The sequence below is a fragment of the Semicossyphus pulcher genome, unplaced genomic scaffold (assembly GCF_022749685.1).
Source record: "Semicossyphus pulcher isolate SPU_LCO1_2020_fin unplaced genomic scaffold, fSemPul1.0.p SCAF_16, whole genome shotgun sequence".
NCBI lineage: Eukaryota > Metazoa > Chordata > Actinopteri > Labriformes > Labridae > Semicossyphus > Semicossyphus pulcher.
In genome coordinates, this window is record NW_027211670.1 from 20,419,742 (window position 1) to 20,487,515 (window position 67,774).

Genomic DNA, 67,774 nt, shown 5'->3' on the forward strand with positions numbered 1-67,774 from the left:
CATGTTTTTGGACTGTGGGAGGAAGCCGGAGACCCCGGAGGGAACCCACGCATGCACAAGGAGAACATGCAAACTCCGCACAGAAAGGCCCACCTTGCCCAAACCGGGGTTTGAACTGGTGACCGGTTTTATTTAACGTTAAAGACCCCCTCCAGTTTTTAACCTTGTAAACATCTCCATGTGGTGTTCTTCATGTGCTACAAGACATATCAGGGACAACATCAGCAGTCATCTCCATGGCTGGGCCTGTCTGCTTTTAAACTGCAGTGTACCAAGGACAGGCTGAACAACACGTTTTCAGATTGGCAGGTTTGAGACGTCACAAACCTAAGGAGCCAATCCCGTTAATGGACGGGGTGACGCTACGCATATCATTATGTGTAACCTATGGCAACCACTTCTGCGATGCGCGAGCCAGCTGTAATTGTCATCGCAACTTTTGCAAACTCACTACTGACTACTAACGTTAACATTACTACTACTAATTACTAACAAGTTGTCACTAAACGAGTGGCAAGACGTGTTTTGTTTTTGGTTTGTAATTTTACGAAAGGAGCAACGGAGGGGCTGGTTGGAAATGTGCATAGTGGGCGGGGCCTATGCAGATTGGGGAATTTTTAATGAGGGAGGAGGAGGAGATGCATTGGGGGAATTTTTAAAAGGTGATTAAATGTAGCATATCTGCTCATTTCTTAAGTTTGTGAAGATTCATTCATAGCAGTTTGGAGTAAAATACAACTAAACTCTAATTAGGAGGACGCAATGGAGAGTGAATTTACCTCATTAACACTCAGAAAATTAAACAAAGATTTTGCCTTCTAATGTAAGAACCAAAAGTAAAACCCATAGACAGAAAATGTTTCAGCAAAGTCCAAATGATTAAAAAGCTTGTGACAAAGTTTACAATAAAGTGACAAAACGTTAAGGAGGAATTAAGGTGACGTATTTATAGAGGCACAAAGTCTGCATTAGGAAAAGGTCAGGTTGTGTGGGTGGGACTTTAAAACTGGAGGCTGCTGTTTGTTTCTTGTTTTCAACGGACAATCGTCGAATTTGAAAAAGTCAGTTTGTTACAACTTTGCAAACTCAGAATACAAAGAATAATCAATAAATACATTCTGACATATAATTTGAGATGAAGATTAACTTTTGATTAAATATTGATCCTGTGGGGAATTTCACAAGATACGCAGCAGTAGATGAAATAATTAAAAGTCAGACCCGCCCCCTGCACGATTTAAAATAAAAGTGATGTAAACAAATATGTTCAAATATGTCATTAATATGATTCTGTGATGGGAGAATAAAAGCTTTTTTACTTTCTGTTTGTAGGTTTTTTTTCTACTATTAATAATCTCAGAGATTGTCGACCAATTCCCTATCGCAGAATGAGTTAACACCATGGCTCCTGAGCCTCTGGCCCACTGATGAAAGCCCTTATAGTGAGTGACGTGTTTTCCAGCGCTGAGCAGTGGCTGTTTCCTCAGAGAGGGTAAGAGGAGCTAACGCAACATACTCGCCCTTCAACTCGCTCGTGTGTGAACGGGCTTGTTTTTTTCTGCTCTCTGCTGGTGTTTCGAGTCTCCTCATTCATCCATGGACTCTACAGGGTTACTGTGAGAGAGCAAGGAAAGATCGATGATGTGATTGACGTCACACAGACAACACTGTTTGAACCTCTGGGAAATTAGGTTGAGTGAAAATTTTGAATGCAGGATTATTTTGACCCAAATAAAGCTGTGAATACTTCTGCCCCATCTGTTTGTTATGAAGGTAATTGTGCTTAACTTGGCCATGATATGTGTGTGTGTGTAAGGCAGCACCATTAACCTGCCTGTGCTTGTGTTTGCTGTCAAACATTTGTCACACAAAAAAGCTTTGTGTGTCTTCATCCTGCCTTTTAAAGAAGATATAGCTGTCAAGTGAAATATATTTTCAGTTTAGTAACTACAACATAGTTATCCAACAGGTTTTGACAACATGTACTTTTACACCAGGCATATGTTGGCTTCAACAGGATGTTGTTCATGTACTTCTGTGTGCAAGGTCATTGTGAAATCTCACTTGCTGGTTCTTGTAGAGGATGTTCTTCATCTCCCTGGCTGCCCTCATTACAAGCATTTTATGCTTATAGTTCAGGGACTTCATTATTCAAGTTCTCAGTGAAGCTACAGCGTCCGTCCACAGCCCGACGCAGTGCGCTCGTTCTATCAACAGGGACTTTAAGCATTGACGGCTGAGGGACGGCTACAGCGCCTGTGAAACAGGACAACGTCTGTACATTCAGACGTTGTGCTGACTACGGCAAACCAGTCTTTCTCCCGTAGTGGACAGCTGGGCTACAACGACAGGAAGTGCGCAGAGTAGAGTCCCTACTGTTGGACACCACAGAGGAGTCTAGTACCTCCGGTATCCAGCTTTCCAAAAACGAACAGGGGTCTGGGCCCTCCGGGAAATTCACCAACCTCAAGTTGTTCAGTCGTGACCTCGTCTCCGTGTCAGTTTCTCCTCTCTAAACTTTGAACTGCATCCTGTAACTTGGTTTGTTCGTTTTCCACCGTTGATGAACGCACCTCTGCTTGTGTCCTTCTTTCGGTGCACTCGGCCAAATCTTTCCTCGTTTCTTCGATTGGCGGTTAGAATCCCATCAAATCTGCCCGTGAACTTGGACTTTAAATGATTTATTACACAGTATTTCTTCTTTAGTCTCTGAGAGCTCACCCACACTTTGCTCAGGGGTCTCCATGTTAGCTTCCTTGCTAAAGTCGGTTAACTTGCGTCGGTCTTTTCCTTCTATCTTTGCTTGACTTTCCAGTATTTGGCATCCTTAAGTCGGGCGTGATGGCCACCTGTACTTTTTGAAAGCGGGTCTGCAAAATGTTTCAGGATTTATCCAGAATTGTAGCGGGGTGGGTTTGAGCGTGACTTTGCGGCCATAACTAGAAGTCCACGGTTAAACAGGATGTTACATGCAAGAATGACTTCCTGTATTTCTGTTACGCTGATGACCTCACACCACGTGGAGAGAGGCGAACTGAAGTAAAGTAATTGCCGTGATGAGGGCCGAGGACCTGTGCGACAGTCTTGGCATCCTACCTGTACTCTGTGTGTGCGCATGTGTGTGTGTGTGTGTGTGCTGAATCAGACATGTGTAGAGATGGAGAGGTGATTACAGTCGTGACATTGGGGGTTTGGATTACGGAGGATTACATGCATGCACACTCTGTTACTCGCACAGTTTTCCCCATGACACAAGAGGCTAAAGGCAAGGCTAATACTGTCAAACAGAAGGGTCAGAGAGAGAGCGCAGAGGGAAGTAAAGGATGATTGCACAGATGGTTTATGATGAATTATGTCACAAACGTCATAAAAGTAAAAGCAGATTGTTTATTTGACTGTTGCTCTCTTTCCCTTCCCTCTCCCTTCCTCCCTCGCTCCCTTTCTATCCCTCCTTTTCCAGGCAGTAGGCTGCCAACATGGCCGTTCCCAGGGGACACCCCCCTCCCTCCCCTTGGCCTCCTCTCCTCCTCCTCCTCCTCTTCCTCCTGCTCCTCATCTCGGCCCCGCTACCTCTGCAGGCCCGGCCGCTCCTCCTCCACCCGTCCATCAACGTGGCGGTGGTGTTCAGCGGCTCCAGCTACCAGAATGAGGTCAGAGGTCGCCTCAGCGGGGAAAACTTTGTCGACCTGCCCATAGTGGTCAGCCCGGTGACCGTGCTGGTCAACGACACCAACCCCCGCGACCTGCTGACACACCTCTGCGATACCATGGCAACTGAGAAGCTGCATGGCGTGGTGTTTGAGGACGATGTGGGCTCGGGTGCTGGTGCTCAGGTAAAAAAAACAAAAAGAACTGTGCACTTTGGGTTTTTGTGATTTAAACATCCGCTCCGGTGTCACGGTGTTCAATCAGCCACAGCCACAAAAAGCCCCGTCCTGTCGGCTTAAATCAGAAGAGACAAAAGAGAACTAATTGTGATGCCAAGCTTGTGCTGTCTTTGCTCAAATTAAATTATGGTGTTTGTTTTATTTGGATTGTAAACGGACAAAAAGGGACATCAAATCAAAGAAGAAGAATCAATGTTCCTATCACAGGAAGAAGTTCTAAAATGCTCTCTACTACTTTTTACTGCCAATTTTCCTTAAAACTACTGAGAGGAGTTTTGTCACTCATCTGAAGCCTCTACATGCAAACCAGAACTTAGTTCTAAATGTGTAGGACATCTCATCGTTGAATTGCAAGAGATGAAAAGCCCTCTTTCTAACAGGCAGGAAATCTAGCAGACATTCACATAAGAACGTTACAACAATGCAGTGGGCAATAGTTCACAACAAACATTTCATAGGTAATGTACCGGACCATCAGATTCATGATAAGATGAGGTTGCCCCCTCCTGACAAAAACCCACTAAAGCTATTCTGTTGAGAAACTTCGTCAGCTTAAAGTGATAATCTCCAAGATCTCAGTTTTATACTTTTTGGCAACACCTATGGCGATAAACGGTAATTGCGGGAGCACACTTCCCAGATATCCAGACAGTGTTGCATGTGTGACGTCCTCGCTGACGGTCGCTTTCCTTTTCAGACTGTTTGCTTCATCTGAGCGTCGAGTTTGTTTCTTTTTCTTTGGATTTTCACTTCTTGTTGAAGTTGTATCTGTAGTCATCCATCTTTTCTTTGTTTGTTCAGCCATAGTAGATTACTGTTTACTCGCAATACTCGCAGAGAGCGGAAAAGCAGCCGCTTAGCTCCGCCTACCCTCTCTGGCAGACCAACCACTGCTGGATGATGGAAAACGCATCACTAACTGGGCGCTGCTTGTGATTTTTTCAAAGGCTTTCATCAGCGGGCCATAGGCTAAATCTCATTCAGTGATAGATAGGGACAGAACAGACTTTTATTTACATGAAAATCTTGGAGGTTACATCTTTAAAGGACATCTCATCCGCGTTTTCTTAAATTTGGCTTCGAATTTTGATCTGATTGGATGTTGTGAAACTGTCAGAAGCTCTAGAAAACACGTGGATGAATATTGTAGTGTAAAATTTTCTTGAATTTTATTTTCACCCTCGACTCGAAGTTTCTCACCATTGCAATGAGTCAGGTTTCATAATCCAACCTGAATTTAAGGTCCTGGGCTGCTTACCTGTACAAACTCATCAAAATGTATTTCACCTTCCTCTATGCAAACACTGAACCTGTCTGTTTCGTCTTCAGGTGGCAGAGGTGGCACAGATCCTGGACTTCCTCTCCACTCAGACAGCTCTGCCCATCGTGGGCATCAGTGGCGGCTCTGCAGTTGTCATTCCATTCAAGGTACTGTCAAAATAATGAGCACATCACTTCTGCAGGGCCCCATCACCATCCCGGAGCATGCACAGAGCTGGAGTAGTCTGCCTTCTTGCTTTGCCACACAAAAGAAAATGTGTCCCAGATGTGTTGAAGTAACATTTAATGAACGTTTAAGGAAGCAAAAGAAAAGGATTGTTGTACTAAGATGAGCCTGTAATGTAAACCCTGTCAGCAGCAGCCGCAGCAGCTCCTGTCTTAGTCAGAACTCTTCCTCACCGGCGTCATTCAGCTTAAAACAACTTAAGTAGGTCAGAGCGGTGAAACCTACTCCGGCAAGCAACTCTCTGCATGCAAATATTTGGAAATGAGCCATACAGATGGGTGAATTATCAGCCATCGACCCTCATCAGCTCCTCTAATCCCGCGCTGGGAAAAATCTGCGTTGCAGGAAGGGAAACTTTGCGGAGCGGGGAGATAAATGCTACAGGCGATCTGCATCTCAATCAATCATCCCCCCAGCACTTAAAGAGCAGCAGGTTTTTCCTGCTATGATGCAGCATGTATCTCATTGATGAATAGAGATGGAGAGCAGTGAGCTGTGTGGTTAGATTGTAAAGAGATTGATGACAGAAGACAAACTCTTAATCCATAATTTTTCTCTACTTAGCTGCAAAATGGCTCCATCCCTTCTTCCTCTCACGCTGCATGCTTTCCCCTCGTCTTCCCGTCTTTCTTTTAATAGCTTATCTGCCATCATCAACACCTCGTATTTATAGCACCAACTCTCACACATAAAAACACACATGCAAATGAACACCCTCACACACACACACACACACAGCTAAACGGGTGCATTCCTGCACTTTTCGCGACAAAAAAAGCCTCCAAACCCGAGCTGAAAAGTCTGCGAGCCGTAGATTTCGTCCACAAGCAGCCGTAGCATGATGTATATATCAGCTTCCTGCTAATCAAAAGGTATCTGCAGATGTCTCGTCATAGATGAGTTTAAAACAGAAGCAGTTGTAGCTGCAGGAGGGTGATTGATTTGCTGTGTTTTGATGGCGGAGCTGGAAAAGGCAGAGTGAGTTAGTGAGAGACAGAGAGAGGAGAAAAGATGCTTCGATGAGGCTCGGCTGACAGCTGCCTGAAGGCGATGTTTTACTGTTCCCCTTCCTTCCTTTAAAAGTGAGCTAGTTATTCTTGTTTTCTCACTTATTTCTTTTCATTTTTTCCTCCTTTTGACTTAAACTCTCCGTCTCATCCCGTCTCGTTTCGCCTCCTTTCCACATCCCCCTTTGCTCTCTGCCTTCTTTCCCTCCTTCACCTTTACTTCTCGACACATTTGAATCCATTTTTTGCTCTCTTTTTTCTCGCCGGCTGACTCCATTACTGCTGTGGCTTGAAGCGAGAGGCCTGTGCTCCTTTCTGCTCTCCCAGAGCTCCAGGACCCCATTAAACTGTTAATTAGATCCTTCAGGAGGCTGACACCCCCCACAGCTCTTATCTTTCATCCCAAAATCCAAACCGTCCTCTCTTCTTACCGTCTATTTCTCTATTTTGCTTCCTTTTCCATCTACCTGACACTGCTTCACCTTAAATCCAAGTGTTCGTATTTACCGCAGATGTGCTTTTAATATTTGGTTCAGGCAGATTTTCCACTATATGAAGCCACAGCGGCGTCAGGGAGTTATGATAGGGGGAGCTATGATGGGGCAGGAGGGATTTTTACTCAATTATACCGGATACAAAATTGAAATGCACATTACTAAATGTACAACTCAAGTAGTTTATTCCGTACTTTTGAACAAAACAAATGCACACAAAACAGATACAACAACAACCACGAATACTCACAAATAAATCAAGTGTGTTGTTTAGGTCAAAATCGTCCAACTTCACGACAATGTGTCTTAAAAGTTCGCATGCCGAGTCATTTGACCCCGGTCCGATTGTAACCTTTCCCATGAGGCAGAAAAGCCGGGTGTTAGCGAGTGTTAGCGAGTGTTTTGACCAGTGGGAAAGTGGCTTAAGTAAGGGATAATGTACTGAGGGCGGGTCATTGTTGTGGAATGAATTCCATCGGGGGGATTGCTCGATACCGATGTGTCGGCGGCGAAGGACGCGGTTGTGATACAAAAGCATTAGTAATTGTAATAACACACAGCACGCTGGCCATCATGAGTGTTTAATTGTGACAGTGTCATTGTTAATAATGTGTAAATGTCCATGTGTACATAAACAGCTGGATATTGTCTGCTTAGAATCTTATCTACTCTGCGCCATCGGCTCCTTTTTTTCAATATTCTTTGCTGGCCCTCAGACGCTGTCGCACAGTTACTTGTCATAATCTGTACTGCTGTTGGGCCGCCTGCGAGCGTGCCTGTGAAAATTGTGCTATTTTATTTGTGAGGCCTGTCCAATAATACATTTCTGCCTACGCCACTTACTTACAGTATAAATGCCGCTCGGTCAGACGGCCCTCTTCTTCACCGTCTCTATCCTCCATGTTTGGCATAACCGCCACCGCATTAGCAATTAGCATCGCCATTGCTAGAATTAGCAGTCATATGACGGTCGCCATCTACATCGTCCACCTTCCCTCGGCTTTTAACATAAAATTGACTAGCAGGAATGTATTGAATTTCCCCGTCACTTGTGGTTACTGGTGGATTACAAACCGTTAGAGTGTGTTAATGCTGTCCTTCACATTTAAGCAGACTTGCAATGATACAAACTTACCAATCAAATCAGCAAGCAGTAAAAGCTCCGCCTTCTCCACGGGGGCTTAAGACCCGAATAGTCTGCAAACTTTGGTTCTAAACTTGCAGACCTGATCACGGCTGGTTCAGTTGTGGTTATTTAACCTCTCTGCCCGACAGCAAAACGCACAGATGTGAAGTTATCTATCGTACCGAGCGGCCGTTTGTCTGACGAGCCCAAAGCGTTTGAGTGACAGTTCTCTATATAGCACAAAGAGTAAAGCACTCTCCTCTGAGGTCTGCCTGTCGAGGGCCTCACTCAGCCCTCCTCCTCACACTCCCCCTCGGCCTCTTCCTCTCTCTTATGCCCTCTTTGTTGTCTGCGCGCAGAAAAAAACCTTGTCAGAGGTGTCGGGCACAATGGGACAGGTGGATTGGATGGAAAAAGACATATGTGTGAGTGCATGATTCTCTTGGGGGATAAAAGAGCTCAATAGTGCTTGATTATCAATGGCCTGATGATGATGATGATGAACATCTTTGATGGCGGTTTTTAAAAAGAAGCAGCACCCGCCGGGGCCGCCTATTTCTGGTTCCTGTCTCAGTGATCTCTCTGTGGCACACAACGAGGAAGGAGGGAACGAGACAAAGATGAAAAGACCGAAGGGAGGAGAGGAAGTGTGTCTTTTGTCAGGTGGAACACACATCAGGCGAAGGCGAAGAGGAGGAAATGAGAGAGAGCGAAGAACGGCGGAGAAAAAAGGCGTAAAGACTGTTCAATAGGGCCTGCGAGGGGAACAGGAAAAATATTGCAACGTGGCTCTCAGAGGAGTTGGAAATCAGAGGTTGAGTGTGTTTTGTCTTAATGTGTGCGTGTGCGTGCGTGCATGCTCTTGGCTGGCTGGTTGTGAGTCATTGCAGTGTGCCGGGTGATCATTAGAGGGTGCTGCATCCAGATGTTGAGTCATGGGAGTAGTAGAGCAGGAGGAGACGGGAGGGGAAGGAGAGGAGACGAAACAACAAGAAGAAAACAGGACTTTAATTAATTCTGCACGATGTGACTCTACTGCCTGATTCATGATTTTATTATTGTGAAAATAACTCATGATGTCCTGTCCAAACCATGTAGGTGATGTTTATGTTTTTAGAAACACTACATGGCGAAAAGTTTGCAGACAACAAAACATTATCTATCTTTTTACGTTATTTACTTTTTAGATGTTGTAGAGAGCAATACAAGAAAGATACATGACAATCCTGATAAGTGGACGCAACTCAAGCTTAAGGCTAGCAGCACAAGGGTATGATGGCGATAAGGGGTGCAACGATCAGTCAAAATTAGTAACTATAAAAGTTAATTGTCGATAATTACGTCCAAACATCATTTTCCGGAGCTGAGTTTGCTGAGGAGTGAGCCATCCCGCCTCCTTACTATCTCTGCTGTGAGTTGCGCATGCAAAACAGCGTCCGGGAAGCGACAGGTAACCAATGCAACACCATCGCGTCCTAAAACTTCTAAAGTCTGGGAGCATTTCACCGTCAACGCTGCCAAGAAAAGGGTCGCCTGCAGGATCTGTAAAGCGGACCTTGCATATCACAGGAGCACGTCGGTAATGCTTTGTCTGTCCTCGGTTTGAAATGGAAAAAACTTGATATTTTTTATTTATCTTTTGTATCAGCAGAACACTGAAGCCAAATCAGCAGCAAAGTTTATTAGAGACATATTTATGAATGAAGAACTCATCTTTAGTGTTAGTTAGCACATGTTTGAAAGAACCTCCAACTAAATGTATAAGCTGATAGCTAAATAAGAGCCATTAAGTTATTGTGTAATTAATTATCCCATTAGTCAACTAATTGTTTAGATAATCAATGACAAGTCAAAATAGTCGTTAGCTTCTGCCCTAATAGAGATTTAAAGGTGGGGACTATCTGCATATTCCCGATCCTTGCATGCTGAATGAAGAAAAGGGGGTTTAAAGATGAATCAGTGAGTCACAATGTTACAACATATATTTTACACTCTGTTTAAAAAGCGAGTAGCTGGTGGAATAAAGTTGGTGTGGCTTTCTGTGTGGCTGCCATCATAGATCATTCAGACTGTAACCAGTGACTTTATTCACCTGCAACTCCTATAGTGAACAAAAACAAGAACCAGAATGCTGTTCCAACACGCTTTAAATACAGCTCAGTATTTGAGTGGATTAAATGTTGGGGCGAGAAGGTTCCTGGTTTGGACGTTAGGTTTGGGTTTCTGTGTGGAGTCGGCATGTTTTCCCCGTGCATGCGTGGGTACTTCAGTTTTCTCCCACAGTCCAAAGACATGCTCCGTTAGGTTCACTGGGGATTCTGTAATGCCTGTAGGTGTGAATGCGTCCAGATCAGGGCTGCACATATATCGTCAAAACAATATGAAAATGTCTATCATATGTGTTTTTCTGTATCGCCTCTATTGTGATGTTGCAAAAAAACATTTTACGTCATTTTGACGATGCTTTAATTTCTAATCCTTGCTCGCTGTCGTGAACCTGGAGCGAACCATAGAGGGAAAAGGACTCAGAAAATCAATACTATTTATTAAGTATTTAGTTCACACAGGATTATCCAAAAATAGGCTTTAACATGTGGTTATTTCATATAGACTAATTATTTCTTAAATTACCAGAAAACATGATATATTGTGATATATATCGTTATGGAGATATGAAATCGCCCAGCCCTAGTCTTGGGTGTACCCCGCCTCTCGGCCAATGACAGCTAGGATAGCCTCCAGCCCCCCACGACCCTGAACATGATAAGCGGTATAGAAGAAAGAAAGATGGATGGAAATTTTGGGGTTAAACAACTTCAGCAGGACATATAAAGAAGAAAACTGCATGTGTTAAAAGCACTGCACATAAATGAGAGTGAAGTAAAACAGATGTGGAGAGACCAGATTAATAAACTGTAGATGCCAAATCTTATCTATTATTCGTTATTGAATCTGTCAGTTTGAGGAAACACAGTAAATGTTTGATCACTAACAATCCATATTGTGTTCATTACAGTTACAAACATCAAAGTATGACTGATTGTTTTTGTAGATGATGATAAAGTCTGCGATAAACAAAGCTGACAGATTGTAAACAGGAACAAAAAAGCCTTTTACATTTGCACATGATGGATTTTCCAAGCTTCAGTATGCAAGCTTAAAACATCATTTTAAGCTGTCAGTAGAAGAAGATACTCCTGGAGTTACAAGTTCTCATTCTGTTTCTTATATTTATATGTCTGACCTGATTTCTCCGTTTGTCCTTCTGTACTTGTGTCTGTTCTCTCCGCCCCCCCCTCACGTCTGACTCTCTCTTGGCCTCGTGGTCCAGAAACTTCATATACAGGTCATGATCGCTGGGACTGAAAGCTCGTTAACGGCCAAGATACACAACATGGCACTATAATTGGGGTACTAGTCGGTCAAGCTGCTAAACGCTGTGGCGATAAATGTCACAATTAAAGTAAATTACACATCCTGTCGCCGTAAAGGCAGGAAGGTTTCCCTCCAAGGTTGAAGATGAATATGTTTTACACTTGTGCCAACATGATGAGGACAAAAACACTCAGTATACCCTGTTATGTGTGCTCATACAAAACTCCTCAGTTCTATACTTAGTTTATAGTCTTGTGTCCAGATACTGAAATTATATTTCTACCTAAATAACAGCAGGAAATTACACTTGGTTACTAAAGTAGCCAGTTGAACACGTCACTGCTTATAGAGAGAGAGAGAGGACAAACTGGTACATAACCTTTAATGATTCACTTAAATCTTAATTTTAACTCAGTCCTTCACCTTCAAAGAAACCTGATTATTTTGTGAGTCACTTTCTTCCAGTACTTGAGGAGTTCTTTACCTTCTTATTAAATCTGGGGTTGTGTTCTCTTTTGATTTGCTTCACTTCTGTCGCTCTCAGGTTTTTTTTACAGAACAAATAGTTTCTCTCAGGGACACAGCTAACACTGAGGACACCGAGGCCATGTCCTCCGTTATATGCATCTTTGAATCCGGTAGATTTAATGACATAAAAGGGGTGGGAAAAAAGTTGGTTCAAAATTAGAATATTTTCTTTATGGAATAAAACATATTAAAAAAATAGTGTTTTTTCCAAGTTTGAATTTTTAAACATTAAGAGTAAACTAATAAAAATGAATCAGTATGTATTTATTATACTTGACTTTAAGTTTAATATTTCATGTTTAGATGGAGAATAGTTTCATTAATTTTTTGATGAATACGTACTGTCGCTTTAAGAGAGCGCACCCAGGCACACGTACTCCTGTGAAGCTGTTGACCTGTGGCATCGGGTTGAGGCTGGACTAGCTGTGGAGTCACACGGTTTTTATACTGTGTCCTGTGCTGTTAAGTTTTATATCATCCAGCAAAGAAAATTCAGAGGATTAACCGACTTGTGACACCTGTGGAATAAAGTTGTTTGTGTTTTCCCAACTCTACAACGGACGTCGAGTGGATTTGTAAGATGACAATTGGACACCTGTAAGCCGGTTGCATTTACAGCGGTAACAAGGGTTCAAGCCCCAAATCCTCCTACCTCCAGAAGACAAGCAGGTTGGGGTGTCAACACCTTTGTGTTAGCGCCGTTTGAACCGGACGAATGGAAGAACGTTGGATGGTTGGGACGAATGTGGCTTCCTCCCACAGTCCAAAGACATTCTCGTTCATTGGTTCATTGGTGGGTTCATTGATGACTCTAAAATTCAAGCCTGTAGGTGTGAGAGGGTGAAAGATTGTCTGTCTCTATGTGTCAGCCCTGTGATTGACTGGCGATCAGTCCAGGCGTAATCCCCGCCTCTCGTCCAATGACAGCTGGGATTGGCTCCAGCTCCCCGCAACCCTGAACAGGATAAGCGGTATAGATAATGGGTGGATGGAGTGTGTTTGAGTTGTGTAAAAACATTAAATAGTTGACAATGTGAGCAGCATTAAATATCGGATGAATACAAGTGCAGGGGGGCCTGTGGCTGAGAAACTTGACCCTTCACTAATGTACATCTCTCAAGCAAAGGCTCACTTTAACCACAGCTCTGTCTGCCATCACATGATGCAGATTAAACCTCTCTATATGTCACTCAGACACTCACACTGAAAACTATTTAAAGTGGGTTAGAAACAGGAACATCTGCTTTTATAACTTGCTTAAGCCGCTCTCATTCTCAAGTGTTCCACCAACGCTTTGTCAACCCCCTTGGCGTCTCATGCAGCAGAGAAGGTACTGTATAGTGTATTCAAGAGAAACCATCCACATGGTTATTAGACAGATTACAGTCTACTGAGATTGTGGGTCATGAATGGGCCGAACAACACAGGACATTCACCAAGGATATCAGGGTCCCACGTGACACCAACTCAGTGTTGAGTTATAATTTTTTCCCGCACATTATGTTGCTCTCCTCACCCTCACCAACACCACCAACAGTTTGTACCTTAATCAAACCAAAAAAACTACTCAACATAAACATGTTACAAAGGATGAAGACAGACACAAACACAAGTGTTGGTATTTGACGACACTTTGGTGCGCTAGGAGCAAAGTGTTGAGTATGAGATGAACACTGGTGGAGCTTTAGATAACTCAGATCCTCTAGTCAAAGAATTTGAAATGTTGAAGTCAATGTGCTTGTCAATCATCCTGTGGAAACTAGGGATGCACCGATGCCTCGGCTGAACATCGGAATCGCCTGATGGTCGATGGCCGTGTTGACAGACATCGGCAAATAAGGTGGCATGCTCCGATGGCAGTAGCCAATGTTTTTGTGGCGATCCACCCGTAAATGTTCTTTGGTCTTACTCCACGTAACCTCCCATGCCTGGAAGCAATTCACTTCTTAGCCAATAGGCTTTCAGTCATGACGCAGCCAGCGAATCAAGATGGCAGATCACAGTAGTTTGGTAAATTCTCGGTAGATGTAGAATCCCTTGAATTTTGGCTTTGCCTTTTTGGACACACCATCTCTGGATTCTACCTGTAAGGAACTCCCTGGATCCTGCTTACGAGAGGACCTTCACAGCGCGGTACCGGAGGTAATGGTGCGTTCCATTTACCTCGGAAGTAGGAGGTTGGAACTGGGAATGACGTCACACCTGAGTTGACGGCGTTAACGCCATAACTGCGACTGTGTTGGAGGAGTTTTGTTTTGGGTTTCCCAAAGAGTGTTTCTATTCGGTGGGAGGTCTCACTCAGCAGCCTAACTGAGTACCAGAGTGAGTTGACAGGAGGGCTCACTCTTGGTGCTTAGAAAAATGTTTGTACTGTGAGCAGGTGATTCTAGAACAGGCTGAAGAGGCTTTTCAGGCAGTTATTTTTTGAAAAAATATTGAAGTTTAAATTAAAAGGCGTATTGTGAATTTGAAAGATTGAATTCATGCTTTCTCAAAGAGTGTGATGAAGGCCTGAATACATTTATTTCTTCATTATTAAAGTATATTTTGGCCCCTTATCTAAACAAGGGCATTAATAATTACAAGAATTAAAGTTATTTTAAAAAATCATCCGCAAAATTGTAGTTATAAACATCTGTATCTGTATCAGCCCTGATTTTCTTCATCGGTGCATCCCTGATGGAAAATGTTCCTCCGTTTAAAATAACTCAAGTACAAACTGCACAGTATTGATGTTATTATTACTGATGAATCAATATGCAAGCTGTATTTCGAACACAAAGTTCAAGTCTTTATATACAATCACCAAATATATATCGTGGAGTTGAAAGTACAATATTGCCTCTCATATGTAGCAGGTGCAACAGCAGTAGCAAAATGTGAACTATGATATAAAAAATCTATACTTGGCTTCCACCTTTGGAGACTGACAATCTTTACATTCATAGATGTATCTGAGTCCATACGTGAGCGAGCATCTGTGTGTGCGACCTGCTTCCTGTTTGACCCGCAACACTGTCTCCTCCGCGGGGAGATTCGGCACGGTTCTCCCCCCGTGGGAGGAGAGGAGCGCGCGAGCAACCACCATGTCCGCCGTCTTCCTGTCACATTACCATACGCTCCTGCAGCACGACTGCTAATTACGTCCGTGTGTGACAGCCGCAACTGCCAAGGTGGTGCGAACAAGACGGCTGGGAAGAGGGGGGAGGGGGGGCGGTGAACTCGGTCTTCTCATGTGAGTGTGGAATAAGACACAGAAATGGAGGTAATTGTGCTGCTTGGTTTCACAGTAAAAATGTACCTATTATCATCTTTTCTCCTGAGTTTGTATCATTTTTCACAATATTAGCGACCGCTAATTGGAACATAATGACACTTTTTACAAATCTGCATAATTATATAGTTATTTCTGCATCTTTTTGATCTGTTAGTGCAATTTAATCACAGCAGTATGTGTTTATTTTGGGTTTTTTACACTGTAGTAAACCAGCTTTCACCGTTAGCTTTAAAAAACGAGTATTAAGTGGGACAATAAAACTCAGCAGGACTGCCAATCCAGAGCCATATTTTATTTATCCAGTGCCAGCTTGACGTCGTTGTATACTGCTATTTTTAAAGCTATTCTGGTGTTCAGCCCAGTCAGTGGTCTATTAGACTTCCAGCCTGCGGAGGTGAGTTTTTCTCAAACAAGCTCAGACAGAGATAAAACTGGTTAAATTGAGCGAAGGAGAGAACTAGCTGTGATATTCCTGTGGTACTCCTCCGGCTGCACGTCTCTCTGGGGCTTTGCAGAGACTGCGAGCAACAGGAAGAGACAGAGGAGATGACAGTTAGTCACCTCTGAGACGAGAGGATCTGAGACCTGGTCCCAAGTGGCACTTGACAGTTTAACACTATCTATACTCTCTCTCTCTCTGCCGCGCTCATATATCATGCATGACTTCATACATGTGTGCCTGTATTCTGAGCACTTTATGTCTCCACTTAGTGCAGGATGGTGCTGTACAGTCTACAGATGTATAAAAAAGAAAAGAGAGGGACCATATTACCCAGATATTCACCCTCTTGCAGCAGCTCTATGTCCATTATTAAATGGAATTGAGACTATTAACACATCTGTTGGAGGCCTGCATGGTATTGCGCCTGCTTACATCACTGGTCTGAACTACAGGCCCTTTACATCTTCCATTCACGCTCTTCATTACACAATTCCTAAAAAAGGCAGAGCAGGACGTCCAGACTCTGCAACAGTTTTCGTTGACTCTCTAGAACAAGTTTTGCTGCAAGTTTTGAAGGCCGAAAATCCTTCAGCTGTGAACTTCGATTAAAGCTGGGGTAGGCACCTTAAAGAAGAAGTATCTCACGTAAGAAAGGTCAAAGCTTCTCCTCCCAAACACACGAGCATGCTCTGTCTCCCTTATGGTGCAGGATGAGTGTAGGGTGAGTGTAGAGTGCAGTGCGTTGTTGTAATTGTCGCTACAGCGCCGCAATGAAGCTCCGCTGTCATGCAGCCTTTGACATTTTACACTAGACCAAGCAACAGCAGCGTAAAGCCGCCCCAGTGTGTGTTTTTACGCAGCGTTGCGGAAACACGTGCGAGGTGTAAACAAACAGCACGTGCTTCACGTACACACACGCGCCGCAGTTTCCGCCCTGCCGGCTCCGCTGTTTGCACAGACGCCGTTTCGCCTCTGTTACTGCCTCCGCTGTCGGCTCAGAGGCGAAACGACTTCATTCCGGCTCCATGCGTTTTACATAGAAGACGGAATCTGGAAAGGTTTCTGGCGATCAGTCCAGGGTGTACCCCGCCTCTCGCCCAATGACAGCTGGCTCTCCAGCCCCCCCGCGACCCTGAACAGCGGTGTAGATAATGGATGGACGTAACCTGAATTTCAACCAAATTTGACCCCCCAGATTTCTGGACATATTTTGACCTGTAAATCGCCAACCATTGCTTGGTTTAAACCGGTTACTCTTGATGAAACTTTCCAGTGTTGCTAGCTGACCTCTCAGTTAAGGCTAAAGGTCACAGCTAACCTACTAAGATAATTTTTCTGTCTGTCTGTTGATGATTTCTCCTCTTAGTGTCTCTCTCTACTCCCTCTCACACTCTCCAGCAGCCCCCCCTCCCTCCTCTCCTCCATATAGCCTACTTTCTTGAATGCTATTTGAAGGACACGGGTTCAGCAGGCTGTGATAACTTCCATCTTATCTGTCAACACACTCGAACACACAGAGAGATGGTATGCAAATGTATGCCAACACACACAGACTGGTACAGCATCGGACCTCCCCTCTCTGACAGAAAGAGAGCAGCAGGACTGAGTGTTTCAGTTTGAAGACGCTCGTACCAGATCGTGACTGAATATGGACAATGAAAGCTCTATCGTTAAGTGTGAGCGACTATAAAGGTGAAAACTGTGCTCTTCATATTCATGGTGACTCTTCCTTATAGGACACATCATTCTGCATCTGCATCTTTATTGTTTGAAGGTGTATTCGACAGCTGCATGTTACTCCAAATCAAACCAAATTTAATTACTTTTGTTTGTATATTTGCTGTTTTTGCGTGCATTTTGTCAATTAATAATCTTCCCACACTTCGTATGACTCATGTGGATATTCATGAGGATTTTCAAACACTTCATAAGCCAATTTAGATGCTCTTTCCCAAGCACAGCTCACTTAAAATGTAGTCCTTTCTTTTTCTCCTTTGTCACTTCTCATCATCTTAATTGGTGGCTGTTCCGCCGTGTTGCTTACGTGACTTTTAACAAGTGATCGTCTGCTTATCGAACAAGAGGACAAATGATTAAAGTGCACTGTCCAGTTAGGGGCAAAGCTTCATCCAAATTTAAATGTTCGGCAGCAGTAACGATGTTAAAGGTGCCGCTGAAATGAGGAGCATCAGACGAGTTGGCTTGAAACCCAGTTTGCTTCTCTTGTGGTTGAAAGTTCAACTCCGTGCTCGAACGTTGTTTTGTAGATTTATTCACAATATTTTACCGGAGTGGAGAGGATTTCACGACCTGAGAGCCAATGAAACTAAAATTAAAGTTTGACAGAAAAGCATGTGCAAGAAGGCAGCATACTGAGAAGAAAAATCTGAACTTAAATGTCAAGTGACTGCTTTAAATTTCTGTGACAGCAAACATCCAATCAGGTGAAGCGTCCTTGAGTAAAAACCAGCTCTGGAGATGTTTTCTCGTCATCCACCTTTCACCCAATGAAAGACTCGCCCAATCTGAATCCCTCAATGTGACCCTCTTTCTCTTCACAGGCTGAAGGATCGTCCTTCCTGCAGATGGGAGCATCTCTGGAGCAGCAGGTTATTTGCATGTTCAAGGTAAAGAAATGTGTTACTGTGTCACTGTGAGGGTCAATCAAACCTCATTCAAACTGTATTCGTGAAATGAATGTAGGTTGCCTGTTGGGTCAATCCTGACTACTGGTCAGTTGACATCATGTAAAGACCACAATCACCTGATCTGAAGTTCTGGTCTGATTCACACAAAGAAATACAATCTGTGTTTATGATTGTACCAGCGTTGTAGTCGAGTCTCGAGTCCCCAGTGTTTAAGTTTGAGTCACCAAAAAAGAATCCGAGTCGAGTTCCCATTACCTGAGTCAGAGTCCGAATTGGCTAGCCGCGAGCTAACGGTAACATTATCGACAGTCCAAGTAGCTTTAGCATCTCACTTACTTTCCTGGGTGCATCCTGGACAGATGTCTGTTTGTGGTTGTCCCCGTCTTCTTCTCAATGGTTCTTTGCTGGTGGCTCCAGCCTCTGTTAAACTGCACAGATGAGAGAGTATTGATCTTGTTATAATGATTCTTTATAAACACATTTTTGTAACCTATTATTTCACTTCTGTCTCAGCTCATGGAGGAGTACGACTGGGGCGAGTTTGCTGTGATCACCAGCATGCTGCCGGGATACGACACCTTTGTGGACATCGTTGAGTCCTACACAGATACCTCTTACTTCCTGTGGAATCTACAGGATGTCCTGACTATGGAAATGTCTGTTGGCTCGAACGACGCGAGGACCAAGCGCATGCTGCAGCAGGTACATCGGAATATAAGAAGCCCTGACTGGGTTGCACTATCAGTTATTAGTTTGAGTGTAAAGTCATTACATTCCCCTCTTCCTACTCACTAAATAGGAAGTTTGAAGTAGAGAACTATAGAGTGAACTATCCAAAATCTCCACCGTTAATCACGTCATCACTATTTTTTTTTCTTTTCACACATTACATCATGGTATATATTGCTGGGGTACACTACTTTTCATGATGCATTGTGGGAAATAAAAATTCACACTAATCATTCAGACAGCACTTCTGAATGGTAAACTAACTATTAAGTGAACTCTAAATGGAGTTGACAGTCATTACTGACACAGCCCTGGTTTTAATGTTGAAACCTAAGTAATGTCTGGAAACATCAATTCAACTATAGCATCAAATATCCTTACTATTTTAAATATGTATCCTTTTTTTTTTTTTTTTAATATCCTTATTATTTTTTTAAATATCCTTATTTTTAAATATCCGTCTTATTTTTTAAATATCCTTATTATTTTTTAAAATATCCTTATTTTTAAATATCCGTCTTATTTTTTAAATATCCTTATTATTTTTTAAAATATCCTTATTTTTAAATATCCGTCTTATTTTTTTAAATATCCTTATTATTTTTTTAAATATCCTTATTTTTAAATATCCTTATTATTTTTTTAAATATCCTTTTTTTTAAATATCCTTATTATTTTTTTTAAATATCCTTATTTTTAAATATCCGTCTTATTTTTTAAATATCCTTATTTGTAAATATCCCTCTTATTTTTTTAAAATATCCTTATTTTTAAATATCCTCATTATTTTGCTTAATATTTTTTTACTTTTTTTTTTATATTCAAATTATATTTTATTTTATTATATTATATGTCTCTTATATTTAATATTTATCCTTTCGACATGGAGCCTCCCAGCATAATAATTGTTAACGGAGTGACAATAAACATCTTGAATCTTGAACCTTGAATTGTAGCAATGTAGCATCATAGTTAGCATCGTTGGGGAAACACGTACGAAAGCCTTTGGCTGGAACATGTTTGGTTCATTCAGCCGCTGTTAAATATTATCAGTCAATACTACATAAATGTTGATATAGCTTTGTTATAAGTTCTGTATATCAGCATACCAAGCCAAACATGTTTTAGCATTAATAGCATACTGTTCAATATTAGAAGCTATACTAAGTAATAACTATTGTCTTTGTAAGAACTTTTTTGTGCGATGTAAATCTTGTTTACTTTAGCATTTACTTGTTTAACTTTCATTTAGTGAAGCTTAAATCTGACGTTAGCAAGAACCTCCTGATTGTGTTGAACTGAGAAAAACAGTTTCTTCCGCCTCTCCTGATCACCCGCAATTTTCCTTCATGTTCACATTTAGTTTTTCCTAAGTCATCACTGACAGACTTCCTTCCTGTCTTCAGGTGGACTCTCAGGTCCTTCTGGCGTATTGCTCCTACGAGGAGGCTCAGTACTTGTTCCGTCAGGCAGCTGAGGTGGGTCTGCTGGGGCCGGGCTACATCTGGATCCTCCCCAGCCCGGCCGTGGGCAACCCCGACAGCCCTCCACCTGCCAGCTTCCCTGTCGGTGTTATAGGCGTCATCACGGAGCAGTGGAGGAAAAGTTTGCGGCAGAGGGTGAGGGAGGGTGTCGCCATTGTAGCCAAAGGAGCTGAGAGCTTCAAGAAGCAGTACGGATTTATTCCTGAGGGACACGGTGACTGCAACAAACCGTCGAAACACTCGGACAACATCACCCTGTTCAAGTGAGTTACTTTTGTCAGCGTAAACAAGTCGTTGTGAGTGAGTCGTTAATGATGCATGGACAGAAGAGCACTTTTTACTTCTCACCAGCACACCACATGAAGCGTTGTACGTCAATGCACGTGATCTGAAATGCAAATGAACTTATATTAATTATTCAGCGCCAAATCTGTCAAGCATGTACAGCATAATAGCCAGAAAATCACTCAGCAGGAACACCCTGCCCTCAACCAATCAGCCGACACTATCATCCCCTAATGAGCTACTTCAAGTCTCCCACGTTTGGCCCCCAGGGGAGCTTTAGGCTTAATTAGGAGGTGATCATTGTGTGTGTTTATCTGTGTAAATGAATATGCAGATTATCCTGTAGTGTGGAATTAAAGTCCTTGATTGCATACTTTGGTGTGACTTTGTGTTCCTGTGGGCTGCAGGCACATGCTGAATGTGACGTGGGAACGGAGAGATCTGTCATTCAACAACCAAGGCTTCCTCTCCAACCCGTCCATGGTTATCGTCGCTCTGGACCGGGAGAGACTCTGGGACAAGGTAATGGGCACCTGAACGTGAATCACTAAATCATACTGGTACGGATGGCACAAGAATTTAAACTCAAATTAACCTGACCTTTAGTCCCATGTCAGCTTATCCCCAAATGTTTTATACCCTATTTACTCATCATCTTTTTACTGTAAGTCAGCTGTCATGACCAACCATTCACTTCATGAAGCGGATGTAGCCACTTTTTTGGATGGGGTGCAGAAGTGACATACTTGGATTAGAGGATGGTGTTTGAGAGACGTGAGGGGTCAGCAAAAGCTACGCTATTAAAGTTATGCAGTTATATTGTCCATTATTAAGTAAGTAAACACAGGGGCGGCTGGCCAATAGAGGGCGCTAGGGCGCCGCCCTCCCTAGTGGAGAGTGTGTTTTTATTTTTATTTGTTTTATTTTAAAAAACTAATATTAACAAAATTACTTATGTAAATATGTAATATTCATATATGTATATATACAAAAAAATATATACATTAATTAATGTTCATTGGAAATGTGGGAAACAAGCGTTAGGCTACTCGTCTCTGCTTTAGGGGCGCTGGAAAAAGCGCTGACACAGCAAACTACTCTGTACGTTCGTGAGGAGAAGTTTAAGTGAAAAATTAAGGATTAAAGAAACTGGACCGGATCAGCCAGATATTAAAATCAACCAACAAGCGAGTGAAAAAGGTAAAACCTACACCATAGGATTGTTTTGCAACTGTTACACCAGAAAGGCTTGGCTAGCTGGATGTAGCCATGTAAATGCTCTATTTTGCTTCCCGTGTTTACTTTTTAAAACTGTCGTAGTGGGATGGTTGTTAAAAACTGAGTATAGCACAGCACAGCCCCACCTAGAATATTTTTCACCAGCCGCCACTGAGTAAACACTATAAAGAGCAAGTACCAGACTGGTACTGTATGGTTTGGCATTTTAACATCTGGGTCTATGGGTATTGACTCGCTTTTGGATCGAGCCTCAAGTGGCCATTAGAGGAACTGCAGTTTTTGGCACCTTCATTTTTCGGCCCTGAAAGGTTGCTGCTTTGGACCAAACTGGCAACATTAAAAGTGTGCTAAATTAGCAATTAGCATTTCCTGTTTAAAATACATCCATGAATGTACTAATAACTACCACTGCATTACTTTGATACTAAAGTAAAATGTGATGAATTCTCAGGCAAGTTCTTAAATTGCAAGGAGCTTTTTTCCCCATGAATACTGAAAGTCTCCATGGAATTTAATGGGATAGATAAAAAGACAGATAATGATATCCTCGGAAAGTGTAAGGACCGAGATATAGTTGCTCTGAACTATGCTGCCATGCACGTTCCCTGCATCTGTTTGGAGCGTCGGTTGAGCACGTCCTTTAAAATGAACACCACACATACGCAAGATGCAGTATGCACATGAACAGTAGGGGCAGTGTAGAGGCAGAGGGGATGTGACAGGGTCAACAATGGCAGAAGGTTCTGAAGACAAGTCCACGATTATCCACACGATGTGTTATTGCCACTGCACAGCGACAAACATGCCTGTCAAAATAGCTGGAGACAGATATTTTAGCAGACGCCATGGAAACCTGCAAAACTAAACGGAAACAAGTCCGGGACCGTTACGTCCGTTCCGAGGGAATGTGTCGGAGAAACGAACACACAAAAGCTGTGGCTTTTTCTGCTGTGATCTCAGAATTAACATAACGGTAACCTCCTCGAGTCGCCATGTCTGCTGTTTACATCCCACACATACGGTACTTGCATACGGCCTGAGGTCTCTGGTGTGCCCTCTAGAAGTATCCTCCAATAACACGCGTAGTGCATAGGCAAGTATGTGAACAATTACGTTAATGATGCAGTTGGTTGTGTACGAGAACGGAAGGTTAAACAGTAAGTATATCTCTGGCCTCAGTCGCACCAAATCTAAGAATATGTGCAGCATGTCTGTGTGTTAAAATTTGACAGAGTTATGTCTCCAGGAAGGAGCATGATTTTTGATATAAATGACAACAATTGGCGCAGGCTTGTAAAGTACCTGAATTTCCTCCATGAGCTGTGTGTGTGTGTCACTGCTGCACCTCCAGCTGTGTCGTACGTGTTGGTGAATGGCCAAAATCAGCAGGACAAACTACAATAACTAGCTTCCTGTTGTTTTAAGATCACCAGCATGCCCTTGTCTCTTTTACCTCACGCAGTATCTCCGCCTCGCACCTCTGCTGTGGATGCAACAAGGTTATACCTGTTGCATTGGAAAAAGCAGGAAAAAAAGAAAGTAGATTTTAAACTCTAACAATTGATCATAAACTAAATCCCAGCATCACGATATTTGAAGGTACAAGTGTAGACATAATCTGAAATCAATAATATTGTGCGTCTCTGTGTGTTTCCTGTTGCAGCTTTCTCCTACTTCCATTTCATCCACAGGGCGCCTTGCAATTTTCTCCAGTATTTTCAGTCCCTGTTACACGCACACTCACACGCACACACGTTTCAAAGCCCGAGGCTGTATTGAAAAAGTGCGGCTAAACAGAGAGACCTGAATGTAATCTCACAGCTACAGTTGAACTCATTTATTTCTACCCTGGAAAGACCAACCCACTTCATCAATGTCACCTCCTGGCTGCTGTGTATGTATGTATGTGTGTATGAATGTGGACATGTAATTGTGCTGAAGTGGGGTTGTGTGTGTTCATCTTGCAGCCGCACTTGTGCAGCCAACCTCACTTGCATCTAATCCATACATTTTGAATTCATGACTTTCAGGTGCGGAGGAGATGTATTGCAGTTGTTTACACACACTATTGGAAATAATACTGTGCGAGCAGAGGCCCTTTTCACTCATTACAACCTCCCATCTCTCTACGTTTGTTCTCCTCTTCGCGGCTTATCCATGGTAACGTCAGTTTCTTTTGAACGTCTGTCCTCTAGTGTGACACTCTTGACAGTTTAACATGATGTTTATCCTTATAACTGTCTAAAGGAGACGGCTGGGGGACATTTTGGAGAGGAGAGTTCCCTTCCTCTGCTGGGCTCTTTTCTACTTTGTGTTTCTACTTACTTCCACCTGTAGAATCAACACAGTATAAGAATACCTTAAAATGCTTAAAGCTTTTATAAAGAATATTATAATAATACCTGGATCAAATCAAGGTTTACAATATGCTTGTTGTGAAGAAGCCACGAGGAATTGTAATGTTCCTTTTAGCTCTCCGGCCGTCTCATTGTTTATCTGTCTGCACATTCACAGTTTGGGTGCACCCTCGCCGCTCTGATTAACCTCATTTCCAGCAGAAGCTCGCAGCAAAAAAAAACCACTCTAATAAACCGACTCCATGCTTCCTGCCCAGCACCGAGAAGCAGACAGAGAAAATTAATGACCAGCCTGTGAACTTAGTGGAGCATTTAGGAGCTAAAGAGTCACATATTTGCTCTCAGGAGGTGTGGAGACCAAAAACAGAGCAAAAAAGAAGAGTGAATACTTGACTGAAGCACAACTTCAAATGCTAGTGTTGCTCCCTGCCATTTTAGGGAGACACAACTGAATGTATTCTCACATGAAGAGTGCGATGGGGCCTGCATTAAATTTAACTTGATGTCATATTTATAATAAATAGAAAAATATAAAAGCAAACATTTGTGTTATGTAGACATTTGACCTTAAAAAATTAAAGAGTGCATTTTATTGGCGTGTTGAAGAGTTGCTGGATGTCCATTCAGATTTTAACTTTATTTATTAGGGCCTTTTATTCCTCATTTATAGAGAGGACAGTGGGTATTGTCGTAAACAGCGGAAGAGATAAAGGGGGATGACACATGGCAGGGACTCAAGGGTGGGAGTCGAGCCTGGGGCTGCCACATTGAGGACTATAGCCTCTGTATATGCGCTGCTATATTAACCGCTGAGCTAAACTGACACCCCACTGTCGTTCTTTTGTTTTACAGTAAGCGGTTTAATGGGTAACAGTAGCTTATATGTAGTTTTCTCTTGAAACGTGGCCAAATGTCCACCCAGATTTTCACTTTCCATTGTCTGCAGGTGCTGATGAATTGGTTAGTGGTGAGTTGCTGTTCATTGTCAGATTCCCTATGTTTATTCCACTTGCAAAGAGGAACCCAGCAGTATGACATTATCCCTTTAAAACCAGCATTTGAAGGGGTGCTGGTTCAAGGTTGTGCTCCATATACAGAGGCGCAGTCCTCGATTCAGCGGTGCCGGGTATGACTCTGACCCTCGACCATTTGCTGCAGGTCCTCCCCACTCTCGCTTCCCTCATTTCTGACTCTTTAAATACCAGCTCCAGTCATGTTTTAAGACATATAAAATGCTCTACTTGAAATAATAAATTCTGTCTGATATGTTTTTTCTGCAAAATATGTTTAATTACCTTGTAAAAATCCTCCGAAGGCATCTCCTCCTTCTCCCTCATTAAAAATACCTGAATCCGCATAAGCCCCGCCCACTATGCAAATTTCATACCGCCCCCTATGTCGCAAAAACAAATACATCTCGTTTAGTGGCAACTTGTTGAAACTTAGCTAGCTTGAAATGTAGTAATCAGTAGTAGTAACGTTAGTAGTCAGTAGTGAGTTTGCAAAAATTACGATGACGGTTACAGCTGGCTCAGGCATCGCTGAAGTGGTTGCCATAGGTTACGCATAATGATCTGCCTAGCGTCACCCCGTCCATTAACGGAATTGGCTCCTTTGGTTTGTGACGTCTCAAACCTGCCAATCTGAAAATGTGTTGTTCAGCCTGTCCTTGGTACACTGCAGTTTAAAAGCAGACAGGCCCAGCCATGGAGACGACTGCTGATGTTGTCCCTGATATGTCTTGTAGCACATGAAGAACACCACATGGAGATGTTTACAAGGTTAAACACTGGATTTTCACTGGAGGGGGTCTTTAATATAAGAATTTGAGCTTCCCGCCTTAAGCGTGACATCAGAGGAGCCGTGGGAATATGTTTAACTACAGTGTGAGTGTGAGAATTAAAGGTAGATGACTCTGCTTAACATGTTTCATGTGAGAAGACTTGTGAGAGTCCCATAAAAGACAGATTGACATGATCATTCTGGCGTCTTTAGGGTTCCGTCTGGCTCAGGGAAACAAGTCACTGTCTTGCACCTCGTTCTGTCCATTCATGCACATTTGTGAATCACCCATGTGTGACGGAGTAAGAGCACCAGTACGAGCGAGCAGAGGAACAAATCAGGAGTAGATCTGAAGAAGATGTCTCGTTAAAGCCGTGAGGGAGCGAGTTTCACGAGCAGTAAGTCCGCGCTGGCTGAGCTCAATACGACTCATTAGGTTGGGGTGATGTGACAAACAGTCCTGGCTCTCACATAGAGGGTTTCACTCAGCTTAGCGGCGACACTGATGGGATTAGTAATTGTGTAAGGTGACTTTACTCAGCAATTATGGTCCGAAGTGGCTCCCTCTGACATTGAAAAACTCAATATACTACGTTCTAATCAATAGGTGGTTACTTCTTGTCATTGGAGGATGCAGGATTTTTCAGCAGTTTTTTTTGCGAAACAGCAAATTCTTTAAATGCACTAAGACAGAAAATAAATAGCGCTAACAGCTTGAGTTGTTTCCAGTTATGAACAGTGACATTCTAATTTGTCTATTCAGTCAACAAAAGAAGATTAATAATTGAATAATCAGTCAACAAAATGAACACGGACTGAAAGCAACACATGCTCGGATGTATAATTAAAGTGATGCAGTCAGTTTGTTCTTTGTTTTACTTTTTTTTTTTGTCTTACTCAAAGACTTTTAAGTCTCCCCCGTACGCATAAATCAACCCTGCTCCTCTTTGATCTTTAAATCCTTTTCATCCAGGTCAGCTCATGCTAATTTTCCTTGATAAAAATTGAGGGGAAAAAAATCATCCTGTGAAGTACAGACGGACAAGACCGGTGAAGAGGGAAGGGGCGGAAGTGTAGTAGAGGTTAAGAGAGAGAGAGGCAAACACAAGAGTAATTGTAAAAACAAAAATAAAACGGAAAGTCTCAAGTGAAATGCAAGTGCAGCATGTGTGTAAATGTACCTCCTTCCTATCACTGCCACAAGAACGTGATAACAATCAGTTCTTCGTCTCTCACCCTCCCTCTCCAGGTGGGTACGTACGCCCGAGGGATCCTTCAGGTACGCTACCCGGTCTGGCCTCGCTATGGAAGCTTCCTGGAGCCGGTGTCTGATGACCGTCACCTGACCGTGGCCACGCTGGAGGAGCATCCCTTCGTCATGGTGGAGAACGTGGACCCGGGCACCGGCACATGTGTCCGCAACACGGTGCCCTGCAGGCGCCAGTCCAATCAAACAGAGAGGTAACCATGGCAACACAAACAAATGTAGATGTAAGATGTATGAGGATGTGTTTTAAGCGCTGAGTATTGTAGACAGTCGATGAACCAAAGCTGGCAGTTAATGTTCGGTTGGTTTGTAATGTTACTTATTAGCTTTTCATTGGGCACCGGAGTGGACCAATGAGCAGAGGCTGTAGCCCTCGATTTGGCGGCCCCAGGTTCGGCTCCTGCCCTTTGCAACGTGTCACCCCTCCAGTTTCCAGTACTATCCACTGCCTTGTCTATCAATAGAGGCATTAAAGGCCAGAGAAATTATCTTTAAAAACCATATCTTCTTCAAAAGACGCCTATAAAACAAATCACTGACGTCACGCTAACAACAACAGAGCCTTACAGCTTGACTACTGGCAGGAATTAGCGCTAAGTAAAATAAGTTAGCATTTTCAACCATAAATGTAACTTTCATAAATATACAGTTACACAAAGAGGTCTGACCTATATTCAGCCATCATCAACTAAACTAACTTTCTGACCTGCTGTTATACTTTCAAACACTCCCTATGAAACCACAAGGTCTCATTTTAAACCGACACTAATGTTAAAACTCAGCGTTGGCTCACCAGCCTCAATGCTAATGATATGCTAGTAACGTTAGCCTAGCTGTCTTTGAACATGTTTGCTCTTCGCAGATGGAATCCAATTAAACTCTGACCTTTATCCATTCTTTCTTGTTACTCAGTACTCATATAGTTTCCCATTTTACACTGAAACTATTGTTTTTTTCTACCCAGGAAGTAACGATAAGGAGAGATGGTTTAATCAAATCTGAATAAAGCTAATCCAGTGTTTTAGTCATATCTTAAGCTCACATTTTCATTTCAAAGTACATACCCTGATCGCTTTTGCAAGATATTGTCACAGCTCCTGCTGTCATAAAGCCTTTGTTATATAAGGGACATACATAAATTATATTTGTGTTATCAGCTAAACTGGGTTTTCAGGCCTTAAAATGTTCCTCAATGGTTGTAAAAAAACATCGTACATTTTGCCTCCTGTTGTGTGGAAACAATAAAGCTAAGCTAACAAAGTGGTTGACGCTAGTTTAACCACAGATTGCATTTACATTTACGACAGACTTGTTCTCCTGTTGTCTGCGCTTGTTTGAGCATAATGAAGACATTGTGTATTCCTGACGAGAGCCAGTTGTAGGTAGTCGGAGTTAATAGCTGTTTAATGGCTGCTTTCTGCCGTGCTGCGATCTGTGTTTGACACCGGAGGTGTGTTTTTAAAGTGCTTAGACACTGAGCACACACAATTACGCTGTGTTTAATGAAGTGTGGAGGGTTGCAGTGACTACTCAGAGCTAAACTGGGGCAGAGGAACAGAGAGGGAGGGGCAGATGTCTGTGCAGGACTGAAAATCATTTCACAGTTTCCCGTACTCAAGTTTTAGCACCCAGTTTATAGACCTTTTTTTTTTGTTTATCAAAAGCAGCCAAACGTCATCATAAGCAGCAGAACGACAACTTTGACTGAACAAAACTGTCTCACATTGTCACCATTTTTTTCATCACTGTAAACAAAGAAAAACAATCGTTCTTGACAGTTCATTGTTCACGTTAAACAAAGCAAACAAAACAATCTCAACTGAAGGTTCACTTTTCACTTGTGGTATTTTTGCAAGCTGCTGTTTCTTAATGTAACTTTTAAGTCGACATGAATAACTGTATGCTCAAACAGAAAGTTTAGACGCGACATTACAGCTGAACAGAGCAATTTGCTAATGAGGACATTGTGATACATCTGTAAGCGACTCATTTTGGGCTGACAGTCATCAAAGTCATCCGTCAATAATGGCGGTGTGAAATAATACTGTGAGATACTTTATTTAAAGCAAATTTACAAACCAAACAATCAAAAAATGACACTGAAAACATTGGTTAGCATCATGCTACCGCTAGAGAACATTTTGTTCCTCAGCCCTTCTTGCTACATGCCGTGATGTGTACATAAATGACGCGGCAGTTTTGTTTAAAAACATTGTGGTTCATTCTATAGGTTTAGTGGAAACATGTTTTGGTGATTATAACTGCTCTATTAAGTGTGTAAACTTCATGTCATGTTAAAAATAACAAACATGGGGTAAAGGTCACCGTACAATCATGATCATGCTTGACAGTCAGTTGGAAATGGACAGCAATTTCTCTCTATAACAACATCAGCTTACCTCTTCCTTTGGTCCCTTCGTAATCACCGTAAAATCCGGAACATAAGACTCTTAACTATAAGTCTGTTGTTGGAGGTATTCTACAGCCTACCATGTGTTTTCACCGTGTCGAGTTTGCGATCCTGCTAGCTTCTGGTGCGATAGCTAGCAGCCTATGTTAACGTTGATTGTTGTGAGGGTAGCAGCTGTACTGGCAGTCATGACGTCACACGTCTGTGATGGCGCATGTCCGGAAGCGTTAGCTAGCTTATAGCGCCATTTTATGGGTAAAATACCGTAATGATCTAAAACACCTCTCTCTGCATTTTATACTGGTATGTTGGTTTCACCGGTATATAGGACGCAGCCCACTTTTTAGATGAAAAAAAAATGTATTAAAAGTGCATCTACACCAAACTTTACGGTACTTAAGGCTCTGTCACTTGACCATCTTGCTTTGGAGCTAATTGCCAGGTGTGTTGCTTCATTTGCTCTGGACGAGGGGAGAAATTAAGATTCGATCCCTCGAGCAGCAGTTTATATAATTTACTTAATAAAGTAGTCGAGATACAACACAACATCGGCAAAGACACGCATGTCTTTCAGCATATCAACAGAAGTAATAATCGCATAAGAAAAGACAAAACTTTAACACCTTTGCAGCTACTTCTGCACCTGTTAAACTAGTTTTCTAGTTTGGCAGGAAGTCAGACATCATCCTGTGATCTGTCTGCACAGACTGTCAGTGTCTGACAGCTCACCTGCCACACCCACCAAACCTCACCACGCTGACTCTGTAATTTATTTAAAGGCCTTTAGGCACACATTTGCTCTGTGCGCTGCGGTGTTAATGTTGTTGCTGTTGGCGTACGACTCCTTCACCTCAGAGTTCACCTCCAGTCGCTCCTGTCTGCACTCTGGAGGTTTGTTATTTCTGATTTGATTCTCACTGGAGGATTTCTGCTCTGCCTGTTATTGATTATGTGACTATGTATTTACGCTGCTATGTCGTTGATCTGCAGCAAAGAGCTTATCCAAGTGTTAAACCATCCCAACTGTACAGCCACTGTGGGACCCTCCTGACTTGTGTTTGTTCTTTAATTTTTTCCATATTTTAAGCCCAGACAAAAGTGCAACTACAACAAAGAGAGGGAAAGAGTAGTAGAAATAAACAATAAAGCGTTGGTTGTGTAAAAAATAGACTTCAATATGTTGTATTTTGAAGGAATACAGTCAGATGAGAAAATTGACACCTCTGTCATGCCAGCACGCTATAAATCCAACATCCTGTTAGCTTAGCTTAGCATGAAGACTGGAAACAAGAGGATACGGCTATCTTAGCACTTAGCACCAGTTTGCTGATTTTCAACCTCAGTCCTATCATGCTATTATGGGGAGCTAATGCCATGATGGTAGGAAAATATACAATTTGCTTCTGTGCCTTTGGAGGACGCTATCCGCTTCTCCAAGCAGCCCTGGAAAACCTCCGCCAGACAACGTAAAACGCGTCATGTGGCGGAGGCCAGGGAGCTCGCTAAACTACACTTCCTCAATCTAAGACGCCCGCCTCCGATGTCACGTCTCGTTCAAAATCGTCAGGTTTCTAATGTAGACTGCAGACGGTCCACCGCTCTGAGCTGTTGCCTGCAGCGAAAACGGTAGTATTTCACTCCAGCGTCTCTCGCTGGGGCGTTCCTTTCAGAGGGAGGGGCGCAATGCATGCTGGGTGTTGTTGGAATGTAGAATGGGCGAAACCACGAGTTGTTTGTACAACTTTCTCCACAGCTATGGCGCCAATTTCAAATATTATTGCTTCTATCGATTACAGAGAACACCAGCTGTGACTGACCGAGGCTTTGCTCCTTTAATCTGCCTGCCAGCACTTCTTAAAGCTCACTGATTAAGACAAAAAAAAAAAGTTGAATCCATTCAAAAGCAAAATAGGCACTGGTAGGTTAAGTGTTTCCATCTGTTTGCAAAATGTATGCTAGGCTAAGCTAACTAAGTGCTGGCTACAGCTTCATTGTAAACATCATCAGCATCTCTCTGCAAGAAAGAAAATAAAAATATCTTCCAAAATGTCAAACAACTGCTCTAATCCAAGTGTTGATACAGTATGAGGCTACCCACAAAGCTGTGCGTGTCCCACTGTTAGTAATGTTGAGTTATTAGACATTTATGATACGTTTATTATGCCCAGATTGATCACCTTTTATCACCTGAACAACAGAAAACAAACAACTCACGCTATAAAGTCGCTTCATTGACTCTGCATGTATCTGTGTGTGTGTGTGTGTGTGTGTTAACGTGTGGGTATGTATCAGTTATGCAGATTGCAGCGCTGACCGCGGCTGGCACATTAATTAGGGAGATATGTAGCGGCCGTTGTTGGGTGCGATGGCACATTGATTGCCAGTAAAGAAGATTTATGCGTCCGACGTGGGGACATCTGTCATAGCATGGCACAGCGTTATCCTGTCCTACCCTCTCTCTGTTACTCTTTTAACAATTTCTCTCCGGCTGGCATGTCCCATTTGGACGCCGACCAACAAACGGGAGACTAAAATAGGCAGAGACGACTGCTGCTATAAAAATCAGTTAATCTTGCTGTGTGGTCGGGGCAGCTTCCCCACAGAGCAGATGTTTAGCATGATTAAAACTTGTTGTCAGGCTCATTAAAAAGCCGTTCTTCGGACAGATGATGGCTTCGTCTGCCTTAAAATCAGCCTACATAGGAGGAAGAATCGCACACTAAAATACAGATTTAAAGATCTCGCTTATGAGATAAAGTCAAGATGTAGGACAGCGTATGTTGACCGGATATAAAAGGTGTAACAGTGCTGAAACAATGGGTTTAAGATTTCTATGATTTATTAATTTCTTCAGTGTCCAAGTAGGGCAGCAAATGTGAAGACATTCTTTCTGGGTTTTCGGCCCCGAGTCCACATAGCGCATTTTTCTGAACGGCAGCTTTTCAATTGTTCCCAATGAGGACAGAGCGTTTGCGTCTTATTTTCAGAGCTCTGCCTTGTGCGGCCGCTCCGAGTGTTTTGAGTTGAAAATCTCTGAACGTTTCAGAAAGGTGCTGGTGTCGTCACCGCCGCTCTTTCCAGGCAACCAATCAGATAGGGCGTCACTTGTCACCCTGGTTACCACCAAACATGGAGGAGCAACATCTGGCCGTTTCTGTTTTCCCCGGAGCTGTACAAACAAACAAACAGGATCACAATAGAGACCGAATAAGCCCATTTGTGGGAGCAGATCGTCCAGACACTAAATGTTGCGCTTTTATCGCCCTATGCGTTTGTAAGCTTGTCGTTAGCTCTGTAGTGAGTCAAACTTATTGTTGTCATAGAAACAAAACCCGTGTGCAGCGTTTTTTTTCTCTCACCGCACAAGTACTTCATCCCAGCGTTTCTGCCAGAAAAGGCGCTTTGAGGGCACGGGGCCTAATGTTGTTGCTTATTAGAAACAGCACAAATATGTTGACAAAAGCTGTGGTTAGGCTTAAGGTTCACAGAGATCATGCTTAAGATTAAAAGATTAAAAAAGTATCTGTTAGGGTTAGAGATTGTGATACTCTGGTATATAACGTCCTGCACTGCATTAAATGTTGGAACTTAAATGGTATACAGCAGTTTTATCCAATATAAGTCTTAACTAGGAAGGACACTCTGCTGCTTGTTCCCTGATTTTGGGCTTTTTTAAAAGGTTTGAGTCTATTTTGACTAATTACCAACCTCTACTTCCACTTTATTGTCCCCAAAGGGAAATTTGTTTTGCAGCGAGGTGAAAAAACAAACACAGACACAAAGACTTAAGTACAAAAAAAACATGAATAGAAGAATAAATCAAGTGAAACAGGACGCAGAGAGGACGTAAAAACCATCATTAAAACCAAAATCAAAAACAATCAGTAGTTTCCACAAATGCTTGTCATCATCAGAATGTGATCATTTTATGGCCTTTCTCAAACTGTTGGACTTTACCTTTGCTTAGATGTTGCTCTCTCAGAGAAGGTGTGAGACAGTCGAGGTCATTTTAAGGTAACTGGCAGCTTTAATGATGCCCTGTGACCTGTTCTTGCCTCCTAATGAGAGGTTAGAAAAACAAGAAGATAATGGCAAAGGTAAAGACAGACCCAACCATTCCCCTAACCTAGTGCAGTCTTAGCTGTGCGTTTTTACAGACTGCTTCTGTATCTTCCTTGAATGTGAGCTTGTTATCAATCACATCACCCAGGTACTTACAACTTGTTCGACCATCGCACCCTAAATTGCAGTTTTAATTGGTGAATACGATTGTCTCCTAAAATCAATACGCACATCTTTGGTTTCGCTGACATTCAATTTTAAAGTTATCACACCTCTCGATAAACTGGTCCACCACTGGGCCAGGTGCTGTGGTAAATCATCAGGCCACAGCTCACTTGTACTCTTCAGACAGAGTCTAACGTGATCTTTTTGAAAAGCATGGTCCTTCAGATTAAAGAGTTTTCTTCAGTGGACTCCACAGAGCCCTGACCTCAGCCTTTTTAACACTTCTCCACAAACTATGACTCACACCTGATCGCCCAAGATCAGCCCGCACTAATGCTCCTGTTGCTGAACAGGAGAAAATACCACTCTGCCACTCTGTTCCAAAATCTGGTAGAAAGCCTGAAACCAGAAGATCAGAGGCTGTAATAGAGAGCTGCGGTCGTGACACAACGTTTGTGTCAGCCTCTGTTGCACTTGCTTCTGTAACTCAATGCTATCTCTCACTTAGCATTTCTTTCATTGATCTTTGCAGTGAAAATCCAGTGTTTAAGCTTGTAAACATCTCCATGTGGTGTTCTTCATGTGCTACAAGACATATCAGGGACAACATCAGCAGTCCTCTCCATGGCTGGGCCTGTCTGCTTTTAAACTGCAGTGTACCAACGACAGGCTGAACAACACGTTTTCAGATTGGCAGGTTTGAGACGTCACAAACCTAAGGAGCCAATCACCTTAACAGACGGGGTGATGCTAGGCATATCATTATGTGTAACCTATGGCAACCACTTCAGTGATGCCCAAGCCAGCTGTAACCATCATCGTAATTTTTGCAAACTCACGTTAACGTTACTACTACTAATTACTACATTTTAAGCGAGCTAAGTTTAACAAGTTGCCACTAAACGATGGCAGAGACTTGTTTTGTTTTCGCAACGGAGGGGATGGTTGGAAATGTGCACAGTGGGCGGGGACTATGCAGAGGGAGAAGAAGGAGATGCCTTGGAAGGATTTTTACAAGGTCATTAAACGTATTTTGCTGAAAAAAACATGTCAGACACAATTTATTATTTCAAGCAGAGAATTGTATATGTTTTAAAACATGACTGGAGCTGCTCTTTAAGATAAATTGGCTTCTATTGTAGCGTCTGGATTACAATAAAGCTACACAACAATGCTCTGAAAAAACTTCAGCTCACATTGAAACGCTGCAGGGAAGCTAGCTACATTTTGTGACTAGTTTTTGTCCATATCCATAAAACATACTTACGGTTTCCTCCAAACATTTTCACCCACGGACTTGGCAGACCATGATGTGTTGAGCTTTTGGGAATTGATGTTCGTATAGGGCAATTAAGACGCAAAAACACTAAATAACTCAATGGGATTTATTCTGCAAAATGATTGAATAAACAAGATGTTCTGCTTTCACTCTATCTCAGCATGTTAATGACATGTTTTTGTTGTTCGGTTTGGGTTGGGTTTTCCGCCTCAGCGCCGTAATGAAGCTCCATCCTCATGCCACCTTTGTCATTCTACATTGGACCACATAATGCTGGCGTAAAGCCGTCCTGGTGTCTGTTTTTACACGGCGCTCCGGCGTTGTGCTCGAGGTATAAACAAACAGCGTGTGCTTCAAATACACACACACTGCGCTGTTCCACCCTGCCGGCTCCGCTGTTTACCCTGACACCGTTTCGCCTCTGCCACTACCTCCGATGCCGGCTCAGAGGCGGAACGACTTCGCCCCACCATCACGCCACGTTCTACACGACGGAACGTAACAGAGGCGTAATAATCCCGCCTTGAACTGCCAGTGTAAAAAGTGCTTGTAATATTCGCTGACTGCAAACGCAGCCCCAAAACTGTCCGATATTAACTTCCCAGTACTTTCATCATTCTTCTTGCATGATCACTTTGGTGGTAATTTCACATTTCCTCCTCCTCCTCTCCTTCCTCCTCATCCATCTGTTCAGCTTTGCTCCTGCCCTCCTTTCCCTCCCAATCTAAAGCTGCAGCCCTGTCAGGCCTCGTCTTGTTGTTCGCCGTGTGTGTTTCCTGTCTGCCGTTCACCTGAGAATCCTCCTCTCTCTAACTCCCTCTCTCTGGTCTAAATCCCTCATGGTGCTTCCCTCCACGCTGCACTAGTTTCTGGGCATTTTGTGAAGAACACACCGCACAACACAACTGCTGCTAATCCTCAAAGGATACTGTACTATGTGTGTGCATGTGTTTGTGTGTGCGGCGGAGGGAGACGGCCCAATTTAAGTGTGTTCGTGCGCGTGTGTGTGTATTATCAGTGGAGTGTGTATAATGACGACAGGTGGCCAGCTCCTGCAGCAATTAATTAACGCAGCTATTGACTCCTATGAAAGAAGTGAGGCTTTCAAAAACACTTAAAATTTGCCTAAAATGAACTGTTGAAGATAATCAACTTGAATGTTAATTACTCCCTTGACTTATTTTCATTCAATCTCCTGCTCATTTATTCGCTCGCATGCTTTTTTTTTTATCACTCTTCGTCTCTGCTGCTGACTCATTGACATGCCGCGGTTATCTCAATCAGACACACGCACACACGAGCAGCGTGATTCAGCCCCTGTAGATTTCAGGCCTCCAGCTGCATAAATGAAAAAAAAAAAAAGTTTGTCGACTTCATTTTCGATCTGTTTGCTTTTGCCTTCGTTGTCCTCTGTTGCTCCGTCTTCCTCACCGCTTCCTGTCCTTTCCTTCTCTTCTTCTTCTACACCCCATTAGTCAGCGAGGCCACGTAGAGGAAGTGAATGTCCCTCACATGCTACACACCTTAATGGCCTTTGATTAGAGGCCATCACAGTCACTCAAGCATCCACTGTTAGCTCTGTCACACTCGCCCGTGTGTGTGCGTGTTTGCAATTTCCAGGTGTCTCCTCCGTCTCTTTGACAGACGCCTTGTTAACAGACATTGATTTTAGCTAATGAACCAGCCATCGCCTGCCCTTCACTCCTCTGCTGTAGACGATGTTCATGGTGAGCGTGACGTCTATTTAGCACCCACTCTGTGAAACAACAACAGCTTTTGTCTACGATTCTTAAAATAACATCAGTCCCAGCTGCCAGAGAGGGTTTTTGATTTCAAGATGTTAAAAACAAAACTGCGTTTACTGTACTTGTGTCTCTTCTTTTTCTCCTTCTTCTTGTAGCATTATTGGCCACTCAGAGTCCTACACCAAACTGTGCTGCAAGGGCTTCTGCATAGACATCCTGAAGAAGCTTTCCCGCACCATCAAGTTCTCCTATGACCTCTACCTGGTCACCAACGGGAAACACGGCAAGCTGGTCCGTGGGACTTGGAACGGCATGATTGGGGAGGTGAGACTGAGGGCTGAGAGTTGTTTAAAGAAGGATAGTTACCTGAATGCAGCAGATGATGTAGCTGTGTTTACAGACAATTCGGAGAGCAGGGTGTTCACAAATAACTTGGAGTGACATCAAAACCCGACATTGGGACGTCCAAACCTGATGTTAGGCTGACGTCACAACCCAAGGTTAGGATAGCGTCAGAACCCGACATTGGGATGGCGTCAATTTCTGTCGTCAAAACCCGACGTTGGGCTGGCGTCAAAACCCGGCGTTGGGCTGGCGTCAAAACCCGACGTTGGGCTGGCGTCAAAACCCGGCGTTGGGCTGGCGTCAAAACCCGACGTTGGGATGGCGTCAATTTCTGTCGTCAAAACCCGACGTTGGGCTGGCGTCAAAACCCGGCGTTGGGCTGGCGTCAAAACCCGACGTTGGGCTGGCGTCAAAACCCGGCGTTGGGTTGACTTCAAAACCCGACGTTGGGATGGCGTCAAAACCCGACGTTGGGTTGACTTCAAAACCCGACGTTGGGATGGCGTCAAAACCCGGCGTTGGGCTGGCGTCAAAACCCGACGTTGGGATGGCGTCAAAACCCGGCGTTGGGCTGGCATCAAAACCCGACGTTGGGATGGCGTCAAAACCCGACGTTGGGATGGCGTCAAAACCCGGCGTTGGGCTGGCATCAAAACCCGACGTTGGGATGGCGTCAAAACCCGGCGTTGGGCTGGCGTCAAAACCCGACGTTGGGCTGGCGTCAAAACCCGGCGTTGGGCTGGCGTCAAAACCCGGCGTTGGGTTGACTTCAAAACCCGACGTTGGGATGGCGTCAAAACCCGACGTTGGGTTGACTTCAAAACCCGGCGTTGGGATGGCGTCAAAACCCGGCGTTGGGATGGCGTCAAAACCCGGCGTTGGGATGGCGTCAAAACCCGACGTTGGGCTGGCGTCAAAACCCGACGTTGGGTTGACTTCAAAACCCGGCGTTGGGATGGCGTCAAACCCCGACGTTGGGATGGCGTCAAAACCCGACGTTGGGCTGGTGTCAAAACCCGACGTTGGGCTGGCGTCAAAACCCGACCTTGGGTTGACTTCAAAACCCGACGTTGGGATGGCGTCAAAACCCGACGTTGGGATGGCGTCAAAACCCGACGTTGGGTTGACTTCAAAACCCGACGTTGGAATGGCGTCAAAACCCGACGTTGGGATGATGTCAAATCTTGATGTAGGACTGACGTCTAAACCTGACGCAAGGTAGAAATCCCCCCTACATTGGGTTGATGTCCAAACCTGATGTTGGGTAGACGTCAAAACCCGACGTTGGGCCGATGTCAAAACCCAACATTGGTTAAAATATCATTTGTGTCTGACATGCTGCAGCTGATTGTTGACCCACAGTTCGGGTAACATTGCATTCAGAAACAAGCTTTATTTATTAATTCAATTTATTGTACCTAAAGCCTCCAGCTGAGGTCAAGAATAACTTAAAATAGGGGGAAATAAAGGAATAACTTTTTAACAGTGTACCTACTATAGGAATGAATTAAGCACGATAAAGTCTAAATACAAAGTCACGTAACAAAGTAAGAAAGCTGCATGACACAAACGACTGATATATTTTTAATTTATGAGCCCTTGTGGGAGAAGCTTAACAAACTGTTGCTTGTTAAGACGTCCAGGAGACACCAGGTGATACAATCATTCACTCGAAGGTGTTTCTGGCCACCTGACAAGTTAAAGTGCAATATTTATTCCCTTTTTGCTATTTTCATCCAATTCCAAAACATTTGACCCAATGTAAATATATAAATAGTGACTAGTTATTGGCTTTAAAGTCAAATTACCTGATAAAGAAAAGAACATGGAGGTATCGATTGCGTGCTCCTTGTGCACAGAATCCAATCAGAAACAAAACAGCTGCAACCAGAACCTTCAGTTTAATTTCACAGAGAGAGAAGCCGACAAATCTTTAAATTACTTTTTAAAACACAAGTCCCATCAAGAGGATAAAGTGTGAAGAGTCGTTTCTGCATTTTAGTGCATTCACTAGTCGAAGGATTACATGCTCCTCTTCACACTGGATCCGAAAACGCTTTGAATAATTACTAAAACACACTATTATTGAGCGGAAACAAGGCTATTCTTATGTTGGAGTTTCAGATTAGTTGGTGATACAAGCTTTTTATCCATCAACACTTATCTCTTGTTTTTATTTAAAGTTTATGTTACAGTCCTTACATCAATGTTTTGCTGTTAGTCGGAGGACAGACCTACATGTTCGTAAAGACTCCTTACCTCATATGCCGGTACAGTTTGATACACAGTGTCTTTAGCGACACGACACTGAAAGGCTGAGAGAGTTTCTTTGCCGGGTTTTATCTAGGTCAGTGGTGTGGGGCCATGCATATACATATGGCGCTAATACACAGCTTTCTCCCACACACATAGCCACATCAAACGCAGCTGCATCTCAAAGTAAAACGACCCGAACAGGTGTTCCTCAGGAGAGGCCTTCTAGCTTGTGTTTCTGTGCCTTCGGGCGCTTTGCTATGTCTGAATCTGTGTGTGTGTGTGTGTGTGTGTGTGTGTGTGTGTGTGTGTGTGTGTGTGTGTGTGTGTGTGTGTGTGTGTGTGTGCTCCATTTATAAAAACACATCCCTCTCTGCAAAAATTCCTGCTTTTCAGAAAAGCAAGCTTGGATATGAGCACTCCTGAGATGCAGCTTCCTCTCTCTCCGAAAGCTCTAATGACGAGGAAATATTTCTCTGCAGACAGCAGCCGTTATTAGAGTGATGCCTTGCTGTAGAGTGTTTGTTGCATTGTGGCATCAATGTTCAAAAAGAAATGCTCATGAAATTCAGAATTTGCTCTCTTTTCAGCGAGGAAGCAGCCTGTCCTTTGGGACGCTGGGAAGCAGATTTTGTTGTGCTAAAATACAACCATTCAGGTTTATTTTGCAGAATTGTACTGTAAGCGAAAATATCTGGGTACAACTGCAGGAAGGATTGTTTTTACACTTCTTTACGATCAATGTCTGATGTGCCTCAACTGTGCTTTACTGTATTTCCTGTCTTTCATCTCTCAGGTTGTGTATAGACGAGCCGACATGGCCATCGGCTCTCTCACTATCAACGAGGAGCGTTCGGAAATCATCGACTTCTCCGTGCCGTTCGTAGAGACAGGCATCAGCGTCATGGTCGCCCGCAGCAACGGGACAGTTTCCCCATCTGCCTTCCTTGGTGAGAAAAAACAAACCTCCTCTCCTACATCCATTTTGACTCGATGTTTGGTCATAATAAAATCCATTATCCTGGAGGTTGATGTACAGTACGTGTCGGCCATGTTGCCGTCTTTCTCACCACTTTCCAACAGGTTGGCCTACTTAAACAAGTTCCATCTCTGCAGACGCTTCAGGAAACTTCCCATTAAGCGATAGCTGTAGCCCACGACTAAATCCCCTTACGTACCACAGACACACCTAAATCCCCTTTTCCAAACCCCAAACAACCAAATTCAGCACAAAATCCCAAACAGTGTCTCATTTTCTCGTCTGTCGCTTCTTCCTCCTGCTATCCTCCTGCCACATATGGCGACTCCCATAAAAAGCTGAGGTTTAAAGCAGAAGGTACAAAAGAGACTAACTTTAATCCTTTGTGTTTGTTCCTTCTCTTCTCCTCCTCCTCCTCCTCCTCCTCCTCCTGCAGAGCCCTACAGCCCGGCGGTGTGGGTCATGATGTTTGTGATGTGCCTGACGGTGGTGGCGGTGACAGTTTTTGTGTTTGAATACTTCAGTCCAGTCGGCTACAACCGCAGTCTGGTCAGCGCCAAATGTGAGTTTTAAACCTCTTTGATTCACATTTACTGTTTGAGTTTGCTCCTGCTGAGCAGAGAGGATGAGAAGGGAGCGAAAGACAGAAGAGAGTTAGGGAAGAAAGGGGAGAATTTCCAGTTAAGTCCATATTTACCGCCCGTCTCCCGCCAAAATAAAACATAACTTCTAGGCGACATGGTTGACCATTATTACACAGATATATCATATATTGTAAATCTCATATTTTTCATTGTCTGACTGTTTTCTTGGTGTAATATGGCAAATAATTATTTGTATTTACCTACTGTATTTACCATGAGATGCACTTTATAAGCACTTCATGGAGCCTGTGTGCGTGCCGCCAAATCCACCCCCCGTCTGCACGTTCTGCTAAGTTCAGAGTTCCTCAACGGGATTTTGGGGGGAGAGGGCTAATCAATCCCAGAATGCACGCGCTGACAGAGCGTGCCTCGTCTCCAGGTCCGAAAGGTCATTTTCCTGTTTTAATTAGCGGTCGTCGCTGCGCTAATCGAAGTGTGATTGATGGCGGCGGCACTCGCCGTTGCTGCACATGAGCAGCGGTGGCAGAGAGCGATGGACGCGGGCCGAGGGAGTGAAAGTGTTCTGATGTTTGGAAGTTTGCAGAAGGGCGTGAGACGGCTCATGAATGCTTGCGTGGTTGGTGAACATGTTGTGCTTGATATGTGAAAGTATGTAGCAACCAATATGTGGCACTGACAGAGCAGCAAAAGTGGACGGAAGCTTAAAGGGCCAGTTCGCTGATTTCCAACCTCAGTCCTATCATGCTATTACGGGGAGCTGAAGCCAATCTAATTTGGCCCTGTGCCTTTGGAGGACGGTATCCGCTTCTCCAACGGGCCCCGGAAAACCTCCACCAGACTACGGAAAACGCGTCATCTGGCGGAGGCCAGGGAGCTCGCTAAACTACACTTCCTCAATCTAGGACGCCCGCCTCCGATGTCATGTCTCGTTCAAAATCGTCAGGTTTGAAATGTAGACTGCAGACCTGAAGATTTTTTAGACGATCCACCGATATATTCTCATCGTATTTCAGATTCTGTACCGATCTGAGCCGTTGCCTGCAGCGATCAATGTCCTTGACTGGAAAACAGTAGTATTTCACTCCAGCGTCTCTCGCTGGGCCGTTCCTTTCAGAGGGAGGGGCGCAATGTATGCTGGGTGTTGTAGGAATGTAGAGTGTTTGTTTAAAGTGTATTTAAAGATCTATTACTTGAGCACAACACACAAGCCTCACTGACTCCTTCCTCCCCGTGTCTCCTCAGCTCCTGGTGGTCCGACGTTCACCATCGGGAAGTCCGTGTGGCTGCTGTGGGGCATCGTCTTCAACAACTCAGTCCCCATTGAAAACCCTAAAGGAACAACCAGTAAGATCATGGTGCTGGTGTGGGCCTTCTTTGCCGTCATCTTCCTGGCCTCTTACACTGCCAACCTGGCCGCCTTCATGATCCAGGAGCAATATATCGACACGGTGTCCGGCCTCTCCGACAAGAAGGTAAAAGACTGAAAAAACAAAAGCTCTACTTGGAAAAATAACACGATTATGAGGCGTGACGGTTATTGAAAGTCCACTCAGACACACAGTAATCAGGCTGTTTTTGTGAAGCTGTGAGATATGGAGGAAACAACCTCTTTGTGTTTAAATCCAGCTCGCATCATCTTCTCTTTTCTCCGTCCATCGCTCCGAATCGACTAATAAACCACGAACAGAAGAGAGACAAAAGACTCGCAGGAAGCTTTAAGATGAAGTCAAGTAAAAGGACTTGGCTGTGTTCATCTCTGTCCTTTTCCTATCAGTGGGGAGCCTGGTGGCATGAATGACGAATCGATTACGTCTGTCGATACAGATGGTGTCTGAGTCTCCACTTCCCCTGTCAGTATTTCGGTCCGTCCATCAATATTCCCCCTGTGCCGTCTCCGTCTCCCCTCTCGCTCACGGTGTTAAAACAAGATCGCCAAATGTCAAACGATTAAAAACAGTCAAGCCATGGAGGAAAAAACAGCACCCACGCACTTCCTTACCGCACACACACACACACACACACACACACACACAACCTGAATGGCCTCAGAGGAGCTTTACAAGAAAGCGTTTCATTCTTCACTTGTAAAAAAACAACTCCCCGGCAGGGATCAGCGGAGCCACCTCAGTGATCTATGGTTGACTTAACTGACTATATTAACTTTATGCAGATGCATTATGTCCCTCCAATAGGCCTGCACAGCCTCAGCTGGCCCTTAATTCTGAGCTATGTGACAGAGGATTAGGCGGGTTTAGGCCGTAGGCCGGCTGAAGTCACACCTCGCAGGTTTAAAGGATAAGGCCAGTATTTTTCTTATTGTTAATAAATGCCATGGAAAGACAAAAATAATGTGTAGGCCAGACTCTCAATACTCACCAACCTCTCTTTACTGTCTTGTTCTCAAACAGAGCTGTGAAAAAACAACCCAAACCTGATGAGCATAAATCATTTGTCACAAAATAAGACCACGTCTGTAAGGGACGTGAGAACAGTCAGAACCTCGTCTGATTGAACCCAAAGATAATTAGACCCATCATCATAATGTGGCACCAGTTAATGAGCACTTCAAACTTGCAGTATGGAAAGTTCTTTGTAATGTGTCATGTGGTACTAAGTATGACCAAAATGTTGCGAGTTTGCTTTGTGTTCAAACGGCAGCTTTTAGCAGCGGACAAAAAGTTTAGATGCTCGAGGAAACTGCTCTCTGATTGGTCAGAATTTCCAGGTGGGAAAACAAAGAGAGAGCGCACACTCCTCAATCACACGATCACAGACTTTAATGTCAGTTCCTCTCTCCTTTAGTTTGAACAGTTTGAACACAGTTTACACAAGCATTTGTGAAATTGTTTTGTCAGAGCATATTTCTATTTCCTCCTCGCTCCCCAACGACTGTCCTCTACTCATCCTGCTGCCTGGCTGCGCCGCTGTCTCTGCAAGTGTCAGCACCCATTAACAACACACAATGCACAGTTTATGGGTTTTCTTCCTGTATTTGTTCCTACTTTAAGTCTGATTATGTTCTCACCTGAATTGAAAACAGGACTGTGGTTCGTTTGGAAACGGACCGAGTCCTGTGTTTTCTGGTCGACCATTGTCCGGTGGTTTGATCTGCACCAGAGTTTGAATGCATGTTCTCACCTGTCCAAACGAACCGGACTTTGAGAGAAAAGTCCAATAGTCCAGAACCCTAACCCTAACCCTAAATTTAAATCAAGGTAAATATTAAAACATTTTAATTCTATCAATGAAACATCGAAGGCAGACGGAGTTGTCAATAGCTGTTTTGAAGCACACATTTAAAGGTGGCACCTGGACGCTATGTGAGGGATAATGCACAGCGAGGGGGTCGTTACAGAGGAGAGAAGCTCCTACAGGCTGATACAGGAACTCACCCTGAAGTGAGACAAGAAGCGTGCATTATCCTACTTGATGCGTGCATGCTGTTCTTAGCAGGGGGCTACATACCCACTGTCTAAAGGCTGATTCCCGGAAACTTGGCAAACACAGCTTAAATAAGGAAATACAGGCAGTGGGCAGGTTCTCCACAGCACACCTCTGATCGGTCATAAGTGAAGATGCATCTATAAAAAATACTGTAGACACACTTTGCATGTCCACTAGCCTCTCTAGCTCACTCGAGCTGAGCTAAGAGTACAGGTGTATGCTGGCTCATTTGCATCAATGCTGTTAAATGTGTTCCCCTCTGAATCCTTGACATTAACTGGAATTAATTAATTGGAAGAGTGCCGATCCACTCTGGATCCGCTCCCCGTCACTTACGATGAAAAAGCCTTTTAAAGGAATCTGCTGCCGGTGCGAGCAGGAGGAGAAACGTTCCCTCGCTGATGTTGGCTCTTGTTCGAACAGCTGATCATAAAAGAAAAAAGACGTCTTGCATCACAACTGGATCCATTTCACTCGCAGCTGATGTGATTATGTTTGCACACACACCCACTCACGCGCTCGCATTCTGATTGGCCCATTCATTTGCGCTCGGCTCAAAAGGTCAACGCCGTAACCAAGATGAATGAATCTTTCCTGTTTACGGTCTAATTTGTGCCTCGCGCTGCATTACTACGTCGGCTGGTGAAATGTGAGCTTCGATCGGGCGCAGATTGAACTGGATTAGGATCATCTGTGGGCAGCGAGATGATTCACACGTTTGTGGACTGAAATCAGATGAAGTCAAACTGTGTGAATGGACCGCTCACACACTCACCTCAGAGTGTTCAAGAAGTCGTTCTTAGAGTTTAAATAGAATTACTGTAAAATGGATTTAATTTAATTGAGTAGCTCCTCGCCTCTTTACTCCTCTCGACCTCCTTTCTTCATTCTCTTTCTCTTCTTTTGCAATTATTTCTGCTTTTTTGTTCTTTCTACTCTCCTTTTTTCTTTTTTCCTTTTTTCTCTTCTCCTCTTTTTTTCCCTTACAACTTTTTTACTCCTCTTTCTTTAATTTTCCTCTTTTTCTTGTCCCATTTTCTCCTCTTTTACTTTTGTTTTCTCTTTTCTCCTCCCTCCATTTACCCTCCCTTTACTCCTCCTCTCTTTAATCTTTCCTTTACTTTCTTCTTGCTTATCCTGTTGCTTCAATTCCTTTCCTCTCCTCTTTTCTTTGTATTTTCTCTTCTCCTCTTTTTTCCCTTACAACTCTTTTTGTCCTCCTTTTTCTTTCCTTTTCCTTTTTTCTTATCCCATTTTCTCCTCTTTACTTTTGTTTTCTCTTTTCTCCTCCCTTTAATTCCCCTTTTTTTCCTCTCACATATTTCTCCTCCCTTCATCTACTCTCCCTTTACTCCTCTTCTCTTTTATCTTTTTTCACTTTCTTCTTTTTTATCCCGTTGCTTCAATACCTTTCCTCTCCTCTTTTCCTTTCATTTTCTCTTCTCCTCATTACTCCTCTTTAATTTTCTTTCTTTTCCCCACTTTCTCCCCCCCCTTTACTCCACCTCTCTTTTATCTTATCTTTTCCTCTTATATCCTCTCTTCTCTCTTTCCATTTCATTTTCCTTTCTTCTCCTCCTTTCTCCTTTCCTTTCCTCCTCTCTTTTTGCTCCCTCGTCTCCCCTCTTTAATGTCCTCTCCTGTCTCCCCACTTTCTGTTCTTTCTCCCTGTCCTCCTTTTCTTACTCTCTTCTCATCGCTCCATCTCTCTCTCTTCTCCCTCTTTTCCATCCACTTATAACTTTACTTTCCTCTACTTTCGCCCCCTACACTTTCCTCATGTTCCCTCTCAACACCTCCCTTTCATCCCTTTCTTTCTCGCCTTCTTCCTCAACTTTCCTGTTTCTCGCTCCCTTCAGTCTCCCTCCTCTCCTTCCCCTTTCCTCCTCACTTACTTCTTTCTCTCCCCACCTCTCCTAACCAAACCTCTCCCTCGCTTACTTTCCTCTCCTCATCTCTCATCTCTTCTCCCCCCTTCCGTTTCCTCTCGTCCTCTCTCTTCCTACAGTTCCAGAAACCACACGAGCATTACCCTCCTTTCCGCTTCGGGACGGTCCCAAACGGGAGCACGGAGAGGAACATCCGCAGCAACTACCCGGACATGCACACGCACATGATGAAATACAACCAGAAGGGGGTGGAAGAAGCGCTGGAAAGCCTGAAAACCGGGTACAGTTTCTGACATTTCAACTTAATCTCACAGTTATATAACAGGTTATATTTAACAGATCCTCCTGCCAGTTAAGACATAAAACAGCACAGCAACAATGATCATATTTTGGGTGAGACAGAAGACGTTTGATGCTCTTTGTGTTGTTTCTTCTATTTGTGAATTAGGCCGATGTGATGGGTGTATTTTTGGATGAAAAAATCACGTCAAGTGCAGCTTGATTTGTATAGAAAAGTGCTGTCAGACATCCAGCCTTCAGAAAGAGCAAGCTCAAAATACCTGAGATGATTTAGCACATTTTAAAACTACACACCGGGTACATTTGTGGATTGATTTCCTTTTACCAGAGTGGAGAGAAAAAATAACTTTCAGACCTGAAACTTGATCAGTGTGAACACTTGTAACCTTTAACTTCAGCCACATCAGCAGCCTGGAAACAGTCAGTCCGTTTAGACTATAATATCTCAACTACATACTATTGATGCACATAACATTTAGTAGAGATATTCGTAGTCACCAGAGAATAATTCATATGGACTTTGCTAGTAGATGAAATATTTATCTTCTCACTTATTTATAAAAATAATTCTACTCCGAAACATGGATGTGCACAGAAATGAATGGTCCCAAGAGCAAATTAAGCAGGTCCAAAGTTTGGTTGTAAGACTACTTTACATTGTAAAGTAGGTTTTTGTCATTGTTAGCATGTTAGCATTTAGCTCAAATCACAGCTTTACTTGATTACAACCTGAAGCTGAAGATGTAGCTCTTTCGTTGTTACATTAGGCAAGGCGAGTTTCAGCAACAAGGCAATTCAAAGTGCTTCACACAAGACAGCAAAAAGCAAAGAAACGCATTATGAAACAAGACATCAAAAGCAAAGTGAAGCTAAAATATAAGCTTCTCAAACAGAAGCTAAAATATAAAAAGACGTAGATATGAGAGTAGAAGTTACAGTGCAGATATAACTAATTAAAATAGTTATTAAAATGAATTCATTAAAATAATTGAATAAAAGGCAGCTGTGAACAGGTGAGTATTCAGCCTTGATTTAAAAGAAGTGAGTGTTTCAGCAGACGACGAGTGGTCTGGATGGTTCGTACTGTGTTCATTTACTCTGAATAGTTATGATGTTACAGCCAGGAACTCTTTAAGAGTCTGTGTTCACGACGGGTACAAGGTTTACATCATTTGTATTTGATCTGCAAGTACATGACTACTACATCTATGGTGGCCGACAAGATCAATCGCGCTGCAACGGCCCAAACGGTTTCCATTAGAAGAAAGATTCAAATTTAAAAATGCATGCAAAAGTCCAAACCCTTATGCCTTAAAGTAATAATCTTGAATAATTCAAAAAAATCCCAAGCGGCGCCCAGTTAGTGACGCGTTTTCCATCAGCCAGCAGTGGTTGGTCTGCCAGAGAGGGTAGGCGGAGCTAAGTGGCTGCTTTTCCGGTCTCTGCAGGTGTTGCGAGTAAACAGTAATCTACTATGGCTGAACAAACAAAGAAAAGATGGATGACTACAGATACAACTTCAAAAATAAGTGAAAATCCAAAGAAAAAGAAACAAATTGGACGCTCAGATGAAGGCAAACAATCTAAAGCAACCGTAACAAAGGGAAAAAACTGAGTTCGCTGCAAATACAGAAACAATCCAACAGCATGATTGCCCTTGTTGGCCACCGTACACATCTGGTGTCAAAGGATTCTTCAAGAGAGAAACAAATATGTTATTGAACAGTTCCAACATTCATTGATTATGCTCCGATAAAAAGGCTGCTAACCACAGAAGAACTATTTTAAGTTCCTTAAAGAACCTTTAAGCAAGAAGTTTAAAGAACAGTTTCTGCCAAAAGTCCAAAATCAGCATTAAAAAATAGTTCCTCTAAGCACCAAAAAACATGAGCAAAAATAGGTTATTTAAAGATCCATTTTGTAGAAATGGACCCAATAGTTCTGATGATGGAGCTTTGTACGTCTGTCTCTATGTGCATGCAGGAAGCTGGACGCCTTCATCTACGACGCTGCCGTTCTGAACTACATGGCCGGGAAGGACGAGGGCTGCAAGCTGGTGACCATCGGCAGCGGGAAGGTGTTTGCCACCACGGGATACGGCATCGCTCTGCAGAAGGACTCCCGCTGGAAACGGCTTATAGACCTGGCGCTGCTGCAGTTCCTCGGAGATGGTGGGCACTGACCCAAACCTTACATGGACGAACACGCTTCCACCGTTTTATCTGTTTGTGTTTATTTCTACCTCTCTGGTACTCTGTATGTGAGCCATGTGACTGGCAGTGGTCCAGTTCAGTGTGTGCTGTATCAACAGGGAAGTGGGCTAACAGGGAAGAGTTAATATCCTGCAGAACAGCAGGACGTGTTAAGGATATGATTATCTCCATCACACACACACATCCGTCCTACCAATGCACGCACTAACACACCCACCGTGACGGCCACCGGTGTGGAGGTAATATCCTCTCTCCTCTGAGAGCTTAAGAGCATGCCCACACACACACACACCCGGAGCTTTCCATGATGATGTAATAAATTGTCTGTTTGTGGGCAACATACGGTAACTGAGCGATAAACTGGAGGCCACCGGGGATAACGCAGCTCAGGAGGTGGCCACCTGTTCACAGGCCTGCAGGAGCATCTTAAGGTGGTAATGATGGCTAAGGGAGGTGTTTAAGAACTGTAAATTCTGCTCCATCAAGAGCAGGCTTCTTGGCCTGCTTAAAAAAGTAAGATGCATGTATACCTCAGCCAAAAAGTAAAGATGATGTGGCTTTCACTGGTTTTTCTCAGTGCTTACTTTTAATTTTAGTTTAAGTGTATTTCCAGGGTCGAACGTGACGCGTTTTTTAACATAATCACCCAATTTAAGGAAATCAAAACTGTAAAAATGGTCTCTAATTGACATAATTAGTCACATGACCTCAATCTACCAGATTAATCGCTAATGTTCACATAATGTGGTAAAGAAGGCAGTGAAGGGATTTGAATGTAGGTTTGGTCAGCAGTTCTGTGCTTGGTCAATAAAACACTGTTAGTTCCGACCAAGGAATCTGATTGGATGAGAGGCATTCCATGAGTGGTGATATAGAGAACAACATCACTGGGACTTTTCACTCTGTGTATCACTCCGCCTCAGCCCGGTGCTCTGAATGCTGATAATTAACATTACAGCAGACTGTGTGTGTCGACACTGATCAAGCTGGTACCTCTGAATCACACAGCAGACTCTGATCTCACCGGTTGATGATGAATTAAAACCTACAGATTAACGTACATGATAAAGAGGGAGAGGGATGTTGTACTTAATATCGTCACGGCTGTGATTCGGTCGTAGGCACGAGGCCGCAGATAATCACAGCAACAGTCCAGTGTCAGTTAAATTGTGGAACTAGTTGAGCTGGTGGAGCAAAAAGTAATCAGCTGTTGATTGTTACTGTTTACTATTTGCCGCTTGTATAACTGTATAGCTAACACACTCAAGGTCGTGAATATTATGATATTCAGTATTCATTAAATTAGCCTTTTATGTCCTTGAATACCAGACTTTGCATGACATTAAGCATCCATTTTACTTAAGCCCCTTTCACACATGCTCTGCACACCTGAACATTTCCGGGTGGGCTGCAGGTGTGAAGCGAGCGAGTGACGGGTGAAGGGAGGGGGCAGGTGGGGTAAAGAAAGCTACTGTATATCGTAATTCTGTTATAACGGTGCTTCATTCGTCTCCACCATGTTTGTTTACAGAACTACTTTAATCTGCTCACCTTGCTTCTCTTCAGTTACTTTTCCCCGCACACCTCCACCTGCTGTGCCTGCACACAGCGGCTCTTTCTGCTTCTCTCTTCCTACATGTATCTGCTCTGTTTACATTCATCATGAGCTGCACGTTTTACAAAGTCGCCCCAAAACTCACCCGCGATCTCGTTTTCACAGCAGCAGGTGAGCCGCGTGTGAAGGAGGCTCGTCGTTAAAGACAATGCGTGTCAAAACGTGTCGCACCTCAATCAATGCATTCACAGGAGGGAAAAATCTGACAGGGAAAAATCTCCTGCTGATGGACGTGTGAAAGGGCAACTCTAGGAAATTTCAGTGGCAGACTGTCCTGAAATTTTCATGAAAATGCCAGGTGTGCTTGTGTAAAAGGGGCTTTAGATCTTCCAGGTTGACATCATCTTTTCTTCCCCCTCGTTCCTCCAGGAGACACCCAGCGCCTGGAGACGGTGTGGTTGTCGGGAATCTGCCAGAACGAGAAGAACGAGGTGATGAGCAGTAAGCTGGACATCGACAACATGGCGGGAGTCTTCTACATGCTGCTCGTGGCCATGGGCCTCAGCCTGCTGGTGTTCGCCTGGGAACACCTGCTCTACTGGAAGCTACGACACTCCATCCACAAGTCCCACAAACTGGACTTCATGTTGGCCATCAGCAGGGTGAGACTTGCAAATTAGTCAGTTGATCGATTTGTGACTTTCTTTAAAAAAGCTGATAAGCTCGCTGGCTTCACCGCTGATTGCCTGGTTGATAGAAGTTTGGTTTGCTTCGCTGATTTCTTAACGATCGTTGGCTAAGTGACTGATCGGGCGGCTGTAATTGGATAATTTGGGAACAGCTTTGTTGAACGATTGAAAGATTGGCTGATATTTTGATTCCAAGTGGTTGGTCGGTTCATTTTCAGTTTAATATGCTGTTTCACATGTAGTGGCTTTTATGTGATGAGAAATTAGTGCTAATTGGTGTGTGTTTGCATGCAATTACATGGTGCCATTAAAGGGCCTTGTGAAAATACTAGCTGGAATGGCACTGCCGTCTTATTAAGAGTTAGAGGGGAGGAGAGAGCAAAGATAAAAGGGGTAAAAACTGCACTAATTCTAGTGTTTACTCAGCGTTTAACTTTGATTGCTTAATGTTCATTTCCAATTAGCCTAAATCAGCACCCAGTGTGTTGATGCCGTTGTTTGGGAGTTATTGAAGCAAAACGCTGGCTAGAGTTAAACAGCCAGGGAAATATCTCTGGACTCTGTGCTCTTCTGCTGGGTAATTACACCACTGCGCCTGCATGTGGGTTTTATCAGATTAAGGGCTAAATGACTATCTAATCATTAATCCGTGTGGGACGACCCCAAGGGCCAAATTAAATTTGGCTCTTTCAGGATCTCTCAGCCAGCTGTAAGAAGAGAACAGTCCTGGGATTTGGCTTGTGTGTTTGTCCAAGCAGTTAGAGACGGCTTCCTCTGCAGAGGACTTTAGGCATGTGTGTGTCCGTCTATTGGGGCAATCCTCTCGGCTTAAACGGTTTCTCTTTGAGTCCCGGGAGAATGCATAATGAATTTTGTGACTAAGTCTTGCCTCAGCGATAAAAAGAGATATTAATGAAATCAGTTTTTTTACTTAACTGCCAGTGGGGTTTTTATTAGTACGGAGGTAGATTGTTACGTTCAGATGCACAAATCGGTTGAAATCTCATCTGTGAAATTGTCCCCGTAGGACCCCTAGAGGTTGATTTAAGGTTAAACAGTTTGTAACTATTTAAATTAATTAAAACTAATAGTCAACATCTCTTCTACCACTTCTTGCTCTCTCTGTATCAGTTTGATTCTTTGTCTTTCTTTCATCTCTCAGGGTATTTACAGTTGTTTTAACGGAGTGGAGGATACTGGGCGTTCATCTGGCTTGGCAAAACCCGACCTCACCTCCAACTACGCTCAAGCGAACATGCTGAAGATGCTTCGCACTGCCAAGGACCTGGTCTCCACTGCCAATGTTGAGACCTCCCTGGACAACGCCACCAAGACCATAGAGCACTTGAGTCGTCATGGCGGGAGCTTGCCTGTTCGTGTTCCACAAGTCGCCACGGAGGCCGTACCTGGAGGATTTGCTTACATTACAGAGAATCACTGCGCCCTCCCCCAGCGCTCCCTCACCCCGCCCCTGTATGGTGTGAACTCTCTGAAACTGCATCGAGGGATGACCAGGCCAACGCCACTGCGCTACACGCTACCGACTCACTCTTCCTCGTGTCTGTATGATCGGCAACTTCCTGTCTCTAGTCTCAGCAGCCCCCACCTCGCTGTGAGTGAACCGCTTCCTCATCAGCACCCGCACCACTACCAGACCACTGGAAGACTCTATGTAGACACTCACTCACCCTTCATACCTTACACCGATCTCCAACTTCCTGACATCTACCCATCTCATCCGGTCTCCTCGCCTCAAACCCACAACGTCCAAGCAGGCTTCTCCAGGCGGAAACGGAGGTCTAAGAGTTTCCAGTACGATGAGGGGGATTCAGAGAGGAGAACACACAGGGACCAGGACAAGAGTGACAAAAGTCCGGTCTTTCTGAGTGAGCTCAAGGCCAACAACCTCCAGGAAAACCACATCTCCGCCCCAAGCGTTGAAAGCATCTACCCTGGGGAGGGGATGTGTCCTCGGGTAGAGAACTACGGCTCCTGGCCCCCGGAGGACCTCGTGCTTAGAGGAAGACGCAGGCACCGCCGCCCATCTTTCCTTAAAGCCACTTGGGGCAGCGAGCAGATGCGCCAGCTCGACGAATCCCAGTCATCCTTGTCGAGTCAGTCACCTTCCACCTTGCCAGACCTGTTCCCATGCATTCTTACACCGACCGCCACAAAGCCCTACAACCCTGCCCACCTTCGAAACAACCTGTGCCTCCCAAGGAACCAGGCCTACCTCCACATACGGGAGGACCAGAGGAGGCCCAATGGGCGTAAGAGGCTGCGCTACTCCAACTCCACCCACCTCCCCACGTACGGAGAAGCGGTGCGACAGGGCACTGGGTTGGGACGGGGGATGGTACGGAGAGCCACGAGCTTGCTCAGCAGACAGTACGCCCACTACCTGAACTCGTACCCTGGACTACCCTTCTACCACGGCCCCTTAGACCTGCAGCACCACAGCCATGCCTCCAGCAACCCAATGTGCCAGCTGCTGGCTTGTGGTGGCGGGGGATGTGGAAGCCAGCGGGCTCTACTGTACCAGGACAGCGTCTATGGGGCCTATGGGGTCTATCAGGGATCCCAGACTGGATCAGATGCCCAGGTCAGTCAGGGAGCAGGGGTACAGCCCACAGGTAGCCCCTGCGTACTTCGTCCCTGGCGACGGGTGTCAAGTCTGGAGTCCGAGGTCTGATGGGAAGCAGAAGGACCTTGTAGGATGGATACTTTGGAGTAACCAAGGACAAGGAGAGAGAGGAGGTAGTGGTTAGATTCATGTAAGGGGATGAAGTCATGACTTGAAGTAATTGTGAATTTTCTATGTGACTTTGTGTGGTTAAGGATATAAGTTTGGGTCTGCAAATGTAGGACTTATTTTGGTGTACACTACAGTAAGATAAGAAGACTGCACTGTACCAATTAATCCTCGGGAAGCTGTGGAAAGCTGGAGTCGGCAGGTTTTACTCTTGCTACTTTCCTACGAAAACGCTTGTCTGTTTTCTGTGCTTTAATGTGCACTAAGATTTACAACAGTCCACGGAGTTGGCGCATGGTTAAACTATAACCAGAGTTTTCATGCTGTGTTTGTTGTGTATATTTAACTGTGGATGGTCCGGATTAAGTCTTGGGTGTCGTGGCGTCGTGAAACGTTTACAGCTCGGGAGGAAAGAGAAGGAAAAAAGGGGGATCGTGTCTTTAAATACAGCCACCAAAAACAAGCAGCCACTGTAGCAAGATTTGAGAGGGACAGCTGTGACGTACACGCGAAGAGTTTAATTCCAAAATAATACGACATTGAATATTAAAACATTGTGTCTCCGGACGCAGAAGAGCAGCCGTTTTCTAGGATGAAATAATCATTTTGAGACATCTGTTGATAAATTTCAGGTATCTTCTTTAAAGATTTACGATGTTTTGGAGCTAAACCCTTCAAGTCTTTATTCAGCGATGAGTCGGAAGGAAGCGGAGACTTTGCGAAAGGAGTCCATATGAACACAATCTACAAAACGATGAAAGTATTGGAACAGCACTGTCCAGCACAAGGTGTCTTAATCCATGGATTCTTGTTCCTCCCTGGGTCTCAGTACGAGGCTGCAGTAGAGCACAACATCACACAGGGCCTCACATTAAATCAACTCTGCATCTTAATACTATATCAATATAGAGAAATGTGTTATTTTAGGCTGGTTAGTGTCATATTCATGTATTCTGCATATGATAGGAATTTATAGTCACTCTTTAAATTTTCTAATCACACTTCTGGCACATTTTTTCTTTTTGTTAAGCTGTTGAAGATTTACTGAAATATGTGTTATTACTGTATTAACTCAGAAAGATTGGCCTACATTCAGTTGGCCTATATTAAATTTTCATCACTTTCTCTTTTCCACTCTTTTATATTCCCTCCCCGTCCCCTCCAACTGTTAAATGATCAACTTTAAATGAGGTAATTGAAAGCTATTCTAGTATCTATATTACCTGGCTCCCTCACCCTGTAATTAATCACATAGATCAATTAAAGAGCCTTTTTGGATGAACACGCATGTGTGCCTCTTCTTTAAAGAGTCCTTATCTTTCTGTCAACGCCTGCTTTGTAGAAGTCAATTGTATTTTAACGGGAAATGCTGGTCTTAAAGAAAAGTTCAGCATTTTGAGAAATACTCTGTCGTTGTTTTTTTGGTGTTATTTTACCAAGAGTTGCTTCAGAACATTTCTACCACTGTCAGTTTTGTTTGGTAGCTATGGAGCTAAAGCTAACGGGTTAGCCGGTGATTTAAACCAAGAATAGCTTTATCCAAAGGCAACTAAATCCACATCCGGACATCGCTAAAGCTCGTTATCTGAGATGTTTAGTTCATTGTGGACAAAGCCGCAGTGATGTCGCCCCAGGGTTGCCAGGTCTGTGTGGCAAAACCAGCCCAACGGCCAATAAAACCAGCCAACCATCTAAAACAATGCTCAAAATTAAGGGTTTCTATTCATAGATAGCTTATTATTTATGTAATTTGCATGCAAAACAGGTCTACCCCACCAGCCGACAAAAATTTCCACCCGCGGCAACACTTAAAAAGTAGCCCAATTCAGCGGGAAAACCGCGGACCTGGCAACCCCGCATGGCCCATAAGTTTGTAGACAGCTACTTTGATTCTGAGTTTAGCCGTTTAGCTGTCGCCATCTTTGTTTTTTGAAGCCAAAACTGAACTTGAGGAATTACGGGGTTAGCCAAAGCTTAAGTTGTCCAACTTATGCTCATGGCTAACTCATTAGCTAGCTAATTAGAGAGTTAATGATAGCGTTTCCCACAAGCTGACCAAAGTTATTAAAGTCGAGGTGAAATGAAAAATGTCATTTTAATCCTTTTAGATCACATCCTCGGTAATATTGTGCATCTATTTGACAATATAGGCCAAAAAAAATACAGAAAATCAATTTCTTCGTATTCTTATATCAAAATCCGATCATTATTCCTTTGGTAAAACTAAATTTCACGCGTGCTTACGTAAGTTAGCACCAAACAATTTCAACCAATCAATCTGCAACATTTAGCCGCAGAGCACCAAGAACGCTCGGTCAGTTAGCTAGCTACTGCGCTGCAGAGAACGTCTATCTACGCCCACTTCACAACGATCAAATCCCTCTAATGATATGTCCCGCCTGCACGTCCTGTTTCACTCGGAAATGCGTCACGATACGGAAGCTCGATACTCCCGAAATGCCGCTTCAGCTCGACTTTAACTTATCAGCTAAAAAGCATTGACAGCCCATCAAATGTCAATTAGCTAGCTAGCTGCTAACTCCTAAACATCTCAGTTGGTTGAGGGAGCAGCCCGTTGAGGCTAACGGTCTGCTCTGCGTGGAAAAACCGACAACAATCCTGACTTCCAAGCACAGTTAGCCGCGTATAATACATGTATAAGAAGCACTAAATGAGCTGAAAAGCCAGGTACGGTTAGTGCAGAAACAGATACCTGTTAGTAAGTGCTAACATGCAAATGAAATAATTGCATAGAAGTTCTCCTTAGAGCCCAAACACCACCAAGTTCAGTTTAATACTGAATTAGCTGAGTTGACGCGTAGCAGAAAGCTAGCAACGCTTACAACGCCACGCCCCCAATTATGCTGAACTTTAAGCCTTTAAATAATTAAAATGGGTGTTATATTTAACATGAGTGGTACTCGATAAAAAACATATTTCCCACAGTGTTGAGATTTGCTTTTAAGGATGGAAAAAGAAGGAGAAGGAAGAGGTAAAAAAAAGACAGCACAGGAGACGGAGAAAACGATTCAGCTCCTGATCAAAGCCTCGCTCTCCGATCTTGTCATATGCAGGTCAGTCATCTGCTGCAGCATCCTGGAGGAATATCCTTCTGGTGTGTGGGTCACATGTCAGCCGGTGACTGACACAGATTCACCGCAGAAGAGAGACTGTGTCAAGCGGAAATCATTTTATTCCTTTATTTCACTTGCACTGTGGCACTCTCTTGAACCTCTGAGAAGGCGTTGCAGTCATGACATGTCTTTAACTTCCCCGCCGCGCTCGCCTGAAACAACTTTAGGTAGCGATAAACTACTCACACTGAAGGTGACCTGTTGCGACGGCAATTACTCTCTCCCTCCATGTTGTGTCATGACGAGATAAGACTCCATTCAGGAGGCCAGATGAGTAATGTTGGAGAGTCCGAACATTGAGGGCTTTGATTTTTCCATTACTCTCTGCTTTGTTACCGGGGCATCGCCTCAGATTGGACCGTAATATTGATTTAATCCTCTGCTCTGCTACAGATCACATATTTTTAGAGTTCAAGGTAATTGGACTTCTTTTCAGCCCTGAAGAGCAGCAAAGGGCTCAGCGTGCCTCGGTAATTATGTAATTAAGAGACGTTGGTCGGCCTGACATAAAGCCTGGATTACGGCAGGTAAATTTAATCTCTCTTTTTGTGCAAAAATCAGATAGTACGGAAGGAAGGACAGTAAGAAAGAGCTGTCTCTACTTACATTACAAAGCTGTTTTTATCAAGCTTTTTTTAGTGTTAAGGAACAAAGACTAACCGCACTTCAAATAAAACTGTTTTTAAACCTGCTATTTATAGAGAGGTACAATTAAATGTGACAAACTCGATGTTACAAGACTGTCTTGTATTTTTGGAACAAATAATTTTCCTAAAATAGCTCCACTTTTATATCCGAAAGTCAAATTAAGTTGACAAAGCCGTTTACAGCTGCCCCAATAACCAGTGCAAAATTCCGAACATTCTATCAGAATCAAACTGTACAAAGGGAAGTTTATTCTGATAAGAAATGTTGTTATTGTTGTTATTCATGTAATATATCATTTTAAAGCTCTTTTTGTGCTCTTTATGATGGAGCTATCCATACGCACATTAGATCAATATGAAGGTAGTTATAAAGGCATTTGCAGAGGCATGCAGAATTTGCCCTATTACAGCGTTAGAGGTCAAAGGTCAAATTCTATTGTCCTCAGAATCATGAAAATGTGACTGGTAGATAGATTATAATCTAAGCTTTACAATGATATATGACTTCATCATATTCTGTGTAGGTTACCATCTTTTATATTGGCTCTATGTGAAAAATGGTGAAAAAACATGAAAGATTTGTAATGATGGAGGGATGAAAAAAGGAGTGATTGCATATAGAAAGCTACCATTGCTGCAATGCTATCACACATTTTCCAACACTAGGGACATAGACCTTTGAAAAAATCACAATGAGACATGGTCCCTCCAAATTGGCATTACCAACCCCCCGGCTCATGGACTACACCTAGCATTATGTTTATTTAATAGTTACTTATGAATGTTTCATTGTTATACTGCTTTAAACAGAATCCAGGTGCCACATGAAACAGGATGCGATTTATAGTGGTGTTCATGAACTCTACATTTCAGCCCTCCGTTACACACTAACCACCCAGAGACACATGTCACAATGCTTTCCTTCTTTTATCTCTTCTTAATCAATGTTCATATATTGTTTCTAACCTTTTGATTTTGCTTGTTAGATCAGGTTTTTGTTGCTTCCAGGATCTTGGTTTGTTGGTTGAACCATTATTTTGTACAGACTGAAATATTTTAACAAACCTTTGATCGGCTGCCATAAAATCTGGTTCTGACCTGCATGGTCCTCAGAAGAGGGCTCTCTAGCTGTGCCTCAATTCAGGAGCTGCAGCCTTCGAAGGACAAAGAACGAGTCATTCATAGGCTGCGTAGAACGCTACGGTGAAATGAGACGGTCTGGTCTACGGAGGATTTCCTGCCCATGCCCCTGCATCAACAAACGCTGCACCTGTCGCCTAGCAACAGGTAGCTAGCTGGCTTTCATAACTAACGTCATTATTTTAAAGATAATATGTTCCTTTTGTTATTTTTAACATTTGAACCTCTTTGAAACTTTTACATTTAAAGTGTATTCCTCGGCTGTTTTATAGTCCACCGTCTCGTTTGAATTGGCGCGCAACGAATGTCGGATACGTCGGGCCGTGAAGGATGCACACGATGGATTCTTCACGGCCCGACAAAAGGAGGACACATTTGTCGGCTGCGTCTCCACTGTGACGCAATCGGCCTTCAAATACGCCCTTCGGAGGATGCAGCCCCTGAATATGGACACAGCTTTTATTACGCCTGACTTTTCCTCTATAACAGTGACATTCACTGTTTTAAGGGAAGTGACACCGCAACATATACCTCGTTAACTTTCATCTGTCACAATTGTCTAGGTTTCCAAATACAGGTCTGCTATTATAGAGGCTTTCCTATTGTTAGACTTTGTGTTTAGTATCATTGAACAACTGGTAACATTATTATACCCGCTATTCATCAGCATGTTAGCACTGTTAAGGTTGGGCATTTAGCATACTAGCATTAGCATACAGTTAAAAGCACTTTTGAGATGTAAAAAACGATTTATATTTAAAGGTAAGTTATGATAAGAAGTAAGAAGACAACCTGGTAGTATTGTTCAAAGTAACCCAGTTTCATTGAGTATATAGGTGTGTCTTTGTTGCTTCAATAACAGCGATTCACTTCATTCACACTGGCCTCAAAGTGCCTGAATGCCTGGACAGATCGCTGTGTGTATTTGTGTTTATCTGTGTGTAGGCCACACGTGTGCAGCGGTTGCATCAGGACCATTGACGGGCCTGTCTACATGATGAAAGACGCGAGTTGTGCATATGAAAACATCAATGGAGCACCTGCGACAGGCTGCAGACACACACAGAGCGACACATTAACCGCAGCACAAACATACATTTAAAGAAACATGCACACATTATTGTAACCCCTCTCTCTCGTTCACAGACGAGCTCACAAACAAGCGCACCTGAAACAAACTCTCAAACTCAGACAAAGACGACAGAGGAGGGAAGCAAATGAGATGAAGAACAATTAGGCGCCTTTAGCAGCGTGGGGATTTAATATTCATGTCAGGAGGACACAGGAGTCTATGAGGACCACCCCCAGAGCTCCAGCATTATTCATTTATTCACTCACTTACACACACACACACACACACACACACACACACACACACACACGTATCTCCGTAATTTCCCACCAGGGATATTCAACCCTTTTATCCGAGGTGTGCATCTGCCTGTTTTTGAACTTTTAAATAAGATTAATGACAAATTGATTTCAAAGCACACAGATGCTGTTCGTATGTGTGTAAACAACAACCTTCACAGGGTCGTCCGCTGGCCACAATGTCTGGAGTCACCAGAGGGCCAGAGTCCAGTCTCCTCACACCTCCCGCCTGCGAATAAATTGGTTCACATATCGCGGCAACAGCTCCAGATGCTCTGAGTCACCTTGAGACAAAAGGCCGGCCCGCCTGATAGGTGAGAGGGGGAGGAAGGGAGGGAAGGAGGGAGGGAGAGGGGGAGATAAGAGGACAAAAAAAAAAATGTAGGAAGAAATCAAGAGAAGCGGGGAAATATTTGGGACAATGGGGGAGGAGGAGGTGATGGTGGAGAATTGTTAGAGGAGGAGGGACGGAGATGAGGAGGCTTTGAGAGGAGATAGAGAATAAAGGAAGGGAGGAGGAGAGGCGGCATGAAGGAAAATATGAGGACAGCTCATATGAGAAAAGGTAGGAGGTGAGAAGGATGGATTTTTCGTGAGCGTGCGTAAAAGGATTATTATAATGACTGCAGGAAAACCAGGAAAATATCGGGAAAAAACTCCCACGAGTGCCTGAAAAGCTCCCACACATCATTATTTCCTGGCTGAAAGCGTTATTAATGACAACATCATTACTATTTCACCGACATACATGCGGGAAACGTGACGTAAACGACAGCCGCTCCGCTTGTTTTGACTTCCATTATCACATTAACTAAATCATCAAAGCAGCGCGGCATTCCGAGCGTGACAGCTGTCTGTGCATATGAGGACACATTTCATTGTACGCAATCAAACTTTGAATTTGAGAGTCTGTTGTGTGTGTGTGTGTGTGTGTGTGTGTGCAGCAGCTCCTTTCCTATCCGAGAGCAGACGATTGGATCTGCCAGCCAGCAGGAACGTTAATTACTTCGGCAATCTTCAGGCTCACTTCCCACAATCGCTCCCATCTCTGGGAGGGGAATGAGCTCGGCCATTCAGGAAGGCCGAGGCTCCGATTCAAATCAGTTTCGGAGGAAGAAAGAAATCAAATGAGAAGAACAATACAGACGGAGTCGCAAGCTCGTATGGAAAAGTTCTCCTTAACATGAGTTTTCCCTCAGCTTTCCTAAACAGCTGGGACAATGAAGGCTGATGTAAATCATCACGTCTGGGTGTAAAGTGAAAAAGTTGGCTGTCAGGGTTTTTAACCAGAAGCTACGTGAGACTTAATGAGACAGATTATATCTTAATTAACAAAATAATTATTTTGCTTTTTAGACAATTAGGGTAAAAAAAAAATCTGTTTTATACAATTTAATTTCAACCAGGCTCCTTTTATTATTCTGCAAGTTGTTTAAAAATGAAGACGTCTGTTAAGTTGCATCAAACCTACCTACTTACATAAAAGCGCAGTATGTATAGATAAGGGACAAGATTTTAGTTTAGGCGTTATACATTGCACAGAATGCGTAGGGATCATAGACTGTATAAAAAGATAGACGACATGACAGCTCCCTAAAAGTGAAGCCAAACCCTCTCTATCGCCCCCTGCTGACTGGCTGCAGTATAGGTCATAAAGCCCGCCTCTTCCATGTTAACAGATGGGACATGAAACAATGGTTTCTGTCATTATAGTTAATTCTTATCATCCACGTGTTAATTTTTCTGACATGTTTATTTTTAATTAGTTATTTGATGCTGTCAAAAGGATGATTGACAGCTCTGTTGACAAATCTGGCTCCTGCAGCCGATCTGTTCCTGATTAGCAGAGTGGAGGAGGAACGGCGAGAGGAGACGTAACTAAAACAATCACTACAGTCATTGAAGTTTCCATATCTGTGAACGTCTACTTCAGACCAACACAAGAAGCTGTTCTGCAGTTAAACACGTCGGCGTACAGGATCCTTGCCGGGTTTTTATAGTAAGTTATGTTTTGGTTAGCGGAAGTGGCTACAGCGGCTCCACCCGCCGATCTCTACTGCGCAGCTCTGGCTCAGAATGAGGTCACCAGCGCAAGATGGCAGTGCCCGTCACGGGGGCTATTTTAGCTTCAATTTCATACAATGAGAGCAGATGGAGACGCATCGTCCATTTATATATACAGTCATTGGTAAAGAAATGAAAAGGACCGCCTTACGCTAAAGTGAAGTGGTGAAACTATTCAAAACTACAGCATACACTAAAATTGAAAAGTTTTTTTTTTATATGTAGGACTCTTTTAAGTGGCTAATGTTCGTGTTTCTCGTGGCCAAGTGTAAAGTGGTACGTACTGTTGCTTAACTTCTGTGTTGGTACTCTGGCCGGCTTCTCCTTATAAACGTGCCGGTAGATGGACTTCCATGACAATGTGGGGTATAAAAATGTGCAGTTCTTTCACTCCAAAAACACTTGCCTGTTAACATAATCCAGGCAAACGTTATGTTGGTTACCTAAAGTAATTCAAAAGAACAATAAAGCATTATTTCTAGCTGACAGAGTCTAAGAGTGTTGATGTTGTTGGATGTCATTCACCTCATGCTGCCTTCATGGTGATCAGACTGTCACAGTTTTCATTTTATCATGTCTGGGTTGTGTGTACACAGCTTATAGATCATTAGTCTGAGGAAGCAGCCAGAAACACAGAGGAACAACTAGTCATCTTCCACTTGAGTGTCTTGATTTCTGCGTGAGAAGAGGCTGTAGGTCATCGTCATGAATTCTCAGCTGTGATTAGCACGTGTCGCCTCGCTGACGTCCCGTGAACGACACCATAAAGCACACGCTGTCGCCTCTCCTCCCGTCCTTCCGAGGTGACAGCTCCCGGGGAGTTTTGGCAACGATTACTTCAACAAATTAACAAAACCACACGATGAGCGACTGACGGCAAAGCCAAGGAACCAGGCCACACACACACACACACACACGCACACACACAGGCCATATCGTCCCAGAGTGTGAACAGACATCCTCTGGCCTGCCAACAACACACATACACACATACACACACTGCAGGCTACAGAAGCCAAAACCAGAGCCCTCTAATTAACCAGACCCATCCTACTGACCCGGTAGCCAAGAGCAGCCTGATCATCAGCCAGATCTTCTCCCCTCTGTGTGTCTTTTCCTGCTCCGGTAAAATGAGGTTCAGCCCTCTGGTATCCTAAAGGAGGTCTGCCCAATGAGAAGAGAAAAGAGAGAGTTAGTAGTTAGGATGTTATTAATGTCTGGCGTTACAGATGGATCAACACCAGACTTTCACCCAGGACACAGGAGTGATACTGCCAAACGTTCACTTATATTCTTTTTGTTAATTATGCAACATTTTAGAAGGTAATATAATGCAAAAAACATAACATCAAACATCGTTACGTTACATTGCATTACGTTGTGTTACATTGTGGTATGTTACGCTGTGTTACGTTGCGTTACGTTGTGTTACATTGCATTACGTTGTGTTACATTGTGGTATGTTACGCTGTGTTACGTTGCGTTATGTTGTGTTACATTGCATTACGTTGTGTTACATTGTGGTATGTTACGCTGTGTTACGTTGCGTTACGTTGCGTTACGTTGTGTTACATTGCATTACGTTGTGTTACATTGTGGTATGTTACGCTGTGTTACGTTGCGTTACGTTGTGTTACGTTGTGTTACATTGTGGTATGTTATGCTGTGTTACGTTGCGTTACGTTGCGTTACGTTGTGTTACATTGTGTTACATTGTAGTACGTTGTGTTACATTGCGTTACGTTGTGGTACGTTGTGGTATGTTGTGTTACATTGCGTTTCGTTGTGTTACATTGTGTTACATTGTGGTATGTTGTGTTACATTGCGTTACGCTGTGTTACGCTGTGTTACTTTGCGTTACGTTGTGTTACATTGTGTTACGATGTGTTACATTGCGTTACGTTGTGTTACATTGTGTTACATTGTAGTACGTTGTGTTACATTGTAGTACGTTGTGTTACATTGCGTTACGTTGTGGTACGTTGTGGTATGTTGTGTTACATTGCGTTTCGTTGTGTTACATTGTGTTACATTGTGGTATGTTACATTGCATCACAATGTGTTAAATTACGTTGCTTTACAGTATGTTGCAGTACGTCACGTTACAACCTTATGTACAGAAGTATTATTTAACCATTTTGTGTCACTCACCTCTCCTCTCTTTTCTGACACTTTACTTCCTGTTCCTGTCCGTTTCCCGCCTCTGTGATTCTTTGCCCCGCCCTGATTGGTTTCACCTGGGCCTGATTAGCCTGCTTAGCCTCACCTTCACTGTGTACTCAGCCTGTTTCCTGCTTCCTGTGCCTGTCTGTCTCTGTTCCCCATGATCTCTGCCTGTTTTTGGATTAAATGGATTTGGATTTTTTTTTCTTTCCTCATACTCCTTGGATTTGTATGCATGCACTGGCCTGCCACAGCACTCGGTAAGCTCTATTTTTTCTGTTTTAGTAAATGTATTTGAACTGCAGGAGCTGCTTTGTTGCCTTCTGCTTTTGGGTCCTCTACACTGTGTTTCTGTTTCCACTTTTTGGACATGTTGAGAGTTAAACAGGTAAAGAGCATTTGACTTCATAACAGTGTAAATAATCAACGATAATAAGATGGTCATCATATCAACAGTACTCTGAGGCGGTCCAGTAGAAACAATGACAAATATTGACTTTGTTTTGTTGGTGTGCAAACAACCAGCGAATGATAAATTGTGTTTGCAGACAAAAACATATATGAGTCCGGCAGAGGAGCCCCGACAGAGCACCTTTTAAATGGAAAAGAAAATAAGAAAAAAAAAAGACATATGATGTATCCTGAGTTGAGCAAAGTCCATTTCAGTTTGTACCCCCGAGGAAATCAGCGAGGAAGCAGCGACTATTAGAAATTTGGACCGATGATTCCGACCCAGTGGGTACGGGGACACGGCGACCTTCATCTCACACACACACTGAAACACACACAGAGACTCTCTCTCTCTTACTCATCCTTATTTTTGATAGGAATTGTTTTTGTAGGAGTGGGTCAATAAATGGCAGGGGAAATTTGTGGGATTGTTTTGTCACAAAAACAGACACAGCAGCCCAAATACAAACTCTCAGCGGGCCTAAAACACAGTTCCTGCAGGTTCGACATGCTTCCTCAGGACAGCTGGAGACCTGTTCTGAGCTACATATAACGGAAACAGTGGTTAAGAAATTCCTCCCTCATGTATGACTGTAAAGTGCATGTAGTTCACCTCAGGGGTCAAACTGTGGAGCAAGAGGGGAAGGACAACCTCACACTTCCACTTACATTCTCACCCTGCAGCTTCTCTAATGTGTCACTTCGTTATAGCTGTAGTTAAAGTGCTAACTGCCCTGTGAAGATGAAAAGTGGACCTCACGTTCAACCCAGTCTCAGCTGGTTTAATGCCTGGTTATGACGCAACATCGTGCCAATGCTCCAATTCTTATCATCTCCATAAAAATATGAGACTGTTCGGACAGAACACACTTCAGCTGTGTCAAAATTCAGGGGCTGCATGCTTCGAAGGACATGGTCGATCAAGGCTGCGTCATTCCACTAAGGCGGAGCTGAAATGAGACGGTCGGGTCTACGGAGGACTTCCTGTTAGCGTCACTTAACCTTGTCTCACAAGGTGCCTCTGCAGTCCACTAGCAACAGGTAGCTAGCAGGCTAGCTAGTTAACATAGCTAACGTTGTGAAGTTTCAAGTCCCCTTTTGTTTTTTGTGTATTCCTCGGCCGCTTTGGAGTCCGCCATCTGGTATGAATAGGCTCAATGAATCTCAGGACACGTTGGGCCAAGAAGGATGCACCCGATGGATCCTTCGTGGCCCAGGAAAAGGAGGACACGTTTATCGGCTGCATCTGAAGCAGCCTTCGAAGCACCGCTGTGACGCAATCGGCCTTCAACTACGCCCTTCGAAAGATGCAGCCCCTGAATTGGGACACAGCTTACAAGCGCACCAACTATGCATGCACTTCAACAGAGATTCTGTTGTCTTTAAGAGATTAGAAGGGCAAATAAATAGCTTTAAACTTTGAGGGTTAGGGTTAAAATTTGTCTGCTTTTGTCATTGGCTCTTGGTGTCTTGGACCTGGTGTTTTGGGGGTCTAGAGGGCAGAATGATTTTCTGTGTGAAGAGGAAAATAGCTTTCAATGAAGCCCATAGAATGGTACCACAACCAATTTGTCCAGGTGTGAAATAAAGTTATAAATGTAATTAAATAACTCTTAAATAACCAAGTGGTTTTGGTGTTAATTTAGGTTTAATTACAGGACAGTTTGGTCCTGATTTTCACTTTCCCATAAAGGAAAACCCAATTTTTGCCCCTTTTTATTGATGGATGCATCAGAGTTAACCTCTACCAGCTGATGCTAAATGATACCAGACACATCAAAGCTACTAGAACATAAGTAAAGGTCAACTCTTACACAAGAGTGTGTGTTTGTCTGGAAATGTGTGTGTATGAGAGAGAGATCAGAGCGGAGCAGAGCAGATGAAACGGGACAAGTTTACACTTCACGGGAGACGATAAGATGGGAGTACCTTATCTGACTCAGCACAAACCACCTCTGACAACACTGATGGAGTTTTCTACCCGTGTGAGTGTGTGTGTGCGTGTGTGTGTGTGTGTGTGTGTGTGTGTGTGTGTGTGTGTGTGTGTGTGTGTGTGTGTGTGTGTGTGTGTGTGTGTGTGTGTGTGTCTGCGTGTGTGAGAAAGAGAGATTGGTTAGATAGTATCCCTGCTTTTAGAGACGAGACCTATTTCTCCAGAGTGAGTTTCAGGCACAGACTCATTGAACACTCTCTCTCTCTCTCTCTCTCTGTCAAACAAACACGCCTCCTACTTCATTCTAAATCAGGTCAGCTGGAGTCCAATCCACAGTAAGCCAGTTAAATCTTAAACAAATATGAAACACTATTAGTACCAACTCGAGCATTTATAGGTTGATGTAATAAAGATCTCCACACTCACTGAAAAACCTAAACAGCAGGAAATGGGGTAAGCTGTTAACCGCACACCAAATTCACTAAATGCAAGCTGTGATCATTTCCTCTCTTTTGTTGTAGCGAGGGGTAAATCAAATCCCACTTTTATTTACTACAGCAAAGAAAACTGACAAATGTAACAAGATTATTGACGTGTTCTTGGTCACGTGATCTGACTTTTAAAATGAGCACAATGAGTGGGTTTGACGTAAACAAAAGTCTAAATGATCTGCTATGGAGGCCATTTTGACAAGGCTGCATTCCAGTGAACAATACGTTGGCTTAAAGGGCAATGAGACCAAAACATTAAGA

General features: G+C 43.5%; 1 protein-coding gene across 1 annotated transcript; it reads left to right on the top strand.

Moving 5' to 3' along the window:
* The first annotated feature begins 3,476 nt into the window (after window positions 1-3,476).
* LOC138593270 (glutamate receptor ionotropic, NMDA 2C-like) lies at window positions 3,477-55,364 on the top strand. The gene is made up of 15 exons (XM_069664201.1): window positions 3,477-3,833; window positions 5,217-5,315; window positions 18,205-18,270; window positions 18,805-18,993; window positions 20,427-20,767; window positions 21,197-21,311; window positions 27,417-27,628; window positions 37,251-37,419; window positions 40,490-40,643; window positions 41,109-41,234; window positions 42,520-42,749; window positions 46,730-46,890; window positions 48,894-49,081; window positions 51,108-51,340; window positions 52,530-55,364. The coding sequence occupies exons 1-15, from the start codon at window positions 3,477-3,479 to the stop codon at window positions 54,057-54,059; spliced, it is 4,170 nt and encodes a 1,389-aa protein (XP_069520302.1). The 3' UTR covers window positions 54,060-55,364.
* The last annotated feature ends 12,410 nt before the right edge of the window (window positions 55,365-67,774 follow it).

Excerpts from the sequence above, each read along its gene's own strand:
- LOC138593270 (XM_069664201.1), top strand. The coding sequence starts at position 3,477 with ATGGCCGTTCCCAGGGGACACCCCCCTCCCTCCCCTTGGCCTCCTCTC. Across the intron at positions 27,629-37,250 it reads CAGTCCAATCAAACAGAGAG|CATTATTGGCCACTCAGAGT; the intron begins GTAACCATGGCA and ends TTCTTCTTGTAG. Across the intron at positions 41,235-42,519 it reads CAGTCTGGTCAGCGCCAAAT|CTCCTGGTGGTCCGACGTTC; the intron begins GTGAGTTTTAAA and ends GTGTCTCCTCAG.